The sequence below is a fragment of the Orcinus orca genome, chromosome 12, assembly GCF_937001465.1.
Source record: "Orcinus orca chromosome 12, mOrcOrc1.1, whole genome shotgun sequence".
Taxonomy (NCBI): Eukaryota; Metazoa; Chordata; class Mammalia; order Artiodactyla; family Delphinidae; genus Orcinus; species Orcinus orca.
The window spans coordinates 42,934,033-42,990,858 of record NC_064570.1 but is presented as its reverse complement, the minus strand read 5'-3'; the positions used below and the strand labels follow the sequence as shown (position 1 = coordinate 42,990,858).

The 56,826-nt window shown below is 37.6% G+C and overlaps 2 protein-coding genes across 2 annotated transcripts; both read right to left on the bottom strand.

The window, feature by feature from the left end:
• Positions 1–1,154: 1,154 nt before the first annotated feature.
• Positions 1,155–9,182, bottom strand: FAM162B (family with sequence similarity 162 member B). Its single transcript, XM_033418580.2, is given in 5 exon segments — positions 1,155–3,010; positions 3,531–3,639; positions 7,044–7,366; positions 7,368–7,737; positions 9,115–9,182. Coding segments are annotated over 5 exon segments (903 nt in total). The 3' UTR covers positions 1,155–2,977.
• A 10,506-nt stretch (positions 9,183–19,688) lies between these two features.
• GPRC6A (G protein-coupled receptor class C group 6 member A) lies at positions 19,689–32,989 on the bottom strand. Its single transcript, XM_004286988.2, is given in 6 exon segments — positions 19,689–19,945; positions 19,947–19,961; positions 27,123–27,434; positions 29,810–29,955; positions 29,958–30,109; positions 32,530–32,989. Coding segments are annotated over 6 exon segments (1,041 nt in total). The 5' UTR covers positions 32,724–32,989; the 3' UTR covers positions 19,689–19,723.
• Positions 32,990–56,826: the final 23,837 nt, after the last annotated feature.

Here is a 56,826-nt window from a genome sequence, read left to right as displayed (position 1 = left end):
CAAAAGCAAAGCTATACAGACAAAATCACACAAAGAAGCATACACATATACACTCACAAAAAGAGAAAAAGGAAAAAAAATATATATATATTAAAAACAAAAAGAAAGAGAGCAACCAAATCAATAAACAAATCTACCAATGATAATAAGCTCTAAATACTAAACTAAGATAAACATAAAACCATAAACAAATTAGATGCAGAAAGCAATCCCCAAGTCTACAGTTGCTCCCAAAGTCCACCACCTCAACTTTGGGATGATTCGTTGTGTATTCAGGTATTCCACAGATGCAGGGTACATGAAGTTGATTGTGGAGATTTAATCTGCTGCTCCTGAGGCTGCTGGGAGAGATTTCCCTTTTTCTTCTTTGTTCTCACAGCTCCCAGGGGCTCAGCTTTGGATTTGGCTCTGCCTCTGTGTGTAGGTCACCTGAGGGCGCCTGTTCTTCACTCAGAAAGGACGGGGTTAAAGGAGCAGCTGATCTGGGGGCTCTGGTTCGCTCAGGTGGGGGGGGGAGGAAGGGGTACAGAATGCGGGGTGCGCCTGTGGCGGCAGAGGCCGGTGTGACGTTGCACCAGCCTGAGGCACACGGTGTGTTCTCCTGGAGAAGTTGTCTGTGGATCACGGGACCCTGGCAGTGGCAGGCTGCACAGGCTCCCGGGAGGGGAGGTTAGGATGGTGACCTGTGCTCACACACAGGCTTCTTGGTGGCTGCAGCAGCAGCCTTAGCATCTCATGCCCGTCTCTGGTGTCTGTGCTGATAGCCGCGGCTCGCGCCCATCTCTGGAGCTCGTTTAGGCGGTGCTCTGAATCCCCTCTCCTTGCGCACTCCAAAACAATGGTCTCTTGCTTCTTAGGCAGTTCCAGAGTTTTTCCCAGACTCCCTCCGGCTAGCTGTGGCGCACTAGCCCCCTTCAGGCTGTGTTCACGCAGTCAACCCCAGTCCTCTCCCTGGGATCTGACCTTCGAAGCCCGAGCCTCAGCTCCTGGCCCCCACCTGCCCCGGGGGGTGAGCAGACAAGCCTCTCAGGCTGGTGAGTGCTGGTCGGCACCGATCCTCTGCGCAGGCATCTCTCCGCTTTGCCCTCCACACCCCTATTGCTGCGCTCTCCTCCATGGCTCCAAAGCTTCCCCCACCCACCCACCCTCTGTCTCCACCAGTGAAGGGGCTTCCTAGTGTGTGGAAACTTTTCCTCCTTCACAGCTACCTCCCAGAAGTGCAGGTCTCATCCCTATTCTTTTGTCTCTGTTTTTCCTTTTGCCCTATGCAGGTACGTGGGGAGTTTCTTGCCTTTTGGGAGGTCTGAGGTCTTCTGACAGCATTCAGTAGGTGTTCTGTAGGAGTCGTTCCACATGTAGATGTATTTTTGATGTATTTGTGGGGAGGAAGGTGATCTCCACGTCTTACTCCTCCACCATCTTGAAGGTCTCCCCCCCAACATATATTTTTAACAGGTGGGAAGAATAGTCAGAATGGGGAAAGAGGCCATATTTGAAGTGATAACAGCTTAGACTTTTTCAGAAGTGAGGAAAGCTATAGGTCCTCAGACTGAAGAACATACAAAGTCCTTAGCGGAAAAAATAAAAATAGATAGTGATGGAAGTCTAATATGCATCTCACATTCAGTATATCTGAAATAGAGGACTTGACATATTTTGCCTGTCATGCCTATCAGTTCTTTCCCCAGCCTTAGACATCTCAACAAATGGCAGCACCATCCACCTAGGTGCTCAAAGCAAAAACCCAGGCGTTTTGATGTCATTCTTCCTTTTTCTCTCCTCTTCCCACATTGAATTTACCACAAAATTCTATCCTTTTGACCCCCCAATACATCTCAAATTGCTAACCATTTCTCCATCTCTATATGACACCATCTTATTTAGGGTACATGCATTAATTATTCAAAATGAAAGGTGAATTGGAGAGAGGCAAGAGAGACAGAGTAAGACCATTTAAAAGATACTGCAATAAACTAGGCAACAGATGGTGGTTATTTCAGACCAGGGTGATATCAAGAGAGATGGTGAGGAGTGGTCCAATTGTGCATATAGTCTTAAGTGGAGTCAACAGGATTGCTGGTATATAACGACTTACTCATGAGCAGTTGGAAAGATAATAAAATAGTGAGTGCCTGAGCAAGGCCATTTCAGATGGGGTGGTCACGGAAGCGCTCACTGAGAAGAAGGAGAATGAGTCAGCTACAGTAAGGCCAAGAGAAGGAAGGAAAGCCTAGAGAGAATAAAGGGTCTGACGCCTTAAAAAACAAAAAAGAACTAGTGTGGCTGAAGCATAAGGAACCAAGGGAAGATGGTATGAAACACGGAGGGTCCAGGTAGTATCAAAATCCAATCTATCGTTTAGGAGCTAGAGAATCACCAACTGGGTAGACAGTCATTTTATCTAGGATAGGTTAAAAACAAGAGATGACTGAATTTCTTTATTTCTATGTTTAAGTGTTCAGCCCAGCAAACATTTAAGAAATTTTCCATTTGATGAGAATAATTTCAAAGCATAAGCTCTTTGCTGAGCCAACAGAAATGAGTAGACATGTATATAACATCAGTAAGCTCAGAAGACCAAGTCCCTGTGTGAAATATTGGGCTCAAATACCCTTGAAAACCTGAGAAGTAAAGAAGAGCAGGACCATAGGTCTAGGCAGAATGGTCATTGGCTAAATGTGCCTAGAGAGTGAAGACGGATCCAGGCAAACTATTCTGTGTGATGTGGCTGCCAAAATCTATTTCCAACTCTGGCTGTGTTACTGAAATGCAGTGTTCAAAAACAAAGAGGTTATAATCGCACTCTAAGGGACTCAGTTGCAGGTATCACAATGAAGAGGGACACTGATAAACTGGAGTGTGTCCAGAGGAGAGCTCAAAATAGAGGAAAGCTGTTAGGGATGGAGAAATTAAGAGTAGAGAAAAGATGACTCACAGAGGAGTATCAGGTATCTCCCAATATTTGTGGGGCTGCTCTTCATGGCAAAAAGTGATCAGCAGATGAAAGAATCTGGGGAAGCAAGAAGCAAAATTAGACAGTAATTAGCTCTTAATTCCCCTCTAGAAACTACATATTGGAGATGACAAGGAAAGGGCTTATACACAGGATACAGGCAAACTAGCCCGCCTTGGTCATCATTTCCAACTTTTGCACTTCTAACTATTTCATGATTCTATGCAATAGCTAACTGAGTTCACGATTTAAGGAATGATGTAGTCTGGATAACTTTCATACAACAAAGTTCTTCCTGTGCAGATTTTAACCATGTTATAAACTGTTATTTTTGTTTTTGCTTATCTTATAAATGGAAACAAACTTCTGTCCCTCCTGTCCATATAGTTAATTTGTTGACTCAAATTTCCATGAACAATGCTGTTTCCAGTATGATAAATATACGCAGGTGGCTTAAGGTGTCTGAGATGAAATTGTTCTTACATTGAGAAAACAGCAATAATCCCCCAAAGGAGAACAAAGCTCATAATCCTTCTTAAAATTCACAAGTCTATCTTTACTTTAAAGAGGTACTCACCCTTTTGGCTGACGCTATCACTGCAAAGCAGGCGATGATTGTGAGTCCGATCATTATGTAACAAGCTTTCACTCGCGCTTTGTTTCTTGCAGCATCTATCGTTTCTGGCCTAAACCAAGATGTGTATTCTGTTAATTATATTAAAGCAATATGATTTTCTGACTGGCATAATAAACAATGATTTTTTATGTAAATATTCCAAAAGTGTCCCTGAATGCAAATGGCAGATGTGAAATATTTCCAAATGCTAGCCCATTATCTTACCGATTTCAAGTTAACAGGTATTTATTCAGGTCCTAAATAATGTTAGCTACTATGAAATGACAATGCAGTATATTTGGTTTCTAACTGTTCAAAATATAACTACTGGAGATTATGACCTGACTCTCCATTATTTTTGTTTCACTGACTGGGATAAAAGTAAGAATTAATGCCTATGTATGTCTATGACTCATGTTCATTTGGCCCCTGTGTTATTAAGTGGGCTTTGTTTTCAGTTTTGAACAGGTTGTTTCTGAAAACTTATTTTCATCATTTTGGTTTTTCACTAGCCTCCAAATCTCTTCTTGCCCCCTCCCATCCTGACTCCATTAAAGAGACTATTTTACATTTTGTGAAGATGACTCTTATTATACTGCTATTATACATTATATATTTTGTGAGAATGTCTATTAGGGTGTTTCCTTCGTGGCTCTGCATGAAGTTTTCAAAAGAAGTGATCAAAATCACAATGATTTGTTGAAGAAAAGACAAACACACCTTCATTTTCTTATTATTATTCTGACATTTTATATGCTTACTTGAATACTGCATAGTCTTATTTATTAATAAAGTTATATGCAAGTTATCCAGATTTTAGCAAAGTAGTGTTACAAAAGTAATCATGCCTGTAGGCCTTTATGATAAAATAAATTTTAACAATTTGCAGTAACATGAAGTGGCAGTTTATAAATACATACAATTAAAGAATGACTTTTGAGAATGTATTCAGCAGTATTTTTTATCTTTGTCAAGTTTAAATAGAATGTAGTCACATAAAAAAAGAATTCCAGGAAGACAATTTGCAATTCTTCTTAAAAATGAAAATTTTTTTCTTTAACTTTCCACTAGTTGAAAGAACACAGAAAACCAATATCTAGCCTGCTTTCCTCAGATTTTAGGCAGATTAATGTAAGTTTGAAGGTAGTTGTCAACAGATGAATTTTAGCACATTATTAGATTATACTTGTTGTTGACTTTTGTTCCATATGGAACCTGAAAGATCTGATCTTTTTTACCCATCCATCTGGCTTTGAACAGCTATACCAAATTAGTTTAACACTGAAAAGAAAAGAAAAAGTACAGTCATTATTAAATATCATTAGTGTAAATTAGTTTAACACTGAAAAGAAAAGAAAAAGTACAGTTATTATTAAATATCATTAGTGTATGGTCCAAAAATTATAGGTCACTTAATTATATGTCCATTAAAAGCATAAAAATGAAAGCTGTTTATATTGTAAATCTAACACTTAGCTTAGGAGGCATAGCTCTCCTAAATAGCAATGCTTTTAAAAAATTATAGAAAATAATAAAATATTCAAATACTTTCATGTTTTCAACCCAAAACTACAATACTTTTTCTAGGCACCTTGCTCAAAGTTAAATTCTTCTGTTTATAATATTTCTTTTTATTTTATTTTATTTTGGCTGCGTTGGGTCTTCATTGCTGCGTGCATGATTTCTCTAGTTGTGGTAATCCAGGGAGACTCTTTGCTGTGATGCGTGGGCTTCTCATTGCGATGGCTTCTCTCGTTGCAGAGCATGGGCTCCAGGCACGCGGGATTCAGTAGTTGTGGCACGCAGGCTCAGTAGTTGTGGCTCACGGGCTCTAGAGCGCAGGCTCAGTAGTTGTGGCGCATGGGCCCAGTTGCTCTGTGGCACGTGGGACCTTCTCAGACCAGGGCTCCAACCTGTGTCCCCTGCATTGGCAGGCGGATTCTTAACCACTGTGCCACCAGGGAAGCCCTATAATATTTCTTTTGACTGTGATCCTGGGGAAATTAAATTATTTCTGTAAAATGGGTCTCTTCACATATGCAGCCATGCTAAAATGGATCTAGGTTCTCTTGACAAGCATTAATTTACAATAATGCAGGTTCTTTACATTTTTGATTACTCTGTTGTGTAGCACTAGAATTCAAAATCCAAAAACACTGAGCATGGTCTTTTTAAGCTTTTCTGGGGCTAATTTCTTCTTTGGGCTAAGTCTTTAGTTTAGAGGCTATAGATCTCAAGGAAAACAAAATTTGCTTTATAATATTAAAAAACATCTTCGTGGTTGAATAAATGCTGAAAATAGAATTCAAATTCCATGTTATTTCAAATTCCATGTCCATTCCTCATTAAATAATTTGATACAAGAAAGGAATAAAAATGTTTGAGAATTCATTATTGAATGAACATTTCCCACCTTATTTTGTTTTCCATTTATTTGAGATGCTTTTGGTGACTAATAAATTAACAATCAATAAAAGTGTAGGCAATATGCACAGCACAAGATGTAGGCCCAGTTTCCATTATCCATTCTAATAGGCATTGATTACATCATATAAATATAATATTTGAACATCTGAAATCTTTATTTGATTTTATAGTTCTAGTCTCCCGTTTTTTTTTGAGATCAGTTCAAAAAGTAGTAGATTGATGTTATCCTTAGTTTCCTTCCTTCCCCTTGTAACCACTGCCTTGTAAAATTCCCGGAAGATTTTTGGCCTTTGCATAAGCTGAAGCTGTAGAAAGATGGTTTTTACAGGTTACATTTACTTTTTTAAAAAAAATATATTAAATTTACCCTGGAGTTGAAGTTGTCAGCTTAAGTTTTATTAAGCGAATCTCTGTCCTGGGTTTGGGATGATGAAGAGGCCAGCGACGCTGATGCGCCGTGGGTCCCAGTCCGAGTAAACCCGTACTCAAGAGGGCTGCAGGACCGCGTACACCTGACATCTCCCACCCCAGAAGAGGAGGTCACATGGATGTGGCTTCTTCCCAGAGACTCTCTAGCCACCCCTCGAGCCATGATGCTTCCTTGGGTGCTTCAGGGAGCCGCCCTCCCCTCCCAGGCCAGAGCCCTTCTCCCTCTCAGCCACCCGGGTGCACGCAAGGCCGGTGCCTTCCGTTTGGCCTAAGTATACTCCACTGTCTCATGGCCCGGAGCTCGCTGGGGGCGGGCATCTAAGCGACGGTGGAAGTGCCCACTGAACTTCTGGATTTTCACCCGACTTCAAGAATCTTTCTGTAAGCTTAGCTTAGCTCCCACAGCCCAATCACGGAGCCTGGCATTTAACCGCACTCGGGGGGCGTGGGTAAATTCCTTAAGGTGGTAGGTGTTATTGTGAAGACCTGTATGGCTCCGCGGCCGCCTCCGCTCCAGGGTGCGCATTGGTCGGGAAGTGGATGGACCCCGAGACCCCCAGGCCCGGCGCCGACCCTGCCGGGCGCACGCAACCCGGGCCGGGCACAGGCCACACTTACGGAGTCCGAGGCGGGATCTCCTCCATCTTTGTGAAACGCCCGGTCCACAGCAGGATTTCCCTGTCTAATTGCGACGGCTTGTGCTCGGCGGGGACCCTATGGGCCTTCCCTGCTGCGACAGCGACAGGGATGTACGGAGGCACCGAGAGACGGCACAGATACCAGTGCACGCTCACGCCTCCGTCCCCCAGCCCCGGCTCCTCGTCCGCCTCTCCGCGGACCCCTCCCTCCCAGGCCGTTCCCAGTCCCTGCTCACAGGAGCCTGGGGGCTCTGAGCCGCCGGGGGCCCAGCCGCTGGAGTACTGGGGGTGACCGGGGGGGCCGGAGAGACGTGACGGGCAGCCGCGCGGCTTCTGGGGGAGCTCCCGGGGCGCAGCGGGGGATGCGCCCCAGGCGGAGGTGCAGGAGGCGCCCGACGTTGGCGAGCAAGCTGCGCCCTGGTCTCCCGGCCGAAACCCAGCCGGAGCCAGGGACCGAGCTCCCGGGACGCCTGCCCCGCCCCGCGCAGCTACCAGGGGAGCCCCGGATGCGCAGCCGGAGTCTGTCGTGCGCCTCCTGGGTTCCCGGACTGCGCCCCCAGCCGGCGACCCGGGACGGGGGCTGAGACGGTCGCCAGGCGGGGCCCGGTAGCGACCTGACGGCGGGACTACTTTCCCCCTGAGGCAGCTCCGTGCCGCTCGTGTTAAAGGCGTTTCTTGGTGTGGAGTAGAAACGAGTTTCCGTCAGAGCTTTTTAGGTTCCACTGTTTGGTGCCCAGGAGAATAAATCTAAACTCTCTCCTCCAGAGAAGGGCAACAGTCAGGCCTTCAAGTTCAGGTCGCTTCAGATGTTTACCAAGTAAGTGTCAGGACTTTCAACGAACTTCTGATTTTCCCATGAAGAGGTTTTTTGAAGTTAGCTCTTCACCCCACTCTCCACTCCCGTCCTTTTCTCTTTTCCAGGTAAAACGACCTCAGTTCCTACCACTGGTTTTCTCCACCTCTTTATTTCTTAGACCACAAACTCTTCAAACTCCCTTCAAAATGAGCTTTTTTTCTATCTTCCCTCTCAAAAAGAGGGGAGAATCCACTTTTCTCTGGTATCTAAATGGGAACAGGGACTCCGAGAAAGGGCTTGTAGGAAAGCTGGCTACTCCGAAGGAATCTACCTGGTCTACTTCCTCACATTCCAGGGACAACAGACCCCAGCCACGTTAAAGTGCTCTCCAGGACCCAGCCCCAGGCTAGCGTACCCTCCTCCTTACTGTCTCAGAGGTCCCTTCCCAACACAGACACTGCCCTACTTTTAGTTGGATCCCCACATATTTCTTTCCTTCCTAACTAGACTGTCCAGGCTCTTGAAGGCAAGATCTCTGTAACTCTGCGTCTTTCACATAATGGCGTTTTAACAAAAGAGGACAGATTCATATCTCAGTAAAGAAATATGCATTTAGAGACACAATGGTGGAAGGAACCATGAGCTTTGCCTTCACACTAAGGTTTAATCCCCTAATTTGTGATTTAAGGGTTGCACAATTATAAGCAAATCATTTAAGTCATTTGTCTTGGTCTCATTTGTAAAATAAGAGTTGCTTCCTTTCAAGTTCGTTCATGCAACAACTACAAAAAAAACCCTACTCTATGCCAGCGACTTCTCAGATCTGGGTATAGAGCAGTGAACAATGTCAAGTGGGGATTAGTAGATGAAGAAAAAAAAAGCAGGATGAAAAAAAGTAAGCAGGCATGGGGGTGGACGCTATTTAAAAAGGATGGTTAGAGATGCCCCTCTAAATGTGCCTGGTACGTTCATAACACTTCAAAGATGTTTCTTTCCCTTCACATTCTTTAACTAGTCCCCAAACACAAGGGCATTTTAATTCATGAAATCTCTTGTAGGGAACTGTAGGAGGCAATGAGCTCCCTAAGGGTGTAGCTGAAACATTGGCACTTAGTAGATACTTAATTTTAATCTGTTAAATAGATGAAAAAATGAATGAAAATCTTCAATAATGAAATAGACTCTATCTGGGCTAGTTTAAGAAAAGACTGAATACTTGAGGACATGCTGCATGATGAACAGAATGAATTCCTACCTGAAAAAGTACGTTGCCATAGATAATATTTGATGGTTGCAGGAATATGCTACTTGAAATTCTCCCATTATTCAAATGTGTTGTTTTCTCCTTTAATATTTTATTTTTCTTCACATCACTGAAAATACCCATAGAGCTAGAGAAAAACATCTGTGTGAAACAGCCAATCAGTAATATTATATATTACTGTAATATTATAATATATTATAATTTTATATATATAATAACCAAGGAATATTAAACTAACTAAATAAGTTTATTTCCCTGGAGAGAACCAAACGTCAGGTATCTACACATGGTTTTCTCTCTCAAGCTTCTCTAGCATTGCAGAACCACAGGGCAAGAGAATCGTGGCTTATGTCATGAGAGAAAGAACAGTTTGCATTCTGTCTCTGTTCCTGATGCAATTAAAATATCACTATTCGGCAGTGTTCTACATTAAAAAAAAAACACAGTTGCATGAGAGATGTTTTCTTTAGCTCTAGAGTTGGAACAACAACCAAACAAAAACAAAAACAAAAACTCGAATCAACTTCTAATAGAAGAAAAACTAATTATATTCCTTTCTTTCTTTCTTTTAAACCAGGACAGTTCGTTTGTTCATTGAACAAATGTTCATTAAATGTCTCCTATGTGCTGGCTACTGTTCTGGGCTCTGAGGTTACAGCATAGCAGGTAAGCATACAAAAATCTTTGCTCCTCACAGAGTTTATTATTAATCCACAGTGGTTTCAGTTTACACGTTCTGTACTATGTTATTTCTCAGTCCAATGGTTCATCTAATTTGCATATACTATTTTCAATTTTGTTCCTTCAAGGCTTGTTTTGATTAGTATGGCTTATGTTCCCATCTCCTACAGTTAATTTACTTACTTCTTAAGGTATACTGCTATAGCTAGGAATAATTTTTAAATAAAGTGATTTCATAGATTAAGTGGAAAGTGTGGTAACTTAAAAATTATTATTATTTTTTATTGTTGAAAGCTAGTGTGTGCTCTGCACTGGGCTAAGGCAGGAAATGCAAAGATTGCTGTAGTCCCCAAGAAGTTCCCAGTCTGGCTGGCACTATATTCCCTCATCAGAAAATGCCTTGCTTCCAAAGGAGGAGCTGGGAGGGAGCTTAACTAACTTGCTTTCCCATCCCCTACTAGTCTCTCTGTAGGGAAAGTTACTAAAGTGACAGTTTCCCTGCAGACCCAGCTTACAGTGGCCTCCAGTGGTTCCGGCAACCTTATCAAGTAGGTGGTCCAGGCAAGCGCCTAATTACCTGCCAGGTACTAAGCATGTGCTGAGGACACCAGCAAAAGCTCAAAATGAGATCTTAAACCCCCCAAAAAAAGATCTATATACAGCTCTTCATGTTATTCCTTTTAAATCCCATTTTCATTGCTGTAGTTCAGTATTTTATTCTCTCTCAACCGTCTATTGTAATGACCTCCAAAGTATTTTCCTCATCTCTGGTCAGTTCTTTCTCCAATCCTTTCTCTGCCTAGCTTCCAGAGATAGTTTTCTAAAACATGGATGTTATCGTAAAAAACTTTCATGGCGCCAATCTCTTTCCTATTTTTTTTCCTAACCCTACATCCCTATCCACAGACTACAGAAACGACCTGAAAAAATATTATAATGAGGCAGGGAGGACTCTTTCAAAGTCTTCTGCTTTGATATTTTGCATAGTCTGGTTCAAATCTATGCCCTTGTCATATCCCTAGACGTTTAAAATGTCACTAAGCACAGGTAGGTAAGTTACATTGAATTACTCTGTGCTAATAGTGATGCACAACAACTATCAATTAACATCACAGTTTAGTTCTGGCTTGTATAGCTGGGTAGGCACTGTGTGTGCGACCAGCGCTCATCAGGGCATGGCTGAGTTCTGACTGGTTGAGTTGCTTATTGTCCCATTGTTCTAAACATTAGTCTGAAAAAATACATTCAGAAGAAACCAGGTTGGATTAACTGCTCCTACACTGATCAAAACCTTTCATACTTTCAATAATACATAGCTTGTATTTGTTCTAGAAATAGCAAATCTGAAATATATGCATATTTATGAAGTACTATTTATGCAAACTGCCCCCAGGACAGTGAAGAGGCATCTGCAATGGTCATGTCTCTCACATTCGTTGGCTGAAAGGTTATTTTTGTAGCCTACTTGAATGTCTGTTAAGACTCATATATGTCAGATTGTGTGTAATTGCTAATCATTTTTGGTGGAGCATCCTCTGGCTCCCGTGATCAATTTCAAACTCCAAAATTCCTAGTAAGAAGCTTTTTTTTTTTTTTTTTTTTTTTTGCCGTACGCGGGCCCCTCACTGTTGTGGCCTCTCCCGTTGCGGAGCACAGGCTCCGGACGCGCAGGCTCAGCGGCCATGGCTCACGGGCCCAGCCGCTCCGCGGCATGTGGGATCCTCCCGGACAGGGGCACGAACCCGCGTCCCCTGCATCGACAGGCAGACACTCAACCACTGCACCACCAGGGAAGCCCCTAGTAATAATCTTGTATGAAAAAGTGAGGATTTTATGGTCCCCAACACTGAATTTGCTACAGACTTTTCACACTTGAGGCACAATTATGACTTTATGTGCTTCAAATCTGTATCCTGCAATAGCCTTTTATGATGACTTGCCAGTGCTTCTCCAGCTCCGTGTCCCACACCACCCTCCTCATACACGTATAGGGAAGTGGTCTTGCAAAATTAATCCTACCCATTATAAGTGTACAATATAATACCTTACTTATATAGTTACAATTGAAGAAGGGTTGTTATTTCATAATCATGATGTGAATGATGCCACCTTATATTCCCTTAAGACAATTACCTCTTGTCCTACATGCCTTCATACAGTTCTTCAGCTTCCTTCAGCTGCTTGTCTCTCTCTTGGTTTATATGGTCATGTTTTCTTGGAGACAGAGAACTGGCCTATTTGAATGTTTTCCCTATTCAGGAATTTAAAAAATCAACTTATCAAAATAATTTTCTTTTTTCTCTTCTGAACCTTTTTACTTGGGGCTACTCATACCGATTTCTAATTTCCAATGTGAAGTCTAATAATATCTAGGCATAGCTAATTAAGATGACAGAGTCTCAGGTAGTTTTTTTTTCATATTTCTCCTTTCACCACTATCTACAAATGGACACCTAATTATTATTTACTATTTATGATCGTGATAATGAAGATTAACAACAGAATTTGTTAAGGATAATTGGCAGGGCACTAATACCACAAATCATTTAAATTATCAGAGCTCTCCAACAAGAGGTCTGGGTTGGGTAAAAAACCCAAAATCTAGCGAAATTTTTTAAGATTAAAACTGTATAGCCTAGGAGAGAGAATGTTATAGAGGTTAAAAATCAGCTATTATTTGTTCATTATTCCTTCATTCTTTCATTCAACCAGAAAGTGTAGATTAAACACCTTTTCTCAAAAGCTTAGTACTACAAAACATCCAAGAGTTATCCCTGCTAGGCTGTCCAAAAATAAAGCATTAAAAGTATCAAAAACAGCTGTCTCCTTGAATATATACTTGTTATTGGAAGGTCCATGTGTACTTTGACTAAATGCTAACTCTAAAACAAAAGAATTTATGACACTGACAGGGTGAAACACTGATTCAATAACAAAGTTCTGTTTAGATGATGCAAAAAAGGTTAAATAGGAATGGAGGCATAGGTACCTAAATGTTAAGTAGTCTTTACTTCTGTTACAAACATCATGTTCTGAGTTTGAAGTGTTTCCTAGCTTCCTCTAGTAGTCATTTAAAATCTTGAAACCTAGTTCATAAAAAGCTGGACTGCTCTAAGAGTCCATCGAAGCACTTGATAGTTGTGTAAGTGTTTTATTAAAAAATTGAGTTATAAGGCCAGAAGGGAGTGGCATGACATATTTAAAGTGCTTAAAGAAAAAAAAAAAACCAACTATAACCTAGGATTCTCTACCCAGCAAGGTTATCATTCATAATTGAAGGGGAGAGAACAAGCTTCTAGGGCAGGAAAAAACTGAAAGTGTTCATCTATACTAAACTGACCTTACAGAAGTGTAAAGGATCTTCCTTAAGTGAAAAGGGAAAGGCTACAACAAGGAATATTAAATGAATGAATAAATGGTGAAAAAGTTTTTAAATTTTTTGTGAAGATTTTGTTCATATGTATTTATTATAGTTTGAATATTTAGGAAGAAAGAGCAAGTTCTATAAGGGCAATTTCTATACTTTTCCCCAAGGAAAAAAATGTATATAAGTTGAAAATGAGGGATTATTGCCCTGCCAAAATTAAAAGTTGTAATTTTTTTGGAGTCAATTTAAAAGTAACTTCTTCGCTCCTAAGAATATATTTTTACATTACCATTTCTTAATTACTTTATTTGGTAAACTAATAAAAATATATTTTAGTTTAATGCTTGTATTCATTAGTATTGAATTAAGCAGGAACATCTATATAAGTGTTTATCATGAAGCTGTTCTAGAAGTGTTCCATGAGGGTCTTAGTTCCTGTTATACTATTGACCATAAATAAAAAGTAAAAATATAATTGCCCACTAGGTGGCAACAGTATTCCAAATTGTTCTACTAATACACACCTACAGAGTAGGGGAGTTTTCCTAAATTCTCATGATACACATGAAGAGGATGAGTTCTGTTCCTGCCCTCAACTAGCTCACAGTCTGTATTCTGCAGCTCAAATATACGTACTTTCTGTTTTTTTTCATTTCTTTTTGGTCGTTAAAAATTCTAAGCATAGACTATTCTCAAGTATCAGAAGAAAAAGTGGGTTTAATATAGCCATTTTGCCAGTGTGGAGTCTGAGCAAAGTGTTATGTGCTGTGCCTGGAAGCAAATTATGAGCTTAGTGTCACAACCCCCAGTCCCCAAAGGTAAATCTAATAGACATTCTATGATAGTTTTTCTGCTAGAAACATATGTGGTTTCAGGCATTGCTTTTTTTCATGATTTTTCTCAGCCTCCAGACAATTAAATTAATTGTCAGCCTCCAGACAATTAAAACTGGATTAGATAGCAGCTGTGCTTTAGGGCATCCAGTTCACATTTATTACATTTACTTCATAGTCTACTTTCGCCCTAACTAGTAGCAATAGAATTGCAAGTTGATGGGAACAATCTTACTCTTATAATCTGTACATTTCAGTATACTCCATTATGATATTTAAATATATAACATATTATTAAAATAACATTAAAGGGAACATAGAATTATCCCATATTCTCACATCCTGAACACAAATATTTTCTATTTCTCTATGCTTCCTTAGAATCTTTATTAAGTAAAGTACCCATAACATCTAAAATTTTTCACTTATAGATCATAAACCATTTCCATTTTGCAGCCTAATCTTTATATTTATCTTTTTATGTGGCATCTTAATATTTAGTTATAAAGAAGTGTTATAATTTATTTTATTTCTATGGTGGACGTAGGTTGTTTCTAACTTTACCTGTTGTAATTAATTACAGAATATATGATGTTCTGGATGGGCTTTAGTTCAGACATTTTGTTTAATTCTATCTCTAAATATGTACTCTCATATTTTTCAAAACATGTGTTCTGAATTTGATTCCCAACTCCTGTCAAGAACCATGTAAATGTGTGTTTTGTGTGTGTGTGTGTGTGTGTGTGCGTGAGCACACCAACAGTTTTACTCTGGGAAGTTGACTTAAGGAAATAGTTCAAACACACAAAAAATGTCCAAGTAATCCAATGTTATGATGTTTCTTCATATGTTAGCATAACTTTATTTTTGGTAACTAATGCTTTACTTTTTTTTTCTTTTTGCATTTCTGTGACCAAATAACTGACATAGAGTTCATTTGGGGTATAAGTTTTCGATCTAAATCAATTTTCCCTATACAGCACTACAATTATCCCTCCCTGTTTATTAAATAATATTCACTTTCCTGGAATTATGTGATTCTTATTTTACTGAATGCTTAAATTATAATATATAAATGGGTTTATTTGGATTTTAAGATTCCATTTTATTTATGTTTGCTTTTGTTTCAATATTGCATCATTTAATTATTGTTACTTTATCTGGAAGAACTACTGACTCCTGGCAGTTCTCTCACCTTTATCATTATTATTCTCTTTTAGAATGTTCTTTACCACTTACTTTCTATTTTTGTTATATAAAACAGCTTTTCATGATTTTCATTGCAATAATACCAGATCAGCAAATGGGCTGGTTAAGAAATTATTTTTCTTAAAATTTTTATTCTGAAGTAAAACATGCTCATTGTAATTAAAATTCAAACAGTAATAAAACATAGAAAGTGAAAGTCTGCTCAATCATGTACCCTTTAGAGGAAACTAGTATTACCAGTTAGATACTTGTCTTCCCAATCTTTATATATAGTATGTATACAAAAATTATACTATTCTGCAACTGGTTTCCATCATTCACAATAGATGGCAGGGCCTTTTAGTCGCTGTTCGTATAAACTTACTTCACTTTTTCAAGTGGCTGAACAGTCTTTTATTGAACAAATGTACCATAATTTATTTAATGAATTCTTTATAGACATTTAACTTGTTTGAAGTTAAAATTTTTTTATTCTTATAAGGATTTTTACAAGGAATATCATGTATTTCTATGTAGTTGAGAATTTATTTCTGAGGTCTAAATGTTCTATCAGGAGAATTGCTAAGTCAGAGACTGTCTTCAGTTGTGATAGATACTGACAAACCAGGTGTTCTAAATTATTGTTTCATTTACAGAATATAATAATTCCTATTTCCAAACTAGTAAATTTAACAAATTTTGAAGGTCCAAGAATATCTTTTTCTACTTGGGTAAGCACTGTGTGGAACATACCCTTTCCTCTTGTTCTGTATGTGTTTTGACTGACCCACTGGAGAAACAGGTTTATGATTCTAACCTGATACTTGGATGGCTGTAAGATTATTTAATGTATCTCCTTAAAAGTTTAAACATTTTAGGTCAAAGGCATGAAAATAAGTGTTGATATACAACTCTGGAAACCTTTTCTCTCAGTGTATATGGATTTGTATGGTATAGCAGCTAGTTGGGCTGTCTGAATTCACATCAACTTGGCCACCAACAAGCTGTGGACTTTAGGCAAGACACTTAATCTTACTGTTCCTTAAATTCCTCCTTGGTAATAGTTACTGACCTCACAAGATTGTTGTGAAAACAAATAACAACTATGATGAGGATAGTAATAATATTTTCGAATAGTGATTTATAGCTTTCAAAACACATTAACGTGCATTATCTCTGTAGATCTTTATAGTAACCTTATATGGTAGACAGAACAAGCATTTTTATCATCATTTTTTCACATAAGAAAACTAAGCCACAGTTAAGATGTGGTAACAATATCAAGGAACGTTTCTTTGACAAGTTAATGTTACTACCAAGGACAAGGAAACACTTACATAAGAGTTCCTGGCAAATAGTTTCAAGCACTGCTGTGTACGTATGGCATTTCTTCAACGTTCCTGAGGATGTTTCAATGAGGAAAAGCCCAGTCTGTGACCAACTGTTTTCCCTCCGCTTTTCCCACCAAAACTCTTTGTATACAGTTATAGGGAAAAGTTTAATTACTAGAAAATAGAAATATGTGTGTGATTTATAAATGTGTACATGATAAAAGTACTGTGAGTTATTAGACAGCCATTGCCTTTGTATAGCAATTCTCCTCACCCATGCCCAGTGGAAATAAAATAGGCAAGTTTCCTCTTGCCTCGGTCACCACTGGAAGCCTTGGTTATGCATCTAACTTGTACTTCTGTTTTCTCAACTTCCACTAGAGCTTCATTACACGCACTGATTTGGGGCCTTGCACACTAGGTTATTAGGGGTAGCCCCAGAACTCAGTACACACTGGCTCTTAAAGGAGAACAGGAAAAGGACCCTCTCTCATGTGTCTTAGAAGCGTGATTTGTCATTTTCTTGAAGTCTGACCTAACTGATCTCAGATCTTGTTGGTTTCTGCTACCTCCTTGAAATATGTATGGGTGTTTCCATCAGAAAGGAAGCCTTGTCCCTCTTTTCATAGTTGTCAGTCCCTTCCGTTTAGTCCCTAAAAGCCCCACTCAGTTATCTGTCATCCTATCATCTCCCCCACATATAGTGTCTCCCCTACAAAGTCTGGAGATGTCTTGGTAACAGTTAAAAGTAGCACTTCTTGCAGAAATTATAATAGGGAATCCTCTCTATATTTAATAATAAAATGAATCACAGCATGGTTTAAAAAATCCAGCATGAGTTACGGTGTTTAGCAGAGTGCTGGGTTCACAATGTAGTTGTGAGGATGATAGTGATGATAACGAAGACAATGATGAAAGTTTGAGAGCGCAGGAGGATGGCTACGTTTCTGTGTTTCAAGGAAAAAGTACCTTACTTAACTGAAATTTATGACAGGGAAAATTAGAATAAGATAGTGGCTTAAAGCATATCTATGTTCATTCTTTCGTTGAACATACATTTTGAGGGCCTATTATATGCCAGGCACTGTTGCAATTACTGGAGCCACAGTAAGGAATGAAATACAAAATTCCATGCTCTCAGAGGCCTTCTGTTCTAGTTGACAAGATTGACAATAAACAAAATAAAAATAAGCAAAATGTCCAGAATGCTAGATAGTGATAAGTGCTAAGGAGAAAAACTAAAGACAGGAGGGTATAGAAGGAGTATTAGGTTGACAATGCAATTTTATATAAGGTGACCAGGGAAGGCCTCCCTGAGATGGTGACATTTTAGGAAAGACAGAAAGGAAGTGAGAAAGTGTACCATGTGGACATCAGAGAAGATTATTATAGGCAAAGGAAACAGCAGGTAAAAGGCCTTGAGCTAGGAGAAGGGAAGACATGTATGGAAGATTGAGAAAGCCCGTGGGGTTGTAGGAAGGTAGTGGGAGATGAGGTCAGGGAGGTGCTGGTGACAGGTAATGTGTGGTGTTTAAAGACACTGGCTTTTCCTCTGAGAGAAATAGGATGTATAGGGAGGGTTCTGAGCAGAGCATGATATTTTACAGGATTACTCAGGCTTCTGTCTTAAGAACAGACTGAAGGGGCTAAGAGTGGAAGCAAGGAGCAGTTAGAAACCTACTATCTGAATCTAGGTGAGAGGTGATCCTAGCTTGGAGTGGGGTGGTAGCAACAGAGTAGAGGACAAAAGTGTCAGATTCTGGACTCATTTTGAAAGTATAACTTAGGATGGATATGAAGTGTGACAGAAAGAGAAGTGACAAGGATCCCACCAGATTTTTCCATGAGCAGCTAGGAGAAGGGAGTTGCCATTTATTGCAATGGGGGTAGCTTTTGGAACTCAGTTTTGGAGATAATTAGTTAAGATGACTACCAGACACCCAGGTAGAGATGTCAGTCAGGCAATTGTATATTTACTTGAGTTGAAATTCAGAAGATAAAAATCTGGGAGTCATCTGCCTTCTATATAGTGACATTATTTAAATGCCTGGATGAGATCACTAAGGAAAAGTGCAGACCAGTAAGAGGAGCGGTTCTGAGCTCTGGGCCCACCAATACTTATAGGCAATAAGAATGGTAAGGAAACAGCAAAGGAGACTGAGAAGTAGTGGCCAGAAACAGAGGAAGAAAACCAACGGAGTGTGCTGTTGTGGAAGCAAATAAAGAAGGGAGAATAATTAGCCAGTAAGTGAAGTAAGATGATGTTTGTATTTATTAACTAGAGAGAAAGAATTTTGATGGACTGAAAAGAGTTCAAAAGAATGATGGGAGGAGAGATATTGAGGCCAGTGAATATATTCAACTTTTCCAAGGAGTTTTGCAGTAAAGAGAAATAGAGGAATGGGTAGTATATGGAGGGGAAAGTGGGGGGTCAATGGAGTTCTTCAGTTTTTTTCTTAAGATGGGAGGAAAAATAGCATGTTTGTATCACTGTTTAAATAACACAGAAAATACTTGAGGGTGCAGAAGAGAGTGGAGAATTGCCAGAGCAATGTCCTTGAGTAAGTAAAAGGGGTTGGGATTCAGAGGTCAACTGGAGGAGCTGACCTTGGCTAGGAGCATAGACAGTCCATCCACAGTGCCAGATGGAAAGCAGGGATACAGGCACAGATGTGGTGGCAGCAGAACACTGGAGTTCTCTTTTGATTGTCTCAGTTTTGTTAGTCAAATAGGAAGCAGGGTCCACTGAAAGTGAAGATGGGGAAGATGTGTTGGAGTCAAAGGAGAGAAAAGAAAGTATAAAAAGCCATCTAGGAAGGTGGACAGATTATGGGCTAGGGTAATAGTCTGATTGCCCAATAGCATTTAGGACCCACTGGAGGTTAGAGATCATGAATTTTAAATGAGAACAGTCAGCAAGGTAGGTGGGGTTTTTTTCTTTTTCTTTTTTGCTTGTTTTTGCCAAGTTCAGCTACATGGGGGCTATACTGATTAATATAACCAGGATTATACTTCGGTCCAATGAATAAGATGAAGAGAGAGATGGGCAAGGAAATTGAGGGTGTGTACAAGGGAGTGATATACAAGTTGACTATGGAATTTAAGGAGGGAAGTTGGGGACAGAGAACAGGCAGTAGGACCACTGGAAGTCCTGGCGGGGTCAAGGACTTTTGCAGTTGAAGTACCAATTGATTTGAATGCTACAAAGCAGCCAACAGCAAAATTACCTTAAGATTCCTGAACTCATTTTTTGTTCCTTGGTCTGTGACAATGAAGACATCATTCTTCAGGTCGTATTGTGCCATCTTGGCAATAGTCATGTGGCTGTTGATCTTCCAGAGCACAACATCATATCCAGTATTCATATCTCCATGGGCATCAAAATGAAATGAACTCCCTCCATCTGTGAACGTCACATTTTTTCAGTACATCAAGTAACTATGAACAATAAAAACAGAAGCAAAGACTGATAGAAATATTGTAAGTGTATCCATTATCCCAACTGTAACACTGCCTTACAGGAATATCACTTAAAAATTGGAAAAAGGACATTCTGGATCAGTGAGTGTGGTAATTAGTTGAGAAGGTGCTTAACTGCTAGGCAACAATTTGAGAAATGTTGAGAATTTCTGCCAAAGGCTTGCTCTGTGAATTTGAGAAAGCAAGTTAATGTTTATGGAGGTAGCTTCTCTAGCCTACAAAATTGAAATCTGACCATCTTTACTTTCTCCACGTTGCAGAATTAATGGGTCCTCTGGGGCAGATGCCTGGGCTCTCTAATTCTGGTTCCATATTTCATTAGTGGTGTGATCTTGGCAGTTACAATTTCTTTCTGGGCCACAGTTGAGGTAAATGAAACCTACTTAATATGATTATTATAAGAATTAAATGTAATTATGGATGTAAGCACTTTAGCCCAGTATATGGCACAGATTAAGGGTTAATAGAGATTAGCTTAATACCGTTAAGTACCTGTTATTGGCTAATAGGGATGTTCTGCAAATAAATAAAAATACTTTGCATCTACCAACTAATAAAGTCACCTGACATTCATACATTACATGCTAATACTCAAATCTGTGATGCCCTTTTACTCCATAACAACTCAGCAAAGCAAGCTGAGCAGGGATCGTCTTCCTCTTTTCTCAGAGGAGGGCCCCAGCCAAGGAGTGAAGGACCTTATCTGAGGATACACATCTTGACTTTCATTATGAAGTCTTGCCATTGCACCTAACAATATATTCATTTAAATTCTCCTCATTGTTTTTTTCCTTCTGACTCAAAGCAATCACCCCTGTGCCATTTGAAGTTATGGAAGGCAGGAAATTCGTCCTTTCCTTCTAGAGTCACAATCAGCCTGGGCCTTTGGCCAAGTCTGAGTAGGTAATCCAAGCCAATAGCTGTCATGCTCACCAGCCCCAAAATGAAGGCTGAGGGGACAGAACTACAGACCTGGGCAACAGTCCGGTAACAACAGTACCCTGCTCTTGGGGTTTGTACTGAGGGGCGTCCCTACCTGAGAAGTTTAATTGGTGAGCCCAAGGTAACTGCTAGTGTCTGCCTTCTAAGTCCATACTCGTTTGGTGGGACGTGTAGATCTTCTCATCTCCAATGGTTTTCAAGTCTGTTTCAGTAATGGAAAGTATAGTAAAGTGATCTCTAAATTCTATTTCCAATTTAGTTCAGAAAATGATTTTTTTTAACTTGAGAAGAAATATAATGAAAAAGTACTTTTCTTGTTACCCAGTTTGTTCAGTGAGAACTTGTATGCAATATAGCTAGAACAGAAAATGTTTTACTGACAAATGAGGCAGCCGTATTGAGCTTGTGCTGCAGGAGAAGAATACTGGACTGGGAGGGAGGAAAACATTTGAGTTCTGGCTCCACGGTCCCATGCATCTATATCTGTGATGTTTATGTGGCTTTTGTTGGGTGCAAAATCTATGGAACAAGGCTGAAATTATTCTATTTGAATAGAGTTATTCTTATTCTATTTAATCCTAGTTAATCTTTTTTTAAAAAATATTTATTTATTTGTTTGTCTGGCTGTGCCGGGTCTTAGTTGTGGCATGTGGGATCTTTGGTGCCTCGTGCGGGATCTTCATTGCGGCATGTGGACTCTTAGTTGCGGTGTGTGGGATCTAGTTCCCTGGCCAGGTATCGAACCCGGGCCCCCTGCATTGGGAGCGTGGAGTCTTAACTACTGGACCACCAGGGAAGTCCCTTAGTTAACCTTTTATGAATGTTTCTTTCCTTCAGTTTTTTTCCCCTTTGGCAAATAGAATATAAGAAAATCAAATTGTATTTTAAGTAAATATATTAGCTACAGTAGTCATGTCAATAACCAAATATCACTTTAGCAAAATCTCTAAGCATGTATATTGATTTTATTATATGTCCTCACAGTTTTCTTAGTTCTTTTAATCAATTCAAATTAATTAGTATTGCTTTAAAGAAGCAGGATGTCAGATCTAAGGTGGTAGAATTAACTGACAAAATCTTATTCCAGCAATTGCCTGGAACAAAAAATATGGAGGGAACAAAAATAGAACAAGTAAAGCCCTACCTTCAATGTTCCCATCTCTACCTGTGTATTGATTTTTCTTCTGTTCCTTCCTTAAGCAATATACACACGTAAGCCCCAGGAACTTAGTTGTTTAGAGAGCATATCCTCTTCCATTCTTTTGTTTGAACTATAATTTCCACCAGTTTTTTCCTCCATTTAATCAGGTTTTACAGGGTAAATTTCTGACACATATACGTTCTGTAAATAATGATAACATTGTATGATGTAAATAAACTAGCACAATTCCATGTTTGTTCTTACAGGAAAGAGGGTGGAGGCAAACAAAACAGTACACTCATCACTTGTTAAATATTCTATCGAACATTTGCTCTGGATTAAGGTAATTTTGAACATTAATGCTTACAGTTATTAAGCTATTTAAGGCCTTTTCCATCCATTGTTTGTTTATTTTTCATCAAGACTCTGAAACTCATGATAACTTGACTCTAAAATATTTAGAGAGTAGGATTTGCATCTCCATGATTATATACTTCACCTCTGTATGGTAATGACCTGTTTCTGAGAACACGAGGTCAGGAGACCACTCCAATTAAGCTGCTGTGGTTGATGCTGTTTTCTATGTCCCCAGCCTCTCTGCTGTCCACTACATCTCCGTAAGTGAGCTGTGCTTGTGAAAAGAGGTATCTATGTGAGCGAATTAGAGACTAGCAAGGAAGCAGCCTTGGATCTCTGTCTGGTACCCAACCTATGTCTTTTTCTTTTGTAAACTTTTCCATGGTGTAGCAAAAATGCACATGACTAAGGCTGGGACAGTTTCACTGCTAACTCTATGAGTGCCCACGGGCCAGACCCTTATGGCTGAGGTCCCCTCCATCTCTAAACTGCTGCAATTCTCAGTCACCAGTAACACTTCTTCTTGCCAGTTCTTTAGGACGAAGTGTAATGAACAAGAATCGGTGGCTCTACCATAATATTTAAAGATTAGAGATGATGTGTGTCAATGCTTAGTATAGTAGGCCTTAAAAATTATTAGTTATTATTTTCCTCATTGCTCCACAATCGTTCCCTTTTTGTCCTCATGTCTCTTCTGACTTTTGGACCACTACACTTGAATGTCTCATAAGTTCTTCACATTCAACATGTCCAAAATGGAATGCTTAATACTTCTTCTCGCTTCCGGACCTTCACTTTTCTCTGTGTTTCCATCTCAATAAATGGCACCAGTTGCCCAAATTTAGAATCATTTGCGACATCTTTGCTTTTCTCTGTCATTCTTTACATCCAATCTATCTCCAAATACTCTTCGTCTTTCCTCTTAAGTATATGCCTCTCCATCCTCATTGTCACACCCTTAGTACCTGTAGCACTTATACCTGAAGTATAAGGCATGCTTATTGTATGCCTGGATTACCAAACTGGTCTTTCTCTGTCTAGTCTTGTGTTCCTCTAGTCAATGTACATTGCAGTAGGAATACTATTTCTACAATGGAAAGCAGGTCACATCACTCTTCTGTCTAAAACTAGCTTTAATTGGCTCCCCTTTGCTCTCTCAAGTCCAAACCTTTAAACATAGCTTGCAGACTTTCTATTGAAAAGATGGTCTTTGTACCAGCAATATCAGCATCACCTGAGAGATTGTTAGAAGTGCAGACTTTCAGGTTCCCCACACTGGAACTACTGAATTAGCATCAGCATGATAATCATATTACCAGGTAATCAAGTTTGAGATGCTCTGATTGATAAGGCCCTGATGATGGATGCTTCACTAACCCTCCACTCTCATTTGCCTGTAATTTCCACAAAAGACTCCAGTTCTATGGCACTACTTTCTGATCCCTGAAGATGCCATGCTTTCTCTCTCTGTGACTTTGCTGGGGAATTTCTGTCCTGCTTAACTCCTACCCATCTATCATATTCACCAGAGATGTCATGATCTTTGGAGAATGTTCTCTGAATTGCTAATGCTGGATTAGTTTCCTCAATTATATGCTTCTCTACCATCTTGTATTTATATGAAACATCGTAATGCATTATTCTGCACTGTGATCAGCTCCTTAATTGTTTGATTGTTTACTCCTCTAGACACATGACTCCTTTAGGGAGAGAATTGTCTTGTTCTCCATAATATTTTCAGCACTCAACACAATGGCTGGAACATTGAGACACCCAACAAATATTTGCCAAATAATTGTGTAAAGAGTAGTTTGACTATTATACATTCTCTCATCCCACATACATCACTCACTACCTTGTATATCATCCACAGTAGAGGAAAACAAAAAAGAAAACCAAAATCACTATTCACAACAAGGAGGTGGTATTCTCATACACATCTGAGGAACATAAAAAAAAATCTGTTGAGATAAAACAAGTATGACTGTGCTATCCCTGAATATTGCTCATAGACATCACCAAATGTGGAGCCAGGGAAGGATTATCCTCAAATATTGGAAAAAACTAACTCCTTTAAAGTTATTTGAATCTAAAATCATTCAGAAAGTATTATTTAAATATTAGTGAATTTTGCCAGGGGACAAAATAATTTTTAGGAATATATCTTTGATTAGTGACCCTAAATGTTGCTGATCTTTTAAATTTAATGTCTATGGAGATTTCTTCCTAAAAAGACAATTGTTTGCATTATTTGTCCAATTAATTCTGGCATAGACATGGCTCACTTGTGATCAAAGGAGCAAGGCACTCCCCTATTCTTCCTTTCCAGTCTGTTTCTGTTTGTTCTGGATTACCATGCTCCTGGGGTGGGGGGCAATAAACAGTGACCCCAGGCTCCTAGTGTTTAAATAAAACATTTTAGAAGATCTGCTTCAATTATACTTTCTCGAGATTTTTCCTCAGAATGTTTGAGACTTACTCCTGACTTAAAATACTTTCCCAGAGGATAAATAGCTATTGCTATTTGTACTTCTCTTCTCTTATGAGTCTTTTTATAGCTCCTCCCCTTTATCCCATCTGTCTCTGATTGTCTATTTTCTCTCCATTACTCTTTCTCAACCTCTCATTCTTAAAATTTCATGTAGTGGTTTCATTATGTTGGTCCACTTAACTTAGAGTTTTTTTGTTTTTTTTTTTAAACCAATCCCTCATTAAAGTTTTACATTACAAAGAGTATGCTTTCAAACAGTTGTCTTAAAATCACTAGACAGGGCTTCCCTGGTGGCGCAGTGGTTGAGAGTCCACCTGCCGATGTAGGGGATGCGGGTTCGTGCCCCGGTCTGGGAAGATCCCACATGCCACGGAGCGGCTGGGCCCGTGAGCCATGGCCGCTGAGCCTGTGCGTCCAGAGCCTGTGCTCCGCAATGGGAGAGGCCACAACAGTAAAAATCACTAGACATATAAATGTGTGTGTGTGTGTGTGTGTGTATACACACATATTTTAAAGAGTTTTAATTAAAAGTAAAAATTCTAATCTCTAGTCTTACCTCTTCATTAGGTTTTTCTTGCCTTGCATTTACAAGGTGAAAACTTGTTTTAAAATGAGCAACTTAAAACACCCTATGACCATCACATGATTCACCCAGATGTAAGCTGATCACTTGGAGCTTGTGTTTGTGGGTGTTTAAAGTAAGAATGACAAAAGTAGAAACAGCTTGCCATGGACATTCACTTATGTGATCAGAAGAATTGGATCTTATTCCCTTTTACCTTTTTTCCCTAACAAATGTAAAATAAATATCTTTTTTGGAACATGATTCTGCCTTAAGACAGACAGGTTTGGCTTTGAATACACACTAGTGAGAAATTTGTTTCTAATGAGTAAAATTTATCATATAAAGCAGCAGTTTGCTTTTAAATGCCTTGTTTATGAACATTTTAAAAACACAATGGAAAATTTTCACTAAATAGGGCCATATTATGCTTTAATTAGAGTTTCTACAAACTAATCAAAGAGAAGAAAGGGAATGACTTCTTTTACACAATTAGTGGTTCATTTAAACCTGAGCTATCATAGGACTTGTTACGACTGACCTAACAACATTCATTTGAAGAAGACTGGAGTCCTAGGGAGACTGCCCTAAGTAAGAGTCATAACTGGAGGCATTAGGACTATAACCACCAGAGACACCACGAAAACCAGAGGGTCTGGAGTCAGAAGACCCAGACGAGAGTCATATTTCTGGTACTTTCAGCTTTAGTTTCTTTATGCATAATATTTAGCAATAATAAAAGGGATCATTAAACATGCCTGGTCTTGTGTTTGTTAAGAGCATCAAAAGAGATAATCATTTGAAGCTTTGGAAAACTGCAAGATCAGATACAAATACATAAACCAAAGGAAAAGAGCACTATCAACAGAGCCTTCTTGGAAATTAAAAGAACACGACTTTGGTGGGTCAGAGTAGGAGGTGAAGGTAAAATAAAAACTCTATTATCCTTAAGAACAAAGAACTAGTGATAGAAATTCAGGTTATTCAAACACTGCAAGTATCTACTTATAAAAGGAATACAGTTAAGAGCAGTTTATGTAAATATTGCAGATTAAAGAAAGGAGAGAAATGATGGTGGGGGAATTTTCTCAGATATGTGAGTTAGTACCTCCCGTGGTTGGAAGGCATTGGGGTTCTGACTGTCTCGAGCTTGGCACAGATCCCAAATGGCATAACCAAGGGCAAACCCTGCTAGCTGAATACTGTGAATAAGTCCCGGCTCAGTGTAATCTCACAGGAAGTCATTTCTCAGCGAGAAGTTCCTTTCTATATCCTCGTTAGCCTTGTAGGCCGAAGTCCCCTGAGAATAGTTGGAAATGCATTGACTCAGATCACTGTCCTTAGTATATGCACAGGCAGAGCCTTGAGCATGGCATATTCATTTAAGGGCTTGTTATTATCACTGGGAAACATATGCAGATTTTGAAGAAAGGAATGGAAAGAGGACATATTCCTTCTTCTAAAGGTAAACCCCACAACTTTGCCAATCCTTTTAACATTAGGAATGGCGGTGATCTTGGTGGCCATTGACCAGTTATCGCTAGCAATCCAGATCTTATTTATATTCCTTTCAATGGCTTTACTGAAGAGATTGAAAACATGGAGCTGACTCAGAAATACCACAACCATAGCTTCTGCTATGATTCTCTCAAGTGTCTGACTGATCCTGACTTCAATGGTATTATCTGAGAGGAAGGCTGGGAGAACTTCTCTGAAGGCTATGCACACATTATTTGTTGAGGTCTGAATTGCAGAAGTGTTGAGAGCCAGTCGTCCATAGTCATCATCTGTGGTTAGGATGCCAATCCAGTTCCATCCACATTTCTGAATCAGGTGGACCATTGCTTTAGTCTAGTAGAAGTCACTGGGCACAGTCCGTAAAAATGAAGGAAAGTGAATTTTGTCACTTAGGGTTTCTGCAGTTGATTCATAACTCACCTGGAAATGGACAGAAACTTTTAGTGACGGTGTTGATGAGCTGCAGGTGGCTATTCATAGTAGATATTTTTCTCTTTGATTTCTGTGAGTTTCCATAACATTTTCTAAATCCTTTGATCCTTTCCATCCTTCCCCTTCAATGAACTACTTTATAAATAGCTTAAATCACGATACTTAGTACCTGGTGACTGTCGAGAGTCATTGCTTTTCAATCATTTGGTACTGTGTATAGTATAAGCCCTTCAAGGGTTTAGGCTCTATCTTAGATCTCCATCTACACTCCTATATCCATTTATATCTATCTTATGTCTCAGGCCAGGGCCAATAGTGGATATTTTTTAAATACTTAGAGATAAATATGGGAAAATGCAGCCAGTCAAATAAGCAAAATGAATTTTCAGACACCTAGTTTGTTCAAAATGTGTATAAATGACAACTTTGATGATTTTTATTCTAGGTAAAATAAATCATCCAGACAAATCATCATCTGTCCAGGGGTCAGCAAACTTTCTTCTGTAAAGGACCAGATGTAAAATATTTTAAGCTTTGTTGGTCACGTGTGGTCTCTGTCATATATTATTTTTGTATTTTTTGTTACAACCTTTAAAAAATTTAAAAATCATGCTTAGCGTGACATCTCAAGAGCTTGAGAGCCACATTTGACCCACAGGCTATACATTCAATAGTTTTCGGACTCCTAATCTACTCAAAAGAGCAGCAGCATTTTAGGAGACCTCCCTAATGTGTGCAAAGTTTTGCCTAATTTACAGCTTTGGTGATTTTATTCTAGGGAGGGTTATTACCTTCCACAGCTGCAATTGCACTGTGCCACTTCTTCAGTGATTTATTTTTACTATTTACAGCAGCTACATGGTATGGGGGAAAGACAATAGGCTTTGGAGTCAAACAAAGTGTTAGAATCCTGACTCCAATAAATTTGGCAAAGTTAGTTAACACTTCTTTCCCTGTGAAGCAACAGGATTCTTGTGAAGACTGAAGGAGAAGTTTTAAATGGATAGTGGCACACAGTGGACATTCACTAAACCTTAATTCCCTTCCCAGTACCTGACATAACTATGCTCACCTTCACTGTGCCGCCCGGGCTTCTGCAAAATCCGTGTTACCACAGAGAGTCCCCTCTCCTATTGTGTGGTCTATCATGGAAATTACATTTTCACATTAAACAACCATTGTTAAAAATAATCTACTTTTCTTACTTGTCCCTTAACTAACTTTATACGTAGTCTAGAAATTTTGGGCCAAAGCCTTATCTCTGAGATATTTGGGGGAATAGTTCTTTTTGTTTTGTTTTGTTTTGGACTTAAACTTTTCATTATCAACTTCTCTAAGCTATAATATAATGGAACTCTCAGAGTCTTATATGGGTATATGCACTTACTTAGTCTAGCTCCAGAAAGTTATATATTTTGAATTCTTATGTACTTATATTATACATGTATATATTTCTATCTGTTCACTTCTATCAGATGGTCATTTCTTGATAATCTGACTATAAGCCTTTTCTAACATTTTGCTTCTAATCTTCCTTGATCTTAGAAAGTAATGACCTAGTGAGTTACAGAGTGATGTGATATGAAGATTAATTCGTTCAAAATCAAAGCCAAGAGAGCTTGCTTGACTCTGAGTAATGTGCAAGGACTTAGTGCAGGGCTGTCTAATACACACTTTGGTCTTTCAGAGACCATTTTGCTTACTTCCTGGTTAATGGTTTGCATTATAGGAAGCTCAGTAGTTCACAGTCTCTGCTCAAAGCCTTTCCATCATACTCAGAACAAAGTGCAAACCATACCGCAGCTTACAAGATGCTATATGACCCGGCCCTTACCCCTCTCTACAAATGCATCTCTTACTCTGCTCCTTTCTACTCAAACTGACCTAACTATATTGACCTTTTGTTATTCTTTGGACATTTCAACTTTGTACTTACTGCTTTCTCAGCCTAGGTACTCTCCTCTTGACTGTCCCTTTTCATTCAAGTTTCAGGCTAAACGTCACCTCCTTGAGAGTCTTCTTTGACTTCCACACCCCTTTACCCCTCACTTCCCCTGCAGTTTTCTTCATGGTACCTGACTGATGTTATTTTAGAAACAAGGCAGTTGAGGTGCTCAGAAGTTTCTGTCTTATCCAAATCACACTGAAAACTGTCAGAAACTAGACCTGACAGATTGAGGGATGACTACTCCCTTAGTGCTTTGATCACTATGCTATCCATAATAGGGCACATCCTTTTTTTTTTTACTGAAGAGAAAGGTTAAAGTAAAAGCATCTCCCCCACTAGTTTCCCAGATTACCCTGATCCTTTCATGATAAAGAATATGATCAAACCCAAAGTATGGAGGTAGAACAAAACCCACCTGTGGCATGAGCTGTAAATTCAACATCTGGAAGACAGCCAAGGTTATTTCTGTGTAGCCAGCACCTATGACAGCCTTAACCCTTGGCATGGATCTGGAATAGTCACACTTAAACTCCGCGATTTCTCTGGAGCAGTTGAACTTAGAAACCTCAGAGCAGCTGCCATTTCCTCTGTGACATCTATGCAAGTGTCATAGATTTCATACCCTAGTTTGACTCTAGAAAATAGTGTTGAATTATTGATCATCTCAATGCTGTGTATCATGGCAAGAGTTTGAAGAAAATTTGATATTTCAAAGCTGTTGAGAAACAAGTATTTTTGAAATTAGAACATAACTCTTCTACAGACATGATGATATCCTATTTTATTCTCATTTCTGCCGTATAATAGACAATTTATGGATTGGTGACATTTATCTCTTGAAGGATCTAAACTTTATTTATTTAAAAATAGTTTTTGATGGAAACCTTTCTCAAGAGTATATAAGGGGACCTCCCTGGCAGTGCAGTGGTTAAGACTCCGTGCTTCCAATGCAGGGGGCACAGGTTCAATCCCTGTTTGGGCAACTAAGATCCCACATGCTGCGCGGCCAAAAATAAAAAAAAAAAAGAGTATATAGGAACCCACAGTTTCTCAAATGGAGTCTACAGAACAGGATTTAACCTTTTCGTGGTTAATTTCAGGATCATTTTGAATATTCAGTTTAGTATTCTACAGTATGATGATGTTTTTGTAGTTAGATGTCAGCATTTTATTGCTGTCCAAGAATCTGCTTTTATAGACTCTCCCTTTTTTTTACTTTTGTGATGCTAATCTATTGTGGTTGGAAACCAGACGAATAAGACTCTTAAGAATGACTTATAAAACAGGCTCTGGGTAAACGCACAATAGCTTTCTCCTAGATAACATGCACTATTTCAGTTCCAAGGCATAGATATTTCCCCTTTTAGCGAGTTTTTCCAGTTGGTTTCTGGACTTGTGATTATTCCAGAGCATTGAGTTGTTTAATTACTGATTTACTGTTAAGTTTGTTTCACCCACCACTCTATACAGAAGGTTACAAACAGTGCCTAATACAGAGTAAGAATTCAATAAATACTTTTTGAATGAATAAAAGGGGATTTTGTTGTTCAGGGTTTTGATATTTTCAAGTTTCTTTTAATTCATTTAGTCATGATAAATTAAATAATATTTGGATAATGCTGTTTGTCATTACAGACTATCTAAATGTGAAGTTTGGCAATGAACATTAAGTGTTTAATTTAAAGAAAGAAACAAAGAAGAAAGGTTAAAGTAATGAATTGTCTGGCAAATAAAATATGTAATATTTTCAGAGTCCCCCACGTGTTAGCTCCATGAGAGTCTGAACCCCTTTGGTGTTTACCTCAGGATCCCCTATGCCTAGAATGCGACCTAGGTAATGTAGGCATTTCATAAATAGTTGTTCAATGTTGAATGAATACTGTTTCTCTCAAGGAGTGACAGTAAAGCAAAACGATGTTCAGTGACTTTTTTTTTCCAGAATAAATTTGCTTATTAGACCAAATGATTTTTTTTTAATCATTTTCCATTCTTATTTGTTGGCCTATGATTGTGGGCCTTAAATCTGCAGTGTCTATTTAGTGCTCTGAAAAATCCTCATTAACTATTTCAGGGTGTTCACTGGTATTCCTGATAATCAATGATTAAGATGACAGTAGCTCAAAATACCCAACTTAATGCGAGGAAGGAATCTTAGAGTGATGTGGGATCACATTTCACCTGAAAGCATTCATAGAGGGCATGCTAAACACTTTGTGATTAAAAAAAGAAAAAAAAAAGGAGGGGAAAAGAGGAGATTAAATTTATATACAAAAGTATCAAGATAGAAATCAGGATTTGAGAGTTAGAAGGAAGCACTGGGATCACATTGCTATAGCAACAGAAACTGATGCTGCCTGTCTTTAAAAGTCATCCAGGCCCTTATTTTACAGAAGAGAAAAATCAGAAGCTGAAACTCAGAGAGTTTAAATGATTTGCCTAAATCTACAAAATTACTTTGTCACCAAACTGAAATTAGAATTCAAATAGCCTGTTCTCCTTAAAGAAAACCATCTGTAGTAGCCTCCATCCAGCTTTATTTTTCTATAATACTCCGTGACAAATGTCTCTTCTGTAGTCAAGCTTTCACAATATAAAGTGTTCATCAAGGAAGAAGGAACATTCTGAGTTGAAGTAGCGTTCTTAATTCATTATGAAAGAATTAGACGATTTCAAGAATGAAATAAATACAGTGTTAACAAAAATGTTAGTATGGAGAAAAATTTTAAGTGCAGTCCATTTTAAACAAAGAATTAAATAAAGATCCATGTTTGAAACAACCCACATTTGTGGGTGATAGGAATATAATTGTGCTATTTATGCTTGTAGTGGACAGGCTACTGTGTCTTATTGGTTTTCTCCTGTGACTTCAGGGGTTATTCTTTATAGGCAAAATCCAAATAAATATATTAATGGGAAGCATTCATTGCCTCTGTACTTGGAGGTTGATTATACATATAGCGCTAATATATCTTTCTTGTAAGGAAGAATAGCAAGACTTAACTTTATGCAACTTAAAAATGTATGAGTTTAAATTTTGTTAAAATAATTTAGATGTTAACACAAGTAAACATTTACATGCCCTAGTCTCACTGCATAATCTTGAAATCTAAATGTGTTCTCTGAAGCTTTACTCACCCAACACACTTCTGGATTTCTGGCCATCTGGGGTAGTCTTCTGAGGACAGCATTTTTTCATGAATGGCAAACAAACCTCCAATCATGATGTGCCCTGGAGAAGTGGCAGCCACAAAGTCACCAGGGGTCTGGCAAGGCTGGGAAGTAGCAAAAATAATCACAAAACAGGTAATCAGTACTATCAGTAGTGCCATGTTTCTATCTCATTTGCTCACTTCTTGAGAGTTCTGAGGAATCACTGAGCTCACAGAGTGCCAGCAACATTATTCTTATTTCACCTGTAAACACCATATAACGTATTGGATAGTGTCAAGGGCCAGAAACACTCAGTGTTCACATCCTTGATGACAGTCAAAACAGTTCTTCACCAATAAGAACATAGCAGACTTTCTCACACTCCGTTGTTGATGTGTGATGGCAGTAATGCCAGGTAAAGCTGATAGAATTAGAAACACAGCTCCTCACTGTGAAAGCATCTTTAACTCAACTGACATGTCAAAGGCTTTGAGTCATGCTGGCATTTCTTTTGAAGTAAGATATAGAATCTTCAAGAGGGAGCAGTTTGGGAAAGTTTTCCCTCTTCAGAAATGGACAGTTTGGGGACTTCCCTGGTGGCACAGTGGTTAAGAACCCGCCTGCCAAGGCAGGGGACACGGGTTCGAGCTCTGGTCCGGCAAGTTCCCACATGCCGTGGAGCAACTAAGCCCGTGCGCCACAACTACTGAGCCTGCGCTCTAGAGCCCACGAGCCACAGCTACTGAGCCCACGTGCCACAGCTGCTGAAGTTTGCGTGCCTAGAGCCCGTGCTCTGCAACAAAAGCCACCACAGTGAGAAGCCCGCGCACCACAATGAAGAGTAGCCCCTGCTCACTGCACCTAGAGAAAGCCCATGTGCAGCAACGAAGACCCAACGAGCCAAAAAATAAAAATAAATTTTAAAAGTAATAAAGTTTAAAAAATTCTGAAAAATTAAAAAAAACAAAAAGAAATGGACAGTTTTGCGTTTTCCAAGGTATCACATTCAAGGCACAAAAGCTGAAAAGTAGCTTATAAACTGTTTAGAAAAATAGCATTCCAAATTTATTTCCCCAGAAAATCTCTATGTAAAAAATGAATTTCAGTTATATTTAGGTATTTATCACTGTGAGTTCACGTGTGTTAGAAATAAGTAGTGTCTGTGGTGATGGGCAAAACTAAACATGAGATGAAACTTGTCTGATGTAGTAGTATTTTGCTTTGAACAAGAAAGTTCTGTCATAGATCATTGACATTTCCATGCTGTTTGTGGATTCTCTTTTTATACATTTGGAACTCTTCAGGCTACATGTTCTCAGTGCTTCAGAATCTGAACTAACATGACTTTGTGGATATCTTATAGAATTTAACAGACGATAGATAAGCCTCAGTAACTGGCACTATCAAGAAGTTAAAAAATTTTTAATTTACTTTTTAAAATCAGTCTTTTTCAAACATTGGTTTAAGGAGGAATATACCATGGGCAAGCAATTCCAAATCTAATACATCCAGTTTATTTGATGGGTAGCAGATACATTTAAAAGAATTTCAGAAAATAAAAGAGTCCAGTGGCAATTATGATATTTTTCATCATTGAAATTATCCTTAGGTTCCATTGATGTGTGGAGCTGTGCCAGCTGAAGGGTGGAGAAGTCACAGCCCTTCACACGGTGTCACATGTTTTCTTAAGTCTTACCATTTTTACTAGCGGCCGGAATTCCTCTTAGGATCCAATCCAGTGAACTTCAGTTGTCCAGAAAGTTTAATATACAGGAGTCTGAAGACTCTTCAGATGTTTAGCAATTGCATTTTACCTAATTAATCTTTATTATTCATTTGTGTATGTGTGCAATTGGCTAAATTTATGTTTTCATGAATTTAGTTATTTTGCTCAGATATCTCCAAGATCTGCTATGATTATAAGTTCAAAGATGATTTTGGTAAAAATATACTAAAAAATAAGAAATTCAGATAATTGTCTATCAAAAGTATATAATAGGTATTAAGCAACTCAGAATGATTTGGAAGATATGACCCTCATGTGACCATATTGCTCAGACCTGACATTTATTTGAAAAATCAGTGACAAAAGTTATGCCCATGATCTCTTAGGATGTAATTTTAACAATATTTAGGGTCTTTGTTATCTGACTTTCTTATTTATTTTTATTTTTATTTTTTTTAGAAGATGTTGGGGGTAGGAGTTTATTAATTAATTAATTTATTTTTGCTGTGTTGGGTCTTCGTTTCTGTGCGAGGGCTTTCTCTAGTTGTGGCAAGCAGGGGCCACTCTTCATTGTGGTGCGCGGGCCTCTCACTATCACAGCCTCTCTTGTTGCAGAGCACAGGCTCCAGACGCGCAGGCTCAGTAGTTGTGGCTCACGGGCCTAGTTGCTCCGCGGCATGTGGGATCCTCCCAGACCAGGGCTTGAACCCGTGTCCCCTGCATTAGCAGGCAGATTCTCAACCACTGCGCCACCAGGGAAGCCCCTGACTTTCTTATTTTAATAACTATAATCTAAGTTGGAAAATCTATTTCTATAAAGGAGCCTTCTGAAAGTAGGAAAACAAAAGTTTTCAAAAGCCTTTGTCCTGTAAAATTCAGTGTCATGTGGCAGAAAGTGCTCAAGCTTCAGAAGCTGACAGACTGGGTGACCATGAATGTGACCATGAATGAGTTACTTTTCTGAGCAATAATTTTCTCATATATAAAATGAGAACTTTTCTGAGCAATAATTTTCTCATATATAAAATAGGTAAGATACTCTATCTCATGGATATGTTTTGAAACTTGAGCTGGCTTGCTTTGTAAAGCTCCTATATTCTAGTTGGCACTCAATAAGTAGCTCCTGTCTTAATCCATCAGGGCTACTATCACAAAAATACCATATACTTGGTGGCCTGTAATCAACAAACATTTATTTCTCACAGTACTGGAGACTTGGAAGTCCAAGATCATGGCGCTGGCAGATTCAGTGTCTGCCGAGAGCCTGCTATAAACCTCACACGGTGGAAACGACAAGGCAGCTTTTTCAAGGTTGCTTTTATAAAGGCACAGATCCATTTGGGAGGGCTCTGCCCTCCTGACCTAATCACTTCCCAAAGGCCCCACCTCCTAATACAATCAGCTTTGGGCTTAGGTTTCAACATCTGAATTTTGGGAGGGCATAAACATTCAGAACATAGCAGTTCCCTCCTTCCCCTTCCCAAAATCAAACTGAAAGTTATTAATTCCTAAATTTGGAATGCTTTCCACAATTGGTTAAATCATTGTTCAGAGCTCTTTCTCAAACATCTTAAATGCATGCCTGGTAGAAATGATGATGTTTATAATTGAACCATTAGCTGGTTATTGTCTCCCTAAAATATAAATCCATTACTGAGTTCAGGGTGAAGGAAGATACAGAGTATACTAATTACTTCAGAATTTCACTGGACACGTTATCCTCATTGTTGTAGTTTCTATTATTATCAAGATTTGATTTTGGACTAGGGACAAAACTTTTAGCCATCAGTTTTAATCTACAGTTACTGTACATTTTCTGCAATTTACAAAGACTTAAAAATGACAACAATAAGTCTTACTATTTCAAAAGATTTTTTTTTTTAGCCTTAACTGTTTCTGAAAGACAAAAACTGGAAGAAGTTTTGAGAGATGAATTACTGATGGCAGTAGCTTACTCCTCCTTTTGATCTCAAGGTTCTATATTTCTTTGTGACTATCTTTATATGAAGAGATATCTGCCTAATATTATTTAAAGGGAATAGTACAGAAGTGATAGCACTACCCAAGTAATTCTTATAAAGACACCATTGCCCTGTTGGGACAAGTATAGTAAGGGATGTAAAATCAATGAGTAAGGGTGCTTTGCTCTATCATTAGTTTGTAGCACTTCGATGGGATGACTTACTACAGCCCCAGTAAGCTAATCTGAGCTACAGTAGTCACTAGATATGATCAGCATCTTAGATGGCCTATTACTATTATCATTCACTTGCAAAAATCAAATTATCAATTAATATGATGCTTACGCAGCATTGAATGCTAGAGGGATACCATTGTACTGTAAGTCACAAAGTTCAGCAAACTTCAGCTAGAGGTAAAATTAGATGGCAGAGGCCTAAATCCCCAGTGGACCCAGTTGGCTGCATAGCTAAGTAATTGATTTTGTTTAGGTGGGTTTCAAATATATCAATAATTTTAGAGTTGGTTCTTAAGAAGCTTATAAAACAATTGAGTCAAGTTTTGGTCGTCTTGCAATCTTTCCTCTGTTGGGTCCCCTGTTCCCCTGTACTTACTCAGCTTGTCTCAGTATTCCATCACTGTGTACTCCACATTGAATTGTCAGTTATCACTGCAACACTTCTGCTCCATCATACCCTGTCTGCTGTACTCCTGTCTGTAACTGAAATTTCTCTCCTAGCACTTTTTTATGTAATATATAGTTTTAGCATTAGGAAATTAATTTTCTTTAATGTTCAACATAGAGGATATTATCCTACTCAGGTCATCCTAGGATGTCTATGGATAGACTTCATAAAAGTCTGTGAATCCCTTAAAATTGCATAAAAAGTTTGAGTGAACATGCATATATGGGTTTTTCTGGGGAGAGCATTCAGTGCTTTTATCAGATTATCAGAGTCTGTTTCCCCCAGAGAAGTTAAGCACTACTGTCTGTTATGACTAACTTGAGCCTTGCTTCCCGGGAAACACAGGAATGTTTCCTGAGATAATGATCCTGCCTTTATTGTTACCTATTTGTAACTCAAATCATCCCCACTAATCTTCCACCAACAACTTCATCATTTGTTTGACACCCATTCATCATTTAACACCACCAGTCAAAAGACCCACAAAGTACTTCTCATCCATCGCAAAGCAGAGCACAACTAGCTCACCACCCTAAGAAGACCAGGCCTGCTTACCTTACTTGCCACAAAATGAAGGGAAGGATTGTTGTTTTCCAGTGAAGTTAAGCAGCAGAAACAGTCTATACTGTTTCATTAGTTCAGAACAGAACAGGCCAAATGTTCATTTTTCAAAGCTATTTTCATTTTATTTTTTTCTACCAATCATGCAAAAAATGCTGTTATTAAAATAATTATTTTGTTGTAATTTGAGGGTGTGTGTGTGTGTTTCCCTCTTAAGAGGAGAACTTTAATAATTTAGGTTACCATTTAGATCTACCTTTCATAATCTCACATGGAATGGTAATGTAGCATTTCATCATCTTCTCTTTTAGCTCTGATATTACTCTTCCAGTTATAAAAGTACTTCTGTCACCCAGCTCATCCCTAATTGTAAAATAGGCAAGGAGATCAAAATCCCAAAGGATTTGCCTCAGTATCCAATCATTGCCTCAACTTCTTTTTATGTATTAATTGAATCTCAAATTTCAAATTATATTTTATCTTCAGTGGAGTTATAAAAAAGTTAAAAGGCTTTCATCTTTTGTATAAGTTACACATGCTTTAAAGCCATTTTCAATATCAAGCTAAATTGGAAAAACAAATCTGCTGAATCACTACTTTCATGCTGTTGATACAATTAGTTGATTGAGTGAACATCTCACTTTTCAGTTTTTTTTTTTTTTTTTTTTTTTTTGTGGTACGCGGGCCTCTCACCATTGTGGAGCACAGGCTCCGGACGCACAGGCTCAGCGGCCATGGCTCACGGGCCCAGCTGCTCCACCGCATGTGGGATCTTCCCGTACCGGGACACGAACCCATGTCCCCTGCATCGGCAGGCAGACTCTCAACCACTGCGCCACCAGGAAAGCCCTACTTTTCAGTTTTTTGATGTGTACATACATAGTCCAAGACAAGTGCTTAGCTCTCTTTTCTCTATGGTAAATAAATAATGAATAATTTATAAAATAAATTTTCTTCAGGAATTTGCAAACTGTGTTCCTGTATCCCCACATTCCTTAATAAGTATTCTGCATACAACAGATGCTTATGTTGGTGAGAAACCTACTCCTTCTTAGGTTACTGTGTTGAGCTCAAAGTTGAAAAAGTCTAAAGATAATCTTTTTTTTACCCTACAGATGTTGATACTAGAGTATTTTCAACCCGTTTGTATTTGGGTTTTGGCTTTAACTGTCACTTCCTTAGAGAACTTATTCATTTTCTTCACAGCATTTATTAATATCTCTCACAGTTAGTTATTTGTTTACTGCCCATCTGCTCCATTATATTTTAAAACTCTATAAAGATAGAGATTATGTCCATAGGGTTACTTGGCTATATCCAGTATCTTTTACAGGGCCTAGCACATGGTAGACACTCAATAACAAGCTTTTGGACAAATGAATGAGTACATTGGAACAGCACAAAAATGGGTGGCTACAGTTTAGACTGCCCTTCTTGGCTGGGTGCGTGTAACTTTAGGAACCTGCAGCACCCAGAGGAACTCTGAAAGCTGAATATTGGTAAATCCCACTCACAAGCTAAAAGCAGAAACTCCAAGTTCACATTGGTTTTCTCTGGTTTGTGATCTCAGAAGGAAGATTTGTTTGGGGAATCAGTGATACCTGCTCCCCTATTTATTCATTCTCCACCCTCCACTCCTAATGAGGTGGAATAGTAAGCACCTGGCTGATTATAGATCCAACAGACTGTTCATGACCTGTTATTTGTTCTCAACATACTCCATTGGGTTCACAGTTCACATTGTGAATGTCACATGTCTGTGTTTTAAGGATAAATAACTTTTTATATGTGCTTCACATGCAGCAGTTTGTTTCAGTTCAGTAGCAGGAACAGGCCAAAGTAAATGATAAGTAATTAGACAACAAACTCAGAAACTCTGTCATATGAACAGGTTATTAGTGGAAAAACTGCAAGATTGCTCAGGAATGGGAGTATTTCCCTTTATAGGTTTCACATCAATATAGGCAGAAATAAAGAGGTTGGTGAGTTTGAGTGGGAAATAAGACATTATGTAAGAGACAAGCTCAGCTCTTCTCCCTTGAGAGTCCAGATAATCAACAGATTTAATCCCTCAAACGAAGGCAGACAAATTTGCTTAAACCAGGTTGGTGAATTATTGCAGATCTGGCTGCTTCAGCTGGCAAGCAATCACTGAAGGGTTTTTTCAAAGTTTACTTATAGAAAGAGATAACAGAGCTATTGAAAACAAACAGGTAAAATCTCCTCTGTTATGATTACAAAAGACAATGTAACAGGTAACTTATTTAGAAAGATAACAATATACTTATGACTGCTGTATAGAATCCTAGTTGGTTAGACTCAATTGACCAGCATCATTTAGCTCTTTGAATCCATCAATTTGTCCTCAAATACTGTAGAAATAAATGTATATAATTCTTTAAATCTGTAAAGTAGAGAATGAGAGTTAGAAACAAGAAATAAAGTTGAATCATAAACATATGTGTGCTGATAGACTATTATCCATTTCCTGAGGTACTATCAAAGGTAAACTGATTATGTATCAGTTCAGTGCTTTTGAGGAAATGTAGAGAGAACTTGGATCATTTATACTTTATATTCTGATCTAAGGCATGCTTTATCTAAATTAGCCTCAGTGCCTGGCAATTGATCAAAGTTACTTTTCATTTGTCTGTAGATTCTTTCCTTTCTTGGTAAAGAGGCGTATTAAACCGCGCCTATAGTGTATTCATATTCAGTAGATACTTACTGCTATGTCTCTGGCATAGGTGCTGGAAAAACAGAAGTGAACAAAACAGAAAAAAAATCCATCCCTCATGAGGCTTACATTCTAATAAAGGAGGCAAATAATTATACAAAATGTATGTTTTATAATATATTGGAAGGTATTAAGAAGGCTATAAAGAATAATGAAGCAGTGAAGGGACATAGGAAGTTCCAGAGTCAGTCTGGAATTTTGGTCAGGCAAGTTGGTTATTCAAGGGCTTGCTGAAAAGATAACATTTGAGCGAAGATTTAAAGAAGGTGAGGGAGAGAAGCCTATGGATATGGGAGGGAAGAGTGATCCAGGTAGAGGAGTACAAAGGCCTGAAGAGGGAGCACCCAGAATAGCGAGGGGGGCAGTGCATTTGGAGTAAAGGGAGCAAAGAGGAGGGTAGTAAGAGATAAATCAGAGAAATGACAGGGACCATATATGAGGGCCTTGCAAATCATTGCAAGAACTTTGGTTTTAAATGAGAAGTTATCGGAAGGTTTTGAGTAGTAGAGTGATATATCTTGATTTACATTTTTCTTAGATCACTTCATTGCTTTTTCATTTTCTTTTTTTTTAAAAATTTTTTTTGGAGTATAGTTGATTGACAATGTTGTGTTACCTGGTTTACATTTTTAAAGGGTCAGTTTGTCTCTGTGTTGAGAGTAGATTGGAAGCAAGTTGGTAGCCGTTGCAATAATTTAGGCAAGATGAGGCTGGCTCTGATGAGTCTGGTAGCAGCAGAGAAAGTGAGAAGTAGTCAAATTCTGGACGTATTTAAAAAGTAGAGCCAGCAGAATTTGTTGACATCATTACTTAGAAAAATGGCCAGCTCTAAAATATTTTTTTCATTTCTCAGTTTCCTTTATATAGCTACGCTAAGGACGCTGGTATAGATTCAGGAAGTCAAATTACTTGGCTATACAGACTATATTTTGAAGTAGATAAATGTTCAAGAAAAACTACATAATATTTCTCAATATTTTGTACCATTATTATATTTATCCTAAGATATTCAATAAAATGGTATAAAAGATAAAATGCAAACAGTTTGTCTTTTCTCTTACTAAGTATATAGTAAATATTATTTTTAATGAGGTGTGGCCGAAACATTTATTTTGAACTTCATGGTTCTGTCTTTGTGTTTACCTAACAATAACAGAATATGTCCATCTCGGAAAATGCAAAAGATCAAACATTTGGCTTCAAAGACAGTAAAGGGAAAACAGGAAAAGAATAATAGTTGAATTTTTCAACTTTTGAACTCTGTCACTATCTCTTACTTAGTGTGTTTTCACACTTCGCTTTCATGCTTAGTTTAAAACCACTATAACTTGCTTTAGTAAACAAGTGATGATAAAAGCATTTTCTTATGATTATGAAGTAAACAAAAAATTTAAACTCCACTTAACAAAATACCTTCCAGGAGAGATAAGAAAAGCAAAACACTGATGAGTTACAATTTCAGTGAATGATAGAATGCTAGTAAGAGAGGTGTCCTAGTTTGGGTGCTAGGAAAATCTGAGAGGATTTTATGTGAGCTATGAGAGGAAAAGAAAAAATTCAATCTCTAGGTCAAGGTTTCCCAAATCTCCTTAAGATGTTAATAGTTGTCCTTTGATAAAAGGATTTTTTATTTAATAAAGTAGGAAACATTGGGTTAAACTAGCAGCCCAGGTCTCTGATTTCTCAGCCTTTATTTGCCTTAGAGAGATATAGCCACATGGAGGTATCTTTTACAAAACTCATGTGCTAAGTGCTTTGTCCATTTGAAAATGGGATTTGTCCCTTTTTTTTTTGACTGATTTGAAGGGGTTCTTTATAAATTCTGCTAGACATATGAATTAAAATTATTTTCTAACACTGTATATCTTGTCTTCTCAAACCTCTCTCCATTGTTATTCTCTGAGGTATCAGAGAAAAATAATGTCCCATTTAGGTTAGAATGATAAGTTCAAGGAAAGAACTTCATGGGTAAATCAGGAAGGGATTGTTCTTTTGTTACTAAACTGGAAGTTTCCATAGATGCCAACAAAACCCCACAATGAAACTGAAGCTGCAGTTTCATTTGAATGCTGTATTTTGGGCCCTGAGGGAAATAATATTTGCTAGTTTCACTTCATCTTTAGGATATTTAGTCAGAATTGACTCCTAGGATAAAACATAGACAGGCCATCAGTAAATACCTTAAGCTGAGGTACGACCAACAGTGCACATGTTTAAGTTAGTTTCTCTTTTAATATCTTATTAAGCAGAAAATAAGCAAAACATGAGTCAACTAAGGCAGAGCTGAAATTCTGTCTCCACCATCAAATACTTGAATGAACCTAGCTAAGTAACTTAATTTCTCAGATCCCTTATCTGTAAACAGGGCTAATAATACCAACCTCCTAGGGTTGCTATGAGGATTAAATAATACCAAGTATGAAAAGCACCTAATTTAGCACCTGGCACCAGTAGTTGCTAAATAGGTATTATTAGTGAAAGGAGAAGGAGTCAGACTCTAGTATTTTCGGCATGTGGATTAGATGCAAGCACTAATTCTTCATTTCTATTTTGTAATCCACTCCCAAAGCACTGGGTCCAAAATTGAGGTGAGACATTGATTTAGAGTCACTAAGCAGCCTCGAGGCAAGAGACTGACCCCTGCAGTGAGAGGGCCTTTCTCCAGAAGCTCCAGAGTTCATATTCTAGGCTGAATCCAATCTTTTTTATGGTTACATTGAAAACTTTACGAAGTTATTTGTAAATTTTGAGAAAAAATTTCCATTAAGAAGAGATTTTGTAATATAATAGGAAAGTTCTTTATTCATAGGCCTATTTTTTTTTTTTTTAAGTCAGGCACAAGGCTTGTGACAACCTAGAAAAATATTGTTCAACATCCCCACCTACTGGTAACTCTAAATAATATTATTCAACTGGTGAAAGAACTGAAAATTCCTAGTTTTAAATATATGAAGTACTACTAATAATGATTAATGTGTACTGAGCACTTATAAGGTCTTGGAGACTTTCTCAAAAGTTTTATGATATGGTAAATCACAGAATAATAAACTGTTTTGGATTGAGTCAATATAACCTAATGAAGCAATAATAATTTTCAGCGTTACCACTGGGCAAGAGAACGAATCACTGACTCAATCCAAAGCAGGATCTTGGGTCCATGTCATCTTAGGTGTACAAGATTGCAACAGCCTTCTAAACGGCTCTCTGCCTCCAGTTTTTTCCCAAGCCTATCCACTTTGTACTGTGACATTAATTTTCTTATGATGATTAAAAACAAAGAAAGGAAATAAGTTTCTGAATAGACTTTAAAAATAGATTTAAAAATTTTTATATCAGAGACAACAGTCTTAAAGCTAAGACTTTCAGTTGATAGGGTTGAACCTGTGGGAGAAGAAAAAATGTAAAGATGAAGGGCAAAAGGCAAGAGAACATGAAGCATTTGCCTTATAAAGTTGATGTGAAAAAATATATGATGATATCAAAGCAGATTTCCCTGCCCTGATTAGAATAAGATCTCATAGGCCAGGGGAAATGGGAAATTGGGAAAAGACGTGATCTAGATAATGAGCCGGAGCCTGGAGCCATTAAGGGAATGACACATTTAGGGATCTGGGGAGAGTGGGAGTATATTTTAGAAGTGGAAGGAATATAAGTAATCTGTGGTCACAGAATGGACCGGAGAGCTTGCCATATATTCTTTGACACTCCTGTCACTGAGAGAGGAAAGATGAGATCTATGGCCCCTCTCCTTGAATTTTGGCTGGTTCTATAATTTCTTTGACCCACACAATATCACAGAAGTGACACTATGCCGGTTTCCAGGTCCAAGTCTTAAGAAATGGGCCGTTTCCACTTCCTGATTCTTGGAATAGTCTAGGAGCCCTGAGGCTCCATGTAAAATCCAACTACACTGAGACCTCCATGGTAGACAGGCCACGTGTAGGTACTCCATTGACAATCTCAGCCCAAACTTCCAAAACACTAAAGATGTGAGCGAAGCCCCTTGGACTCACCAGAGCAGCCCTTCCACCAGCAAAATGCCACTAAGTGACCTTAGGTGATGCCACATAGAACAGAAGAATTGCACAGCTGAGCCTTGCCTGCATTTTTTGACTCATGAAATCAAGAGATACAATAAGATAATGGTTGTTTTACAACACTACATTCTGGGGTAAATTGGTAGCCAGCTATAATCAGCACATCCCCATGCAGCCCAGTCTCAACACAGCAGCCAGAGGAACATTGAAATGTAAGTCAGACCATGTCCCTCCTCTGCTCAAAACTCTGCAAAGTTCTGTCAACTTTTTGTAAACTTTGTTAACACTGTAAACCCCAAAGTTCTTATAGTCACCTTCAAGGCCTTACATGATACAGTCCCTATTACTTCTCTAACTTCATTCCCTGCTACTGTCTCCTTTGCCCACTCACCACCGGCCACTCAGGCCTTCTGCTCTCCAGGAAGAAACTCAGCAGGTTCCTGCTAATGGCTCTAGCAGTTTCTCTGCCTGGAACACTCTTCTTCCAGATCTACTTTGCTAACTCCCTCACCTGTCTTAAGTATTTTCTCAAATGTCAACTTCTCAATAGGCCTTTCAATGAGACCTATCCTGATGACCTTATTTAACACTATTAATTGTCCCCACCCCTGGCACTCCCACCCTCCCAGCACTCTTGATCCTTATCCTGTACTATTTTGACTTTTTTTCCCATACTTATGCCCTTTTAACCTACGACATAATTTATTTATTCATAATTTTATTAAATTGTTTATCTGCTTGGGTAGAATATGAGCTCCCCAAGGGCAAGATCGTTTTCTGTTTTGTCCACAGATGAATCCCAAGTGCCTGGCAATTACTGAAGTACTCAGTAAGTACCGTTGAATATTTGAATGAATGAGTTTACCTCGAATTAACACTGTTACAATGTCTTCTGCTGAACATACATCGGTCTTCAAAAAGTAAGTTTAATTTAGTTTTAAAGAGAAAAATATGTTAAACTTTAGCTAACTTGAATTCTCTGAATGTGAAGCTATTTTCCCTGCTGTATGCATTTGAGCCAGAAGACCCTAGGCAAGCCTTTTCATCCTTGGAAGAAACAATTTTCCAAATAGAATATAATCATCATTACAGTCATCATCATCATCATCATCATCATCATCATCATCATCATCATCATCATCATCATCATCTTTGTCACTGCTTGAAAACCCAAATTGAAAAACAATTTTACCAGTGCAATTCCTTTTGTGAGACAGGAGTAAAGCATCATCTCAACTATTTTCGTTCGTTATTCTCAATAGTTTTCCTTTTTGAGCCCAAATTAAATTTTCATCTTTTCCTAGTTTGCTGAGTGCTTTGGTATGAATGGTTGCTGACTTACGTCAAATGCCTTTTCTATGTCTATTGAGTTTTTTTTTTAAAGAATTCTATTAATGTAGTGAATTATACTGATTGATTTTAGAATGTCAGAGTATTCTTGCATTCCTGGGATGAAACCCCTTTGTCATGATGTGTCATCCTTTTAATATATTGTTAGAGTCCATTTTGTTAACAGTTTCTGTGTCTATGCTTATAAGGGATAGTTTGTAATTTCTTTCCTTGTAATGTCTTTGTCAGCTTTTGATAAAAGGGTTATGCTGATCTTGTGAAATGAGTTGGAAAGTATTCCCCTCTCCTCAATTTTTCTGAAAATTGATAGAAGTCACTAAAGAAACCATTCAGACCTCAAGTTGTCTTTAAGGAAAAGTTTTTGATTGTGGTTTCAATTTTTTAAAATAGAAGAGGGCTATTCTGATTTTATATTTCTTGTATTAGTGTTGATGAGTTGTTTTTTAGAAGAAATTTGTCCATTTCACCTAGATTTTTAAATTTAGTGGCCAAAGGTTTTTCCTAAATACTGCCTTATTATCCTTTTGCTATCTATATCTAAGATCTGTAGTGATATTTCCTGTTTTATTCTTGATGTTGTTCATTTGCATTTTATCTCATTCTTTTTATTATTATTCTTGCTAGGGGTTTATAACTTTTATTAATCTTTTCAGATAATCAACTTTTTGAATATTCTTTAATGTTTATCTTTTATTAAAATGATTTTTTCTCACATGTTTATTATGCTTTTCCTTCTACTTACTTGGTTTTAATTTGCTTTTCTTTTGCTAACTTCTTAAGATGGAAACTTACATCACTGATTTTAAACCTATTTTTCTTTACTAGTGTAGTAACTTAAAGCTATATGTTTTCCTTCAAATATTGCATTAGCTGAATCTCATGAATTCTGATCAAAATCAAATTTTGATAGATTATGTTTTTTATTATTATTCAGTTCATTTGTTTTGTCTTATGATTTTTTCCTTTGACCCATATTTACTAAGAAGTGTGCTATTTAATTTCCAAATATATGGGGATTTTCTAGATGTCTTACTGTTGTCAATTCCTAATTTAATTCCATTCACAGAAAATACTTTGTAAGATTTCAAACTTTTGAAATATACTGAAATTTGTTTCTTAATAGCTCAGTATATTTGATAAATGTTCCACATACACTTGAAAAGAGTGTATATATAGTTGTTGGTTATAGTAATTTATAAATATCCATTATATTAAGTTGCCTGATAGTTTTGTTCAGATCTTCTAGGTGCTAATTTTTGTCTACTTTTTTGTCTACAATTATTAAGAGATGAATGTCAAAATCTCAACCTATGATTGTGGACTTTCTGTTACTTCTTTTAGTTCTTCCAGTTTTTGCTTTATGAATTTTGAAGCTTTGTTTTTTGGGTTTTTTTGTTTGTTTGTTTTATATTAAAGTATAGTTGATCCACAACGTTGTGTTAGTTGCAGGTGTACAGCAAAGTGATTCAGTTATATATATACATATATCTATTCCTTTTCAGATTCTTTCCCCATATAGGTTATTACAGAGTATTAAGTAGAGTTCCCTGTGCTATATAGCAGCTCCTTGTTGATTATTTTATATATAGTAGTGTGTATATGTTAATCCCAACCTCTAATTTATCCCTCCTGCCCACCTTTCCCCTTTGGTAACCATAAATTTATTTTCAAAGTCTGTGAGTCTGTTTCTGTTCTGTAAATCAGTTCTTTTCTATCATTTTTTTAGATTCCATATATAAGCAGTATCATATGATATTTGTCTTTCTCTTTCTGATTTACGTCACTTAGTATGATCATCTCCAGGTCCATCCATGTTGCTGCAAATGGCATTATTTCATTCTTTTTTATGGCTGAGTAGTAATATTCCATTATATATATGTACCACATCTTACTTATCCATCCATCTCTTGATGGACACTTAGGTTGCTTCCATGTCTTGGCTGTTGCAAATAGGGCTGCAATGAACTTTGTCTTTGAAGCATACATATTAAGGTCATAAAGAATTGACTCTTTTATCCATATGAAATGCCTTTCTTTATCTCTGATAATATTCTTTCTTCTGAATTCTACTTTGTCTTATGCTAATATAACCGCAATATTTTGTATAGAACTTCAACAAGTGTTGCTTACCATTCAGAAAATCACATCACCAACAGCAATATCTCTCATGTATTTTAGTTACAAAAAAATCCCACACCCATATTATGCTACATGTGTAACTGTTCTGTTCACCGTGATTCTATGTTTAGATACAGGCGCCAGATTTCTTAATAAAGTGTTTTGGTGTATCTATTGAATATCTATTTTGATATGCATGCTCCTTATTATTTTCTTTCTTTAGTTTACTCTTTATATTAGAGCCAGTGCATTATACTGATTAAATATATTTGTGTAGTTATCTATGAATTTCTCTGGCATAGTAAAGAAAATTTTACAGAATATTTCTTATGAAAACAGGATGTGGGGATGTGAGTTCATAGGGCTGAGAACCACTGGTCCAAGTATGTATGATACAGACCCTTTGCTGGTAGGAGGTCTAACAAGCTTGGTATTATACTGGTAAGACTATGAACCTTTAAATCAATCAGGGCTGGATTCAGTCCTCGTTCCTCTGTTACTAACCATGAGACCTTGGGCAAGTAACTTAAATTTTTTGAGTCTCAGTATTATCATCTGTAAAAAAGTCATATTTTACCTATGTCATAGAATCACTGAGGATAAAATGATATAACATATAAAGTACTTAACATGGTGCTGAGCATATTTGTGTTTGGTATACAATGTATTATTATTAAAACCCAGTAAGTATATTAATTCCTATAATGAGTATTGAGTACCAATTATAAGCAAAGTGTTATATACTGTTAATGATATAGATATTGATAAATGCTTTACATTTATTCTTTCATTCCTGAGGAACTTGTATCTCCATTTTGGCTCATAAGATTCAATGTGCTATCCTTCTACCATGTGTTTTTTTTTTTTTTATTTTTTTTTTTATTTTTTTTTTACCATGTGTTTTTTCCAAGTATGCCAAATTCTACTCCTTTCAGTTTGTCTTGGTTGTTTATTCTGGGTCTTGAATTTGCATTCAAATATATCAAACACTTAGTTTTGGGTTTTTTTAAAATTTCCTTTTCTCTCACTTTCCATATGCTCATTAGCATTTCTTATTTCCCTGCTGGACCTCAGGACTGCACACAGGTGAATGTGAGGTTCAGCTCTCTTTGGATGTCATCAATCTGTGTACAGAGGAGATGATTTTGTTGGGTGAGGCTAGGCAGCCTGCTTCCTTGGCAAGCCTGGGAGTGTCCCCTCAATGCAGGAATTAAAGAGCATCCCTGAGAGGCAGGGAGCCTCACTTCCTACACAAGGGTAGGGTTTTTCACAAAGCTACCCATACAGAGAGTGCATCATGCCTGCTGCTTATGGAATGAAGCAGTGAAGACATCATATCCTTCCATTCTCTGGCGCGATGAATCTTAAAACATCAGAAAGTCATGAATTTGAAAAAAAATCACTTTACAATCTTAACTTTTAAGTTAAACTCAGAATTTCATTATCCATGACATGTATTCATAGTCTCACAAATTTTCATGAGTACCAATTTTTCTAGTTTAAAAATTTGGATTGATTCACATCAAAGTAGATGATGAAATAATTGGAAGTCTAACATATGCCTGCTGTTGGCACCATGGAATTACTTTCTCTCTCTATAGGCTTGTAATTATCAACATACCGGAACAGAGTCAAAACAGAAATCATCCTTACCATGACCCTGACTCTACTCAAGTCCATCTTTTTACCTTAATCACTTCCTGTCTCAACTATTGCAATTTCCTTTTTTTATGGTCTTCTTTAATCCTCTTATTTCTAACTCTAAGTGAATGATGAAGGCAGCTGGCAATTAATAGATTATTTAATGGAAACTCGTAAGAGAATTTTCCATTAGTTTTATTTTCCTTACGTGATCCACAACCAAATCATATAATGACCTTGACAATTTGCCTACAATCTCTGGAGGGACCAATTGACTTTTATGTCTCCTATGCCTCCCTTCAAAATTAACTCATGGTTAGAAACAGATAATCAACCACCTTTTTGATGTGACTTAAGTTATAAATTAGTAGCTATTATAGCTATGTTGTGAGGATGAAGTGGCTATTTATTCAGTTCATAAAATTGAAGCTTACTTCACATTTACTCTAAGTTTGTGAATAGGCTTAATATACACTTTGGTTTTACATCTGATTTTATATTGCCTTACTTGTCAATGAATTAAGTTCCTAGAGATGTGAGTAAACAGAAATTACAGATAGATCAACCTAAAACCTGTAATCATATGTAATTATTTGTTTTCTATGTCAGTGTAAAGGTTACTATAGTTTACTTTCAGTACTCTGTGCCATTTAATTTTTTAAATTGATATATTATTTTCAAAGTTATATATCTTCTAATTTATTTTGTTGCATACAATTGATGTTGAAAGATATATTGCTAAAATTCAACACAGTCGACTTAATGGATATATGGAAACACATTTTTAGTACTACAGAATTTAGGAAAATGATCAATAAGGATTTGTATTTGAAATATTAATCACCTGATGGTTTTAGCTATTTTTGATTGTATAAAGTTAATATCAAAGCCAATTTTTTACTTCTCTGTCTCTTATTGACTACCCCTCCCCACCTTTGTTTTTTTTTTTTAAGCTGAAATGCATGATGTTTTTTGTTTGTTTGCCAACATGATTAGCAAACAGTTTTCATCTCAGGATAAATATGGGTTCTATCACCTTTCTATATATTCTGCGTTTTTTAACTTTATATTTCCTTATTTTATGTAGAATAGTAAAAATTCTCTTGAAATTTCACTTCACGTCATACATATATGGCTAATCAAAAAGATAACATATGTAACATGCTTTCTGATACAGTAATTATTAAATTATTTCATTCAAATGTAAATTATTTCTTGTAGTAATCAAGAAGAATATTCCACATGTAGTGTTCTATCCATTTAATAGTATTCACAAGTTGACTGTGGAAATGGAGAAATTATCCCATGACTTTCTTTATAAGGAGCTGGAGAAAGACCCAGCAACTTCTTGGTATTAGTTTTCCTATTCTTCAAAGCAGAGAAGGTGCAGGCAGTGCCCAGGCATTGCTAACACCATGTAGTGATGTACATGCCAACCTAGAGAGTGATGGCTGCTCCCTGGAGGAGTTTCCCAACAGAGTGTCCCCAAGGGGATAGCATTGATCCCCCTCAGTCTCTTTTGGGGCATTCAGAGTCTCTGGTCTGCTTACCCCTGTCTATCAGAAGATTCATCTGTTTACCCCAGTGTGTTGGATATAACATTATCATTTTCTACATGTGCCATGATGTGAAAAACCAGGAAAGCACAGCTGAGTCTACCGAGAGATTATTATCACCTTCTCATTCCTCAGCCTCCCCTCCATATTCATCCCCTCCTCCTTCCTCCAACTCTCTCCTCCACACTCTGTTCTCAATGAGCCAATGCTAAATCATAATCTCATTGACGGATCCTTTATTATGTCTCTAAGGTTTTAGACTGTGGCTTAGGCTGAGACATATTTTCCTCCCTCATATCTTCCAAAAGCCAATTTTTCTTATCTTGATGGGAGAAATTTATGACAGTATATTGATAAAATCCATTTCATGCAGTGATTCCCTGGTTCTGAGTTAGGTATCTGCATATTTCCTGTGTAATTCTGGTGCAAATGGTCCAACTTCAAGAAGTACCATTTTAAACCTTGCATTAGATCTGACCAACTACCTCTTCTCTTGACCTAATGTTTACTTACTTATTACGTTATTCTATCGTTCTTTATCCTTTACTGGCACCCAAAAGCAATATGTTATGGAAAGAGTAACATTTACTCATCTCCTCCAATTGATAAATTGTTCGGTAAAGATGATATATTGGGCTCAAAAGCTTTCAAGCAGAGTGAAGGATGAGGAATAAATACATTGTACACACAGCCTTAGAACCACAACCTGCAGTTAGTAGGCATAGTATCCATTCCACTCAGTGACAAGTTACAAAATTAGTGATCTAAGCAAAACTAATCTTGTTTAGCTTGAGGAAATTACATGAGTTCTTAAAAGAGTTATTGATTTCAATATTACATTTAAAAAGCAATGTATTTCATCAAAATTACTAGTGATTATTAGTCAAACTATGATATACAGTAAAGTGATTACAAACAGTATATTCACTTGTCAATTTTGTAAAATACAAAAATTCAAAGGCTGAGAAAAAATAAAAGCTACAATCTTCAATATTCATGGAAGAGGGATTCTAATTGGACTTTACTTAGAGTATATGTCACAACTGGGCAATGATGTACAGAAGTACACTTAGGAGAAAAACAGGTTTGGAGCCAGCTATTGACTTAAAAAAAGGTAAGGACAAAATTATGATAAATAATGTGTGCTGCCTTAAATTAGATCATCTAATTTCTTCTAAATTGTCCATGACAGTAGATACAACATGACTGAAAATTCTTACCTACAATGCACATCTTTTAACTTTAATTATTGGCCTTGTTATGATGGGGATATTAGGACTAAAAAGCATTTCTGGTTTTGCCCATTTCTCCCAAGTAAACACTGGTATTACATGAAGCGGTTTCCTGTCTTTATCTTTTTTGTTGTTTTTTTTTAAATTAAACTATAGTTGATTCACAATATTGTGTTAGTTTCAGGTGTACAGCAAAGTGATTCATATATATATATATATATATATATATATATATTCTTTTTCAGATTATTTTCCATATAGGTTACTACAAGATATTGAATATAGCTCCCTGTGCTATACAGTAGGTCCTTGTTTATTTATTTTATATATAGTGGTGTCTATCTGTTAACCCCAAATCCTAATTTATCTCTTCCCCCTTTTCCCCTTTGATAACCATAAGTTTGTATTCTGTGTCTCTGAGTCTTTTTCTGTTTTGTAAATAAGCTCATTTGAATCATTTTTTTAAGATTCTACATATAAGTGATATCATGTGATATTTGTCTTTCTCTGCTTGACCTATTTCACTTACATGATCATAACTAGGTCCATCCATATTGCTGCAAATGGCATTATTTCATTCTTTTTTTATGGCTGAGTAATATTCCACCAGAAATATATATATATATACACACACACACCACATGTTCTTTATCCATTCATCTGTTGATGGATGCTTAGGTTGCTTCTATGTCTTGGCTATTAGTAATAGTGCTGCTATGAACATTGGGGTGTATGTATCTTTTCAAATTAGAATTTTCATCTTTTCTGGATATATGCCCAAGAGTGGGGTTACTGGTTCATATGGTAACTCTGTTTTTAGTTTTTAGTTTTTTAAGGAACCTCCATACTGTTCTCCACAGTGGCTTCACCGATCTACATTCCCACCAACAGTGTAAGAGGTTTCCCTTTTCTCCAGACCCTTTTTGGTATTTATTATTTGTAGACTTTTTTTTAAATAGATCTTTATTGGAGTATAATTACTTCACAATACTGTGTTAGTTTCTGTTGTACACCAAAGTGAATCAGCCATATGCATACACATGTCCCCATATCCCCTCCCTCTTGAGCCTCCCTCCCATCCTCCCTATCCCAGCCCTCTAGGCCATTGCAAAGCACCGAACTGATCTCCCTGTGCTATGCTGCTGCTTCCCACTAGCTAACTATTTTATATTTGGTAGTGTATATGTGTCAATGCTACTCTCACTTCGCCCCAGCTTCCCTCTCCCACCCTGTGTCCTCAAGTCCATTTTCTATGTCTACATATTTATTCCTGCCCTGCAACTAGGTTCATCAGTACCATTTTTTTTTTTAGATTTCATATATATATGTTAGAATACAGTATTTGTTTCTCTCTTTCTGATTTACTTCACTCTGTATGACAGACTCTAGATCCATCCACCTCACTACAAATAACTCAGTTTTGTTTCTTTTTATGGCTGAGTAATATTCCATTGTATATATGTGCCACATCTTCTTTATCCATTCATCTGTCGATGGACACTTAGGTTACTTCCATGTCCTGGCTATTATAAATAGTGCTGCAGTGAACATTGTGGTACATGACTCTTTTTGAATTATTGTTTTCTCAGGGTATATGCCCAATAGTGGGATTGCTGGGTCATATGGTAGTTCTATTTTTAGTTTTTTAAGGAACCTCCATAGTGTTTTCCATAGTGGTTGTATCAATTTACATTACCACCAACAGTGCAGGAGGGTCCCCTTTTCACCACACACTTTCCAGCATTTATTATTTCTAGATTTTTTTTTTTTTATTTTGCAGTATGCAGGCCTCTCACCGTTGTGGCCTCTCCCGTTGCAGAGCACAGGCTCCGGACGCGCAGGCTCAGCGGCCATGGCTCATGGGCCCAGTCACTCCGCGGCATGTGGGATCTTCCCAGACCGGGGCACGAACCTGTGTCCCCTGCATTGGCAGGCGGACTCTCAACCACTGCACCACCAGGAAAGCCCTAGATTTTTTTATAATAGCCATTCTGTCCGGCATGAGGTGATACCTCATTGTAATTTTGATTTGCATTTCTCTAATAATTAGAGATTGAGCATCTTTTCATGTGCCTCTTGGCCATCTGTATGTCTTCCTTGGTGAAATGTCTATTTAGATTTTCTGCCCATTTCTTAATTGGACTTTTCTTTTTTTTTTTTTTTGATATTGAGCTCCATGAGCTGTTTGTATATTTTGGAGATTAATCCTTTGTCTGTTGTTTCATTTGCAAATATCTTCTCCCATTCTGAGGGTTGTCTTTTTGTCTTGTTTATGGTTTCCTTTGCTGTGCAAAAGCTTTTAAGTTTAATTAAGTCCCATTTGTTTATTTTTGTTTTTATTTCTGTTACTCTAGGAGGTGGGTCAAAAAAGATCTTGCTGTGGTTTATGTCAAAGGGTGTTTTTCCTATGTTTTCCCTCTAAGAGTTTTATAGTGTCTGGTTTTACATTTAAGTCTTTAATCCATTTGGAGTTTATTTTTGTGTATGTGTTAGGTGGTGTTCTAATTTCATTCTTTTACATGTAGCTGTCCAGTTTTCCCAGCACCACTTATTGAAGAGGCTGTCCTTTCTCCTTTGTATGTTCTTGCCTCCCTTGTTGTAAATTAGGGGACCATATGTGCATGGGTTTATCTCTGGGCATTCTATCCTGTACCATTGATCTATATTTCTGTTTTTGTGCCATACTGTCTTGATTACTGTAGCTTTGTGGTATAGTTTGAAGTCGGGGAGCCTGATTCCTCCAACTCCGTTTTTCTTTCTCAAGATTGCTTTGGCTATTCGGGGTCTTTTATGTTTCCATACAAACTGTAAAATTTTTTGTTCTAATTCTGTGAAGAATGCCATTGATAGTTTGATAGGGATTGTATTGAATCTGTAGATTGCTTTGGGTAGTATAGTGATTTTCACAATATTGATTCTTCCAATCCAAGAACATGGTATGTTTCTCCATCTGTTTATATCATCTTTGATTTCTTTCATCATTGTTTTATAGGTTTCTGAGTACAAGTCTTTTGCCTCCTTAGGCAGGTTTATTCCTAGGTATTTTATTCTTTTTGTTGCAGTAACTGAGATTGTTTCTTTACTTTCTCTTTCTGATTTTTCATTGTTGATTTATAGGAATGCCAGAAATTTCTGTGCAGTAATTTGGTATCCTGCAACCTTACCAAATTCATTGATTAGTTCTAGTAGTTTTCTGGTGGCATATTTAAGATTTTCTATGTATAGTATCATGTCATCCACAGTGATAGTTTTACTTCTTCTCCAATTTGTATTCCTTTATTTCTTTTACTTCTCTGATTTCTGTGACTAGGACTTCAAAACTATGTTGAATAAGAGTGGTGAGAGTGGACATCCTTGTCTTGTTCCTGATCTTAGTGGAAACGCTTTCAGTTTTTCACCATTGAGTATAATGCTTGCTGTGGGTTTGTCATATAGGACCTTTATTGTGTTGAGGTAGCTTCCCTCTATGCCCATTTTCTGGAGAGTTTTTTTCATAAATTGGTGTTGAATTTTGTTAAAAGCTTTTTCTGTATCTATTGAGAAGATCATATGGTTTTTATTCCTTAATTTGTTAATGTGGTGTATCACATTGATTGATTTGCGTATATTGAAGAATCCTCGCATCCCTGGGATAAGTCCCACTTGATCATGGTGTAGGATCCTTTTAATGTGTTTCTGGTTTCTGTTTGCTGGTATTTTGTTCAGGATTTTTGCATCTATGTTCATCAGTGATATTGGTCTATAATTTTCTTTTTTTGTGATTTTTTTTTCTGGTTTTGGTATCAGGGTGATGGTGGCTTCATAGAATGAATTTGGGAGTGTTTCTCCCTCTGTAGTTTTTTGGAAGAGTGAGAAGGATGGGTGTTAGCTCTTCTCTAAATGTTTGATAGAATTCACCTGTGAAGTCATCTGGTCCTGGACTTTTGTTTGTTGGAAGATTTTTAATTACAGTCTCAATTTCATTACTTGTGATAGGTCTGTTTATATTTTTTCATTCTTCCTGGTTTAGTTTTGGAAAATCATACCTTTCCAAGAATTTGTCCATTTCTTCATGGTTGTCCATACAGTTATTTTTAGTAGTCTCTTATAATCCTTTGTATTTCTGCAGTGTCAGTTGTGATTTCTCCTTTTTCTTTTCTAATTTTATTGATTTGTGTCCTCTCCCTTTTTTTCTTGATAAGTCTGGCTAATGGTTTATCAATTTTGTTTATCTTCTCAAAAAACCAACTGTTAGTTTTATTGATCTTTGCTATTGTTTTCTTCGTTTCTATTTCATTTATTTCTGCTCTAATTTTTATGATTTCTTTCCTTCTACTGACTTTGGGTTTTCTTTGTTCTTCTTTTCTAGTTTTTTTTTTTTTTTTCGGTACGCGGGTCTCTCACTGTTGTGGCCTCTCCCGTTGCGGAGCGGATGTGCAGGCTCAGCGGCCATGGCTCACGGGCCCAGCCGCTCCGCGGCATGTGGGATCTTCCCAGACTGGGGCACGAACCCGTGTCCCCTGTATCGGCAGGTGGACTCTCAACCACTGCGCCACCAGGGAAGCCCTACTTGTCTTTTTTACAGTTTTTTCCCTGTAATTGATTTCCAATCTCATAGCATTACTGTCAGGAAAGATACTTGATATGATTTCAATTTTCTTAAATTTACCAAAGCTTGATTTTTGACCCAAGATGTGATC